This window comes from Leucopleurus acutus (genome assembly GCF_964270905.1).
Source record: "Leucopleurus acutus genome assembly, chromosome: 20".
Taxonomy (NCBI): Eukaryota; Metazoa; Chordata; class Mammalia; order Artiodactyla; family Delphinidae; genus Leucopleurus; species Leucopleurus acutus.
The window spans coordinates 28,186,505-28,237,085 of NC_139162.1; the positions used below are offsets into that span (position 1 = coordinate 28,186,505).

Consider the following 50,581-nt stretch of genomic DNA (forward strand, 5'->3'; position numbering starts at 1 on the left):
GGACCTAGAGTCTGTCATATAGAGTGAAGTAAGTCAGAAAGAGAAAGACAAATGCCGTATGCTAACACATATATATGGAATCTAAGAAAAAAAAAAAAGGTCATGAAGAACCTAGGGGTAAGATGGGAATAAGGACGCAGACCTGCTAGAGAATGGACTTGAGGATATGGGGAGGGGGAAGGGTAAGCTGTGACAAAGTGAGGGAGTGGCATGGACATATATACACTACCAAATGTAAGGTAGATAGCTAGTGGGAAGCAGCCGCATAGCACAGGGAGATCAGCTCTGTGCTTTGTGACCGCCTGGAGGGGTGGGATGGGGAGGGTGGGAGGGAGATGCAAGAGGGAGGAGATATGGGGACATATGTATATGTATAACTGATTCACTTTGTTGTAAAGCAGAAACTACCACACCATTGTAAAGCAATTATACTCCAATAAAGATGTTAAAAAAAACAACCTAAAAATAGAACTACTATATGACACAGCAATCCCACTACTGGGCATATACCCAGAGAAAAACCATAATTCTAAAAGACACATGCACCCCAATGTTCACAGCAGCACTATTTACAATAGCCAGGTCATGGAAGCAACCTACATGTCCATCAACAGAGGAATGGATAAAGAAGATGTGGTACATATATACAATGGAATATTACTCAGCCATAAAAAGGAAAGAAATTAGGTCATTTGTAGAGATGTGGATGGATCTAGAGACTGTCATACAGAGTGAAGTAAGTCAGAAAGGGAAAAACAAATATTGTATATTATCACATATATGTGGGATCTAGAAAAATGGTATAGATGACCTTAACTGCCAAGCAGAAATAGAGACACAGATGTAGAGAACAAATGTATGGACACCAACGAGGAAAGGGGTCGGGTGGGAGGAATTGGGAGATTAGGACTGACATATATACACTATTGATACTACATATAAAGTAGACAACTGATGGGAACATACCGTATAACACAGGGAACTCTACTTAATGCACTGTTGTGTCCTAAATGGAGGGAATATATGTATATGTTCGGCTGATTCATTTTGCTGTGCAGTAGAAGCTAACACAACATTGTAAAGGAACTATACTCCAATAAAAATTAATTAATAAAAAAATGGTACTATAATCATTCTTTGAAATATTTGGCAGCAGACAAAAAGAAAATTATCAGAACACTTAAGTGCAGGTACCCTTCTAAATACTTAGGCACATTAACGTAATTCTCACCCTATAAAGAAGGTATTATCGTCAAGCCATTTTATAGATCAAGAATAGAAAAATTAAGAAACTTGCCCAAAGTTCATTGGGCCAATGGTGATCCTGGGGTTTGAACCCAGGGAGCAGTCATCCTGGCTGCAGAGCCCATGCTCTAAGTCATTATGCTATTTCACCACTTGATGATGAGATGGTCCTATAAATATCAACAAATTTATCAGACCTAACATTTAATTGCAGCCCTTCACATGGCAGGCACTATTTTTAATAGGTGACATGTGTTATCTCATTTTGTCCTCATGACAACTTTTTTAGAAGGGAGATACTAACTTCTAAAATCTCCCTTTTACAAAGGAGACAATCAAAGCACTGAGAAGTTAAGTAACCTGCCCAAGGTCACACAGCTAAGAAGCAGTAGAGACAAGATTCAAACCTATGTAATCAGGTTCCAGAGCCCGTGCTCTCAACCCCTCTACCCTAAGTCAATAAATCACAACAGTATGAGAAATACAGTTCAAACAAATTAAAAAACCCACAAAATAATGTGTTTTCTAGAAGTACATGTGTAAGCATATATTAGAATAAGTACTCAATGTGAAGTAGAAAAATGCAACCACAAAGCTGAATTTGTGATATAAAATATATACTAACTTAAAGAAAACCAGGTCTCTGCATCTCCACATACATAGAGAACTGTCTGGAATGATATTTATTACCCTGATGAGTTGTCATCTGGAAGGCAAGGGCTGGAGCCAGCTCCAGGAGTGGGGCTGGCTGTCTAAGGGGACTTGAGACCTATCTGTAATGTTCTAATTCTTTTTACAAGAAGAGTATATTCGTGTATTATGCATAATTAAAAATTAATAATGCCCCGAATAATCTACATGGACATATACTAAAATGGTACCAAGGACCATTTCTGGGTGGTGAGATTTTCTTAGTTCTTTTCTATAATTTATAAATTTTCTACCAAGAGAAAATATATGACTTCAGAAATCAAGGCGGGGGAGGAAGGAAGGGAGCAAAAAGAAACAAATGTATCGTTATTGCCCCAAGATGATGCCCCCACCTTCTCCTCCTGGTCGTCTCCCGTTCGTTCTCCCAGACCCACCAGGATGTCCTGGTCCCCAGCCCCTTCCCCCAGAACAGCTTACTCCCCACTCACTGCTCTCTGAGCCCCACAGGGGTGCAGACTATATTGCCCCGTTTTGGATGGATATGTGGGCTTGGCCATGAACTTCTCCAGGGTGGGCCCTCCGTGCTGGCCTCTGACCTCCCTGCAGGCTTCACTCCAAGCCCTGGTCCATGGGCATCAATCAGTGTTGATGGAATTTACATTGTTCAGAGTCCTTCAAAATAGAAGAGGAGAGGATCCTTCATGTCCACCTTTCCCTCCCCACCTGGGACACCCTCTGAGTTCCAAGGGTCTTCTGACTACCCGTCCCACCCCCATGTGCCTCCAAGGGTGCATTGCCAAGTCCACTGAGCACCTACTATGTGCCAGACACTGTTCTTGACACTGGGATTGGCCCACAGTGACATGCCCAGTAAATGGCAAAGACAAGGATTGACCCCAGCCTTCAGATGCCATATCTGATACTGACCCCAGATCCTCAGACCCCAGACCCATCAGTGATTAAATTCATGGTTTTGTTAGAGTCCCCACAGCTCTCACAGTTAATTTCTCCAATGTGGTTATTCTAAAGTCTACAGCAATTTACTTCACAGCCGCCGTTCACTGTTCTTGGTTCTTCCTTGACACAATAAACACTTAAGGTAACAAGCAGAAGAAATGACGGAATGTAGGTCAGATCTCATCTGAACCTATAAAGCCAATAAGGGGATTATTATATTACTTTATGGGCTAAGTAAAAAAAATTATGCATTTTAAACTATAATTATAAGACATCTTTCATGATAAATATATAATGGCTTATGAATGGTTTCCTTCAAATAATGTCCCTGTTTCCAAAGAGATAGAACTTTAATTCACAAGTTTGCTTGTCTGACTTTCTAATGTACACACCCTGCCAATTAACATCTGCAGAAAGCAAGGATTTTTCCGTTAGTAAAGTCCCTGGCCCCATGGAATGTGCATTCTGTTAGGGGAAGTTAGAAAATGACAGGTGCTCAGGAAAAAAATAAAGCTGGGAAGGGGAATGGGGTAAGTTTCTGAGGGGGGGATGATGAGACTTGAAGGAGATGATGGAGAGAGCCACTGACAAAGCATCCCAGGCACAGGGGACCAGAAGTGCAAAGGCCCTGAGGCAGAACATTTTTGACAGTCCTGAGGTACAGGACTAGGCAAATGGAACTGGTGGGAGGGAGTCATGTAGGGCCTTGTAAGCTAACATAAGTACTTTGGTTTCTACTCCAAGAGAAGTGGTGAGCCATTGGAGGGTTTGGAACAGAAGATGACATGTTCTACCAGGATTAGTCCGGCCGCTGTGTTAGGAACAGACCAAGGTTCTAGCTGCACTCACTTGAATTCTCTTGAAGCCTCTTGAAACACTTGTTATTGCTATTAAGTACTATTCATATTAATAACAGTTGTGGAACTTGGCTTCTGTCCAAGACTGAGCTCTGAATAACCATTTTACCTGGGCCCAGAGGGACAGGGAGGTGGCACAGACCTGGAAACCGAGTTTTGGGATTATTCACCATCCCAAGGTCAGCCAGCATTCAGTCACCATAGCAACAGCTCCGACACTTCCGGACACTGAGGTCCACAGCTCTCCTTGCTGCTAACAGTCGCTGCAGGGCCCTGCCTTGGGCTTAGTGTATCGCTTTGTTTTTTCTGTCAGACAAATTTGGAAAATACTGCTTTAATACAAGATGTTCCCATTTTATGGCATCCTAAATATGTCTAATTATCTCCAATTGTACTATGAAGTTCTCAAAAAAATCTTCACAAAATGAATTTAACTGTGCCTGACTATAACTTATAAATGCATTGCAAATAGGACTTTTGGTAGTAGGGAAATTGGGGACAAAGTTAATGTCCTAAAAATTCAAACTAAGGCTTTAGAAAAAAGGGGGGGTCACTGCTTATAGAAGTTTATGCTAACTCCGAATTGTTTTCCCAAGGGCCTGTCATCTGTGAACTTAGAACTACTTTCTAAGATCTGAGCAAAGCAAATCTGATTGTCTTAACTTTTTGATGCGCTGGTTGGTTGACCAGTAAGACTAAATTGGGATTTCCCGCAGAGTGCAATGAATTAAATTACCACCAGGTGGCAGCAGACATCCATTAAAAGTCAATCCCTTTTTAAACTGTAGTCCTCAGACTTGCAGATATGAACCAAAGAGCTGAGATCTATGGCATTGCGAGGGGGAGTACTTAGAATTCTGGGTAACCATAGCTAAATTATGTTGCTGATTTTTAAAAAACGTATCCAGCTTTCAACGTACCTACGATCCCCTGCCCCCCAACCCCTTCCCCCGGGGACTTACTAGATAAATGAACCAGTTCTCAAATGGGGATTATTTTGCGCCCCAGGGGACGTTTGGCAATATCTGAAAATATTTTTGGTTGTCACTCTAGGGGAGTGCTACTGGCATAGGGTAGGTGGAGGCCAGGGATGCTGCTAAACACCCTGCAATGCACAGGATGGCTCCCACAACGAAGAATCTTCTGACCCGAAATGTCAGTACTGAGCTTGAGACACCCTGGATTACATAACAAAGTCCTGCTTCTGATGAAGTGAGACTGGGCTCCCTGGGTCTCTACTTTTCTGTAGCCTGGCCCCCTGTCCAGGGAGGAATCACTCAGTGATGCTGCAGCACTGAACTGTGTGAGGACACTGGAAAATAGATCCCATCGCTGCCTGACTGTCTGATCTCCTTGGATCTTTGTCTTTCATTATTTTGGAAAATTCTCAGCTATCTTTTTTTCAAATATCTTTTCTATCCATTTTTTTCCTCTCTTCTCCTTCTGGGATTCCAGGTACACATATATTGGACATGAGATATTGTCACACATCTCTTGGATCCTCTGTACTGTTGTTCTTTTTTCTCCACTACTTTTTCTTCTTATTTAACTTGGGTAATTTATATGGCCCTCTCTTAAAGTTCACTCATTCTCTCCTCAACTGCCTCAAATCTACCGAGGAACCCATCGGAGTTATTCTTTTTTTGGACAGTCCTATTTTTATTTATTTATTTAAAAAATTTTTATTAAAGTATAGTTGATTTACAATGTTGTGTTAATTTCTGCTGTACAGCAAAATGACTCAGTTATACATATATATATTCTTTTTCATATTCCTTTCCATTATGGTTTGTCACAGTATATTGAATATAGTTCCCTGTGCTATACAGTAGGACCTTGTTGTTTATCCATCCTATATATAATAGTTTGCATCTGTTAATCCCAAACTCCCAATCCATCCCTCCCCCACTGCCCCTCCCCCTTGGCAACCAAAAATCTGTTCCCGTTGGAGGTATTCTTCATATCTTACTATTCTTTTTAATTTCTAATATTTCCATTTGCTTCTTTCTTAGAGCTTCTCTCTCTCTCCAGAAATTACCCATCTGCTCTTGTAAGTTTTTCATAGAGTTATTTAGATTCCTACTTTTGTAGTTCTAACACCTGGGTTATTTCTGAATCTGGTACTACTGACTGCTTTGCACTTTTAGTGTGTTTTTTCCTCTCTCCTTTTTTTGTGTGTGTTTATAATTTTAGATGAAATGCTTAACACCCCGTGCAGGGGGGAAGAAACTGAAGTAAATAGTGTTTATGACTGGGGATGGACATGCCTCTTCTACTAGACTGGGGCTTGTGCGTGTGTGTGTGTGTGTGTGTGTGTGTGCATGTGACTGTGTGTTGGGGGACTTGAGGCAATTTAGTCAGGAGTTGAGCAGAGCTTGGGTTCTGCTATGGTTCTCTTAAGTGCACCACCTGCTTCAAATTCTTTTTGTACTACCTTGTGCTGAGGGGGAGGGCTCGCTGAAAGGTTTCACTCAGTGTTCCTGTTTTGCCCTCAGTTTTGGGCCTGCCCTGTGCTCCTGCCCCTCAGGGAGTCTCTCTCCACACGTTCTTCCTCCCCCAGTGGTGGATTTCTGCTGCTCAGTACTTACTGCTTGATAACTTGGTGGTGGAATCCAGGGGCGGGTTCTTGTGTCCTGGTCCAGCCGCAATCTTAGGCAGTCCCTTGGTCATGGACACGGGGTTTTCTCAGTGATTCTCCCCTCCCCTGCAGTAAAAGACCTTTAATGATTGGGACCCAGGTTAGTTTCCTGTCCCTTTCCCAGTAGTAGAGGGTTTTTAAATTTTCCTTTCCCTCAGCTTCAATAGGTCTTCCCCAGGGCCCAAAGGGGAATGGGTTTGCTGCCTTTTCCCAGTGGTTAAGGGATTTTGTTTCTTAGGGGGAGAAGTGTCTGGGCAGGGCTTCAAGCCTGCATCCTCTGGTCTTACTACCTGTTTCCAATATTTCTCACAGGTCCCTGATAGAGGTCCATGGAGAAGGGCCTGTAATGAGGCCCTGTACTCTCCTGTGGGTCCGTGGCTCCTGACGATTTCATACTCTCATACTCACCTATGTTTGGCCTTTAGCCCTCGATTTGAATTTTAAGAGTAATTGTACTTACACATATGGTGACTCCATCTTCCATCTGTCTCCAGACGGTAAGCCAGTGTTCACTTCCCATCTCTCCTTCAAAATGCCTGTCTTCCCCGAGATTTCAGGGTAATTGTTTGCCTTGCAACCTCTTTGAATGAGTCAGAGAAAGTCATGATTTTGAGGATAATCCACTTTTTTCTTTCTGTTAAGGTGGGAGTGGCATTCCTTAGAGCTTTCTATATCCCAGGAGCCAGAAGTCACCCCAGGGATTCTGAAAGAGTCAGTTTCCACGTGACACTTCAGGGACTCACTTCAAGGTGGTCACTGCTTGTACCTGATGTGGTCCAGGCTGCAGAAAGGGTTCAGAGGAATTGCTGGAAGAGACGGCCTCAGGGAGGGGCCTGGGAGGATACTGTGTAAGTTGAAGAAAGAATTGTAGACCTGTGGGAGGGTCAGTAAGGGCCACACAACAGTGCCACAGTGTCACCATGGCAAGTCCCCCTCCTTCCCACTCCAGGTACATCCTTGGTCTGTGCCCCCTCCATGTCTACAGGCGGCTCCACATGGAGGAGAGGGACACTGCCCTCTGGTTCTCTCACATCCACTTACTGGAGTTGTTGACGGCCCAGAGACATGGAGCAGATGCAGTGTCCCCCTCAGCCCCTCCCAGGGCCCAGCCTACTGGACTCTTCCTGTCCAGAGGCCAAGCCAGAGCTGCCCGAGTCACCTTCCTGCCAGTGGTGCCCTCTCTCATCCTTCTCTTGCTAATGAGGATGACTTAATTCCAGCCCAAGACAAAGACACTGACTTGGTCTCCAAAAGAACATTTATTTCCAAAATTGAGGCCACAGAAACAGAAATTCCCCCCTCCCTGACCTCTGCTACTCCTATCAGATAATTCCCCAGCCTCCACAATAAGATGCCTCTTAGGCCCACAAACACCTTCTATAGAATACTCCTGTCTGGGGTCCCACAAGCCCCCAAGGCCAGCTGAGCCTCCCGTTCACAGCTCAGCATGTTTTAACTGGGGTGGCTTCTTTGCCGCCTCCTTGGACAGGAGCTCGTTCCAGAAAGCCACTTCCTTGTCTTTCAGCTTCTCGGCTGCCTGGGTGGTGACGCCAATCTGAAGGTACCCTTCTTTCTGGTCATATACTGGCCAAGGGGGAAGCCCCTCCCTGTTGGGATTCCTGGGAACAGAATCACATAGAAATTCCCCAAAGCTACTGTGTGGCCCCAACAACCCTCAGAAATTGTCAGGGACCCCTTGGCTTCATCTCTGCCAAAGGCTCATACGCCTCCAGAGACAGGAGGCTGACCATCTCCTGGGCAGCCTATCCATTGAGGGAGCTCTCACGTCAGGGGCCACAGGGCGGGGAGTTTACCCAGCACACGTTGAAGCTCCTCCCACCCAGCAGACACGCCCTGCCCCTTCCCAACCCTGCCCTATCTGTGCCACCAGCTCACCCGTTCCGAGCAAAATTGGCCCAAAATTTCATCACCATCTTGCTGAGATTGGTCTCCTCTTCTGAGGCACCATCTGTGGAGAGGAGACAAAGCCATTGCTACTCAGAGTGTGGTTCAGGGGCAGCAGCAGCCCTTGAGAACTTGTTAGAAATTCAGAAACGGGGCCCTTACTCCAGACCTACTGAGTCAAAACCGCATTTTAAGAAGATCTTGGGTAATTCAAGTGCACTTTAAGCTTGACAGTTACTGACCTAGGTCAGGCTCAGTGAAGGGCTGTAGTCAATCCATAAACTGGCTGGGTCACAGGGCCACACCCCAGGGTTTCTGCTACAGTAACCCCACCTCCCAGGATACTCTCCTTTGGGTCTTTTTTCAATCTCCTATACCCACACACATTTTCATAGAATCTGAAAAATAACCAAGCTGCAAGGCCCCCAAAGAGTCACCCAACCAGAAAATGCCCAGAGGCACTGCCATGTACAGCCCTGGGTTGTGTCACACACAAGTTGTCAGTAACTGCTGAGGGTTAAGACATTGAAGACATCTGTGAAAAGTCTTTCTTTAAAATATTATACTCTTAAGTGTATTAAAATATTAAAAGATATGAATTTTAGATAGATAGATGGTTGGATAGACAGAAACAAATTAGTCCTGATTCAAGGTTAAGAGCAATTCTAACCTTACTCTCATGTACCTTCTGATATGCTCTTGTGAGTGCGAAGTGAGTGGTGGCATTCTAGCCCTGAGCAGGGCCCTGCAGGTGACCCACCTCCTGTCTTACTGATGCCCAGGTCTGGATTCTTAGAGTGACCATGGAGGAGGGCGCAAGGATACACATTCTCCACCATGCACATTAGAGCAAGAGAAAGGTTAGGACCCTTTGTCCTCCAACCCTGTTATGGTGAATTCAGGAAACTAAGACCTGGAGAGAAGGAGGAACTTGCCCAAGGCCACCAAACCAAGACTTGAACCCAGATCCCCTAACTCCAAGTCTGTAGTCACCAAAGGGCCATCACCTTTCAAAAATGGAGCCCCGAAGACTGAGAAGAGCTCATCCCCATGGTCCCCCATCACCGTCTTGGGTTTCATGGCTGATGAGAAGCTTGGGCGATACTGGAACTCATACATGTAAGTGGGGGCTCCGGCATCTGGAAGACATGGATTCATGCACAGTTCACTTCAGCAGACGCACACCTGGATGGTATCAAGGGCTCCAGGGGTGGGTGGGAGGGGCGCTGTGAGCAATCAGGAAATTGGGGGCATGCCTGGTCCTGAGTGAACAATATTAACAGAAGTTGCCCGTTGTGAGAACCAACTGTGTGCCAGACCCTGTGTGTCCCTGCAGGAAGCCCCTGGTTATCAGCATAATAGAGAAAAAGACTTTTGGAAAAATTTCATGATTTGATTAAGGGTGCCTAGTTGGGGGAGGTAGAATAGGATTTGAGCCAGGTATTCATTGAATGAATAAGTGAAGATTGATTGAATAAATAAATTAATGTTGAAACCTTGTGTAGATCCATTCAAAATAACTACAGCGGCACTAGGTCAACTCACATAAGCCCCTTCTGATGCATTCATACACACAGGACGTCTATATGCACACACTTTACACTACCGTATTTCATTGCTAACAGGTTAGTCTTCATTCCCTTGGAGAATACCTGCAGCCTGACAGGTGCCTTCTATTATGCCCATTTTTGAGCATTTCTGGTATTTTTCACACGTATTCCAAGAAGAGTGAAGTAAATCCAAGTTGCTGGCCTGAAAGTGCAGATATTTAAATACAAGCCTATGCAGAAAGGGGAGAGTCTAATCCTTGTGTCTCAGGAAACCACAATTCAGAATTTCCTTTTTCTCTGTCATCTCACAGGTCTTGCTTCCTGCTTGGCCCAGGGAATGTTAAGGTAGTGGCAGAAGGAAGAAGGGGCCGAGGAAGGGTACAGTTCCTCCCTCCTCCTCTCCCCTGCCCCTATGCTCACCACCCCCTCTCTAAGCCCCAGGAAGATGTCAGTTTTCCTGCTGATGCTTCAGCAGCGTCGCCCATCTTGCTCCTTCAGGGCTAACTCACGGGCCACCCGCCTGGGGAGCTCTGTGCTTTGCATTGATCATTATGCCCAGAGCGAGTGACTCTACCCGGGAAGGGTCAGGCCCCAAGTCAGACTGGCAGGGAAATATCACACTTTTTCCCTTCCTGGGGACAGAATCACATTTGGAAAATGCAGAAAAAAGGAATAAGAACAAAATGATCACATCTAATCCCACCACTCAGAGAAACCTGTTAATATTTTAGCACTTATCCGACTTACGTATATAAAATTAGGATACTATTGTATATGTTATTTCATATGGCTATAATAATTGCTTCATATCATTAAATATTTGCCCACAAAGTAGCTTAACAATATACGCTATCCCCACAGGAGGATGTAGAATAATCTATTTAATTGCCTCTCTCACCCCCCATCATTGCACTGTGGTTTAGCAAGAGGTGTTTTTGGAAGAAGCAATCCTTCTGTGGTCCCATAATCCACTTATTAAACAGTTGTTTCAAGGTCAAGCAGAAATTGCTGTAAGGAGGGGTTTTATCCTTGGCTCTGCCACTCAGAAGTTTTAGAATGGAACTCACAACCCAGCCAGAGAGGAGAGACCTTTTGTGAATGAGAGAACTTAATTATGGCAGCATGCTGCCCAAAATAGATTCTCCTTCTTTGTTTCTTTTTGGTTTTTTTTAAGCTTTCTGCCTTAAACCTCTGAGATTTATTAAATTCCTGCAACCACAAGTCTTCAAAATAAAGTAGGCACAGAATTGAATAATAACATTTAAGAACAATAAGAAAAGCAGAGGGAAGGAAAGCTAGCAATCAAAAATACGCAAATTAAAAGTGTGATTTTTTTTTTGGTTAGGAGGGGCTTATGAAATTAGCAGCATTATTTTTTTAATTAATTAACTAATTTATTTTTGGCTGCATTGTGTCTTTGTTGCTGTGTGTGGGTTTTCTTTAGTTGTGGCGAGTGGGGGCTACTCTTCGTTGTGGTGTGCGGGCTTCTCATTTCAGTGGCTTCTCCTGTTGTGGAGCATGGGCTCTAGGTGCAAGGACCTCAGTAGTTGTGGCACGTGGGCTCAGGAGTTGTGGCTCACAGGCTCTAGAGCACAGGCTCAGTAGTTGTGGGGCATGAGCTTAGTTACTCTGCAGCAGGTGGGATCCTCCCAGACCAGGGCTCGAACCTGTGTCGCCTGCATTACCAGGCAGATTCTTAACCACTGCACCACTGGGGAAGTCCCTATTTTTATTTTTTAATCTGAGTATCTCAACTGAGAGAATTAAGAAATCCACACTCTTAGTAAAGGGAACCCCCTGCACTGTGGTGGGAATGTAAACTGATACAGCCACTATGGAGAACAGTATGGAGGTTCCTTAAAAAACTAAAAACAGAACTACCATATGACCCAGCAATCCCACTACTGGGCATATACCCAGAGAAAACCACAATTCAAAAAGACACATGCACCCCAATGTTGACTGCAGCACTATTTACAATAGCCAGGTCATGGAAGCAACCTAAATGCCAATCGACAGACGAATGGATAAAGAAGATGTGGTACATATATAAAATGGAATATTACTCAGCCATAAAAAGGAATGAAATTGGGTCATTTGTTGAGACGTGGATGGATCTAGAGACTGTCATACAGAGTGAAGTAAGTCAGAAAGAGAAAAACAAATATTGTATATTAACGCATATATGTGGAACCTAGAAAAATGGTACAGATGAACCAGTTTGCAGGGCAGAAATTGAGACACAGATGTAGAGAACAAACGTATGGACACAAAGGGAGGAAAGCTGGGGTAGGGGGTGGGGGTGAGGGTGTGATGAATTGGGTGATTGGGATTGACATGTATACACTGATGTGCATAAAATTGATGACTAATAAGAACCTGCTGTATTAAAAAAAAAAGACTAAAAATAGAACTACCATATCACCCAGCTATTCCACTACTGGGCACATACCCTGAGAAACCATAATTCAAAAAGAGTCATGTACCAGAATGTTCATTGCAGCACTATTTACAATAGCCAGGACATGGAAGCAACCTAAATGTCCATCGATGGATGAATGGATAAAGAAGATGTGGCACACATATACAATGGAATATTACTCAGCCATAAAAAAACCTGAAATTGAGTTATTTGTAGTGAGGTGGATGGACCTAGAGTCTGTCATACAGAGTGAAGTAAGTCAGAAAGAGAAAAACAAATACTGTATGCTAATGCACATATATGGAATCTAAGAAAAAACAGTACTGATGAACCTAGTGGCAGGGCAGGAATAAAGACACAGACGTAGAGAATGGACTTGAGGACACGGGGTGGGGGAGGGGATGCTGGGATGAAGTGAGAGAGTAGCACTGACATATATACACCACCAAATGTAAAATAGACAGCTAGTGGGAAGCTGCTGCATAGCACAGGGAAATCAGCTCCATGCTTTGTGACCACCTAGAGGGGTGGGATAGGGAGGGTGGGAGGGAGGTTCAATAGGGAGGGGATATGGGGATATATGTATACATATAGCTGATTCACTTTGTTATACAGCAGAAACTAACACACCATTGTAAAACAATTATACTCCAATAAAGATAAAAAAATTAATTAATAAAAAAAAAGAAATCCACACTCTTATACACTGGAAAGCAATTTCACAATATGTATCAAGAAATTTAAAATGCTCCTACAGGCCCAGGCTAGTAATTAAACCTCTAATAACCAATTCTAAGAAAATCATCAGAGATTTGGTTAAAGATTTATGCACATGAGGCTGAGCATAATATTTGTGCAGCACCAAAGTATGGGCACCCTGCCTAAATATCCAACAGGACAGGAAGACTGAAGTAAATTTTAATGCATTATTTCATGAAATAATGGATGTTTTTTATGAGTTTTTGTTGACATTGAGGAAATGCTTACAGTATAGGATTCTGTGAACAAAAACATAAGATAAAATTAATATTTAAATTATATGTAAGATATGGAAAGATTAACAGAAGAAAATATGTCAAAAATTTATAGCACATTCTTCTAGGTGGAGGAATTATGAGTGATATCTAGTTTCTTCTTTATGTGTTTCCATATTTTCAAAATATTTTACAACTGTAAGATGTTAATTTTATATTCAGAAAAGTTCTCTCCTATAAAAAAAAAGAGTAAGACAAGTACAAAAATTTAAAAAGGAAAGAACAATGTTGATAAAATCCGGGAAGTCCAGGCAAAAAAGATCCTGAATGCAGTCATGAGATTCAGATAAAACACAAGTCCAGGACGGCTGGGTCAACAGACAGTGAGGAAGAGGAAACCACATGTATCGAGAGACAAAGCCAAGTTTGTGAAAGAACAGATTTGACCCCAGGCAGCCCCTGGCTGAAGAGTTTCATCAGGACCCTATGGAGGAGGGAGTGGTAACCAGCACCTGTACATGACTGTCCTGAATTTTGGGGACATAGTAGGTGAGCTGTAGCTAATTTTTATTATGCTTTTAAAGTCCCCAATTCTAAAACCCTTCTAGCACAGTTAGAGAGAGTGGTCTGGATCAGAGAACCATTTCCTGCCTTGCAGACTAGGTGAAGGATAGCTCCTAGAAAAGGAAGGGTCCGGTGAGGACCTCAACAAGGCGCCCCAAAGGGACACCTCCTGTTCGGGAGAGCTCATCCATCCTTTACCTCACATCCCCCCTACACAGTCTTGGGATATGTCGAAAGGTCCTGTGATAGACCCAGCACACACTGGGATGGAACAAAGCCAGCTGCAGACATCAACATTCTCCAGACCACCTGCCCTACACCTCCCCCTTCTCACTCCTTTCAGCTTTCTTGGTCCCAGACAACACTTCTGGTCTTACTCTTGGCCTCACTCTACCCCCAGCTCCACTGGTTAACAAACTAGTTTGCAACTAGCTCTGATCTTGGAAACCTTCCAAGACCTATCTTCCAAGATTTCCCCTCTAGCCCCACAGACCACCGCAATTCAAGTGAGGAGCCCTGTGGCAGAGGCTGTCGGTGCCTCCCCATATCCCCTGCTTCCGGGCACGTCAGCCTGAGTTCCACCTCCTGCATCCACAGCTCTTTGCCTGAGGTCTTTGGCAGCCAGAGACCACTCTGCCCATGTGTGTAGCAGGTCAAAGCACCAGGGAATTAACTGCCCTTGGGAACAGCCTTCAACCAATGTCTTGACAAAGTTGGAGGATAAATTCCCCAGCTCTCTTGCCACTCTCTTGGGATAACCCTAAGATATGTCTTTCTCAGAACTCCCCAGCTCCAGTTGTCCACAGTGGATGCTTTCTTGACAGTGCAGGGTGGACTGGCTTCCTCTCCATTCATGTCACTTCTCCACTCCTCTACTGGTGTTTCCCGGGATCACCCCCCAAATAAAATATTTGTATTTGGATACTTTCCTTGGAGTCGCTCCTGGTGGAAACCAAAATAGGACAGTGCCCCCCGACTGTCCCCAGGCCATATAGAATGGACCTTGGAGTTTCCACATATCTTTTTTTTAAAAATAAATTTATTTATTTATTTATTATTTTTTGGCTGCGTTGGGTCTTTGCTGCTGCGCGTGGGCTCTCTCTAGCTGCGGCGAGCAGGGGCGTTGTGGTGTGCAGGCCTCTCATTGCAGTGGCCTCTCCTGTTGCGGAGCACGGGCCTTAGGCACGCAGGCCTCAGTAGTCATGGCACGTGGGCTCAGTAGTTGTGGCTCATGGGCTCTCGAGTGCAGGCTCAGTAGTTGTGGCACACGGACTTAGTTGCTCCACGGCATGTGGGATCTTCCTGGACCAGGGCTCGAACCCGTGCCCCCTGCATTGGCAGGCGGATTCTTAACCACTGTGCCACCAGGGAAGTCCCTCCACATATCTTTCTATGATGAGCATTAGGAGAGAATACAGTGTGAAGCTGGTGCGGTCAGTGTCCCTCTCCCGTCCAGTGTCTGGGACTCACCTCTGTGGCGACGGGCCACATTCACAGATGGGACACCGAACATCCCATCTGCAGTCAAGTCCAGGAACAGGTTCTTCCTTCTGGCAGGGTCGTCCGTCCCTCCTAAATACTTGTCAGTAGCCACTGGAGTCAGTTCCTCAGGGATGCTCTGAAATAGATCAAGAGTGAAAGTGACCACCCAGCCCTAGTGAACAGCATGGCTTCTCCAGCCAGGGAGGAAGGCTTGCATTAATGGCGAACCTCTCAAGTTCTGTGCAACCACTTCCGCCCACTCCTGGTGGTGAGGTGGAAAGGCATAAAAATGGGAGCAGAACCCCCCCAGCCCCAGTCTTCATCCTGCCATTAGTTGCTCTGCAGTTGGGGACAAGCCTCTTCCCCTCTTTAGGGCTCAGCCAGTTCCTGTGATTCCTAGACTCTTACAAGGATGGGGTAGGACTTCCACACGAGGGACGTGGCTGTCTTCTGGTCCAGCTTGCCTTCAGAGAATGAGTAGCCCATGAACTGTTAAAACAAAGGTTAAGCAATTGTGAATCATCCGGTAATGGCAAGAAAAACCAAAGTTACCAACAAACCAAACCAATGCAGGCTGAAGGTCACTGTCATATCTTGATGGGCATGGGTCCATTTTTTTTTTCTTTTTGAGTCTTTTATTGTTTATTTATTTAACATCTTTATTGGAGTATAATTGCTTTACAATGGTGTGTTAGTTTCTGCTTTATAACAAAGTAAATCAGTTATACATATATGTATGTTCCCATATCTCTTCCCTCTTGCGTCTCCCTCCCTCCCACCCTCCCTATCCCACCCCTCTAGGTGGTCACAAAGCACTGAGCTGATCTCCCTGTGCTATGCAGCTGCTTCCCACTAGCTATCTATTTTACGTTTGGTAGTGTATATATGTTCATGCCACTCTCTCACTTTGTCACAGCTTACCCTTCCCCCTCCCCATATCCTCAAGTCCATTCTCTACGTCTGCGTCTTTATTCCCATCTTGCGCCTAGGTTCTTCATGACCATTTTTCTGTTTGTTTTTTAGATTCCATATATATGTGTTAGCATACGGTATTTGTTATTCTCTTTCTGACTTACTTTACTCTGTAGGGCATGAGTCTTTGAAGAGTTGGGCAAAATCAATGAATCAAAAGGAATTTTATATCTAGAAATCAAGGAATGCAAAGAAGATAAAGTAATTGTTAAGGGAAGCTGTCCCAGTCTTTGTGTGTATGTGTATGTATGTGTATATATATATGTGTGTGTGTGTATGTATATATATATGTGTGTGTGTGTATGTATATGCGTACATATATATATATATGTATATTTAGGCTAGAGTCTCCACAGTGGTCATCAAGACAGAGAGGGAAGGTTTCAGCCAGCCAGGTGTTGAAGTAGAGGGCTCTGGGGCAGATGACACAGACCTCACAAATACCCCGCCTGTGTTAGATAGCAGAGAAAGCCCCAAATGCTGCCATTATGGTTTTGGTCCTTTGGTATAACCTCTGAAATCATTCTGAAGACCTGCAGAACTCTGCACATAACAACTGCATCAAAACTCTGCACTAAGTGACTTCACCAAACTCTAGCACGGCCACAAGCGGCTTAAGGCCATGTCCCCAGGATGACCCCAGGCCCCCTTAAAAAGCTCTGTGCTGCCAGGAAAATTTACCGTTTGCTCTAGCCAAAACCTGGTGATAGGCAGGTATGTCCCTGAACCCTTTCTTAGTGCAGTCACTTTAGAAACCTTGTAATTATAAATCCTTTTTCTGCCCTTTGGGATGTAAAACCACTGCTCCAACCTGTTTTCTCAAGGACCTGAGAGCCAACTTTTATGAAAAGCAAACATTCAGGGGGTAATTCTTGCTCTCTCCCCCAGTCCCTGTGGAAAGATAAAGGCCTAACTTCAGTGGGAGCCTTGCTTCTACTTACACCACGGCCTCCTGTCATAAAGAGAGAAGAAGTTTGTTTCTTCTCCAGATAAATGCCAGCTAACAAATCTAGGTGGCCCAGTTACACGGATAATCCTCCCTGAGCCCCCGGCCTCGGGTTCAGTTCACAACTGATCTTTTCCCTACAGCAAGGGTGTATCTGAATCAAATCTGTTACCACTTCAACTGGTGTCCGGCTTTGTTTATCTTTGGCAGAAGGGAAAGTACTTCCTAACTTTTAGAAGTCAATTTTAACTCAGGAGGAAGCAGGCTCCTTTGAATCTTTCCAGTTAGATGAATGAGAGTGTGAGGTGTGGGTGGGTGGAATTTATGGAGAAACTATGAAAGCACCAAGCCCAGGGGAGAGGCTGCAGGTCCCAGGCCTCACTCTCCTTAACTCCCAAGCCCCTTCCCCTTTCCAGGCCTTGGGTTTCTCATCTGCCCAATGATTATCTCTCCCAGCCCTCCTGGCACTGACATTTCAGGATTCTTGGATGGGAGGACAAGCAGAGAGTGTGTGGGGATGTGGGTCCCCAGGGCCGCACCACCCAAGTGACAGCTGGGCCATCGTGGAGAAGGTTTCCACGGAAACGTCAAGGTGTATGAAGGTCCCAGAGGGGGGTGCGTAGAAGGAGGGATCCTGTGACCAGAGATGGGAGGGGTGATGTGACGGGCAGGGGAGGCGAGTCTAAGAGGCCTGCACTTTCTCACCGTCGGCAGAATCCAGCCACACTCCTGCTTGTTGATTCCCACGACGTAGGGAACGGGGTGGAAATTCTTTTCAGCCAGATTCTCTTCGGGCGTCTTTGGCAGCAGCACTCCGTCAAGCACGGTGGGCAGGAAAGGAAAGCTCTGGGGAAGAGGGCAGTGTTGTGTCCATTATGGTTGCCAGGGTCTCCTGCCCTCTAGTCACTTAGTAGCCCTCTTGGTTACCAGATCAACTCTCATGGTATTGCAGGGCTTGTGTTCAGGTGACCCTTATTTACTTGATAATGGCTCCAAAGCCCAAGAGTAGTGATGCTAGCATTTGGATATTCTTTTAGGGTACCTAATTTATGAATTAAACTTTATCATAGGTATGTATGTGTAGGAACTGAAACATAGGATATATAGGGTTTGGTACTCTCTGAGGTTTTGGGCATCCATTGGAGGTCTTGGAACTTATTCCTCGAGGATAATGAGGGACTACTGTATTGACATGGCCACAGCTTAGTAGCAACTGACTCACATGTCACCACCTGGGAAGCTGGTTTCCGGTATAGTTATAGTTCATATTTGGTCACAGTGGTCATTAAGAGCAGGGTTTTTGGAGCCAGACTGGATTTGAAATCTGGCTTTGTCATTTACTAGCTGGTAACTTGGGAAAGTAGTTTCACCTGTGCGTGCCTCCGTTTCCTCATCTATAAGATGGGTTGTCGTGGGGATTAAATTACTGAACACATGCAAAATGCTGAGCACAGTACCTGGAACCTGGAAAGGGCTGAATAACATTAGATATGATTCATTAGCAGTGCTGTTACAGATCCTGCACTGCACACCAGCCCCATGTGCATATTCCCCTACCTGGATGGCAGGTAGAAGTGGACACTTCCTAGGCTCTGAGACCCTATGGCTCCCGGAACCTGCTTCTGCTCTGCAAGGGCCAGTGAATGACAGGCCAGCTCTAGTTGCCAGCAAGAGAGGTTCTGTCACATGATTCTGATGCAGCAGGACAAGGCCCTGAATCCTAATCCACTATGGCTGACGATAGGGGAGAAGGGACTGGGGTGCCACTACTGCTCACTTCCAAAGGCTGCACAGTTCAGGAAGGGCTGCTGCAGGAGGCCAGCAAGAGTAGCAACTCATTCTGGAAGGAGGACCCAGGAAGGCCACACAGAGGAGGTGCCTACCGTTGGCAGTGGGCTTTGGGGAATGAACAGTTTTCTAAAGAGTGGGAACAGCATAAGCAAAGTGACAAAGGTGTCACTTTAGTGCTCATCCCAGGAACCTCAAACCCCAAGGGTCCTGGGCTTGGAGGAATGTTGGGGGTGTGCACTAGAGACATGGTCACATGTTGGAGCACGTGTTCTGCACATGCCTGCACACAGTAGGGACTCAGATGTATTTTGAATGAATAACTCCATGAGTGAGGGGATTTGTCTTGTAAGGAAGGTCTGTCTTTTAAGACAGAGGCGGCATGTGTTTACAAGGGGAAATCTGTCAGGACCGTGGGACATGGGATGGGGAGGGGCGGTAGAGAGACAACAAGGGTCCAAGTTGATCAAGGTGGCGTCCAGGGCAGTGTCCAGTGGGGACTGACTGATACCAGCAACAGTAAGAGGGACAGTAAACACTGCTGTCCAGAGGGGGTGCTAGTGGCTGCTCTGTGTGGGCCTCATGTATCACCTTGCTCAGGTCAAAAAACCCAGAGGAGGGAATTCCCTGGCGATCCAGTGGTTGGGACTCCACGCTTTCACTGCCGACGGCGAGGGTTCGATCCCTGGCTGGGGAACTAAGATCCCACAAGACGCGCAGCACGGCTGAAACCAAAACCAAACCAAACCAACAAACAAAAAACTCGGGCCTGCTTCACTCCTCTTCTCCTCACGCCCCACACGCTGTGCATCAGCACATCCCGTCAGCTATTACCTCAACAACATCCATGGACCTGGAAGTTCTCATACTAAATGAAGTAAGTCACATAGAGAAAGACAAATACCATATGATATTGCTTATATGTGGAATCTAAAAAATGATACAAATGAACTTATTTACGAAACAGAAACAGACTCACAGACATAGAAAACAAACTTATGGTTACCAAAGGGGAAAGGGTGGGGGAAAATTAGGAGTTTGGGATTAACAGATACACATTACTGCATATAAAATAGATATAAAACAAGGATTTACTGTATAGCACAGAGAACTATATTCAATATCTTGTAATTACCTATAATGGAAAATAATCTGAAAAAGAATATTTATATATATCACTGAATCACTTTGCTGTACACCTGAAACTAACACAATATTGTAAATCAACTATACTTCCATAAAATATATCTCTATATATCTATATCTATATCTATATCTATCTATCTATCTATCTCCAGGCCCAAACCTCTTCTCTCCACCCACTCTGCTATAGCCTTAGTCCAAGCTGCCATGATCCCGGGCCTGGATTATTCCAGCACAGAGGCTCCCCAGCTGGTCTCCCTGTGCCTGCCCTGCCCCTTCCCTACATCATCCTCAACACAGCAAAGTGCCCTTCGCAAAATCTAAGATCCTGTCACTCCTCTATTCAAAACCCTCCCAAGACTTCCTATCTCACTTGGAATCAAAATCCAAGTCCTTTAAAGGACCACCCCCACCTTCCACTCTTTTTTTAGCCTCAAGCCTGTTCTCTCCCCTCACACCAGCCACACTGGCCTCTTGTCTCATGTCCTTTGCTGTTCCCTCTGCCTGGAACACTCTTCCTCCAATTTCCTGACAACTGGCTTCCTCCCCTCCTCCAGAACTTGGCTCAAATGTCACCTCTGCATCCAGCTATTCCCTGACCCTGCTCTGCAAATTCAAACCACTGGCAAATTATCCCCATTTCCCTTCACCAAACACACCATTATCAAACATACTACATAATTTGTTTGCTTGTCTATTGTCTGCCACCCTCACTCTAAGGGGGCAGGGGATTGTGTCTGCATGGCCTCCACTGCTATATCCCCAGCTTATAAATCAGGTCCTGGCACATAGTAAAGTGCTAATTAAATCTTTGTTGGAAAAAGAACAAATCTTTGTTGGAAAAGCTGGAGTATAACCATCCCAGACTTCAGACAATACTACAAAGCTACTCTAATCAAAACAGTGAGGTATTGGCACAAAAACAGACATATGGATCAATGGAACAAAATAGAGAGCCCAGAAATAAACCCATACACCTACAGTTGATCCTCTTTGACAAAGGAGGCAAGAAAATACAATGGAGAAAAGACAGTCTCTTCAGCAAGTGGTGCTGGGAAAGCTGGAGAGCCGCACGTAAATCAGTGAAGTTGGAATACACTCTCACCCCATACACAAAAATAAACTCAAAATGGCTTAAAGACCTAAATATAAGACATGACACGATAAAACTCCTAGAAAAGAACATAGGTAAAACATTCTCTGATGTAAGGTGAAACAAAATTTTCTTAGGTCAGTCTCCCAAGGCAATAGAAATAAAAGCAAACATGAACAAATGGGACCTAATCAAACTTATAAGCTTTTGTACTGCAAAGGAAACCATAAACAAAACAAGAAGACAACCTATGGACTAGGAGAAAATATTTGCAAACGATGTGACCAACAAGGGCTTAATTTCCAAAATATACAAACAGCTCATACAACTCAGTAACAACAACAAAAAAAACCCAATCAAAAAAAAAAAAAATGGGCAGAAGACCCAAATAGACATTTCTCCAAAGAAGACATACAGATGGGCAATAGGCACATGAAAAGAGGCTCAACATCGCTAATTATTAGAGAAATGCAAATCAAAACTACAGTAGGGTACCACTTCACACTGGTCAGAATGGCCATCATTAAAAAGTCTACAAATAACAAGCGCTGGAGAGGGTATGGAGAAAAGGGAACCCTCCTACACTGTCGGTGGGGATGTAAATTGGTGCAGCTACTATGGAGAACATTTCCTTAAAAAACTAGAAATAGCATTGCCATATGATCCAGCAATCCCACTCCTGGGCATATATCCAGAGAAAACTCTAATTTGAAAAGATACATGCACCTCAATGTTCATGCAGCACTATTTACAATAGCCGAGGCATGGAAACAACCTAAATATCCATTGACAGAGGAATGGATAAAGAAGATGTGGTATATATATATATATAATGGAATATTACTCAGCCATTAAAAAGAATGAAATAATGCCATTTGCAGCAACATGGATGGACCCAGAGATTATCATACTAAGTGAAGTCAGAAAGACAAATACTATATGATATCACTTATATGTGGAATCTAAAATATGACACAGATAAACTTATTTACAAAACAGAAATACAGACATAGGAAACAAACTTATGTTTACCAAAGGGGAAAGGGGGTGGGGGAGGGATATATTAGGAGTTTGGGATTAGCAGATACAAGCTACCATATATAAACTAGATAAACAACAAGGTCCTACTGTATAGCAGAGGGAGAGCTATATTCAATATCCATAATGGAAAAGAATATGAAGAAGAATATGTATATGTATGTATAAATGAATCACTTTGCTGTACACCAGAAACCAACACAATATTGTAAATCAGCTATACTTCAAAAAAAAAGTCTTTGTTGAATGACTGAATGAATCTCATTTAATCCTCTCTACACCTTTTAAGGTAAGTGTTACTCTCCCCAGGGAGAGAGCAGAGAGGGCAGGACATAAGATGTTGCATCGGAACCTGGCAAAGCATTGGAAGGTGGGAGGGGAGGAAGGAGATGGGAGGCTGCTGTTTGAGTTTTCTGCGTGGCTGGGAGGAGGGTAGTGTCCTCAGGACTGAGATTCATGACTCCTTTCCTCAGAGCCCTGCAAATAGTGCAATTTGCACAGCCAGTCACCCCTGCAGCCTCCCAGGAGATCTGAGCTCCTCGTGACGGCTCCTGAAGAGCCCCCATTGTCCAGTTCTCTCCACTCTTCACAGTGGAAGTTTCTAGTCCAGCCTTCCCCTAACAGGGCATTTTTAGGAATGTAAACAAGATGAGGGGGTAGGTGGGTCCAGGGGACACAGGGTTGATGACAGAGAGCTCTGGACTGGGAGTTGGGGGAACAGGTTCTGTGTGCTATGATTGGTCTTCCTCCCTGTGCTATCCAGGCAATACTCTGTCCCTCTCCTGGCCTCAGCAGGGTAAATGCAAGGAGTTACTATGATTTCACAAGAGAGAATTCTTTCATTCATATGCAACTGGAGCTTAAAGACTTAAAACCTATAATCAAGAAACCAAAGGTCCTTACCTCTCTGGGGTCTCCATGTAAATCAAGAGGGAAAATTTCTGTGAAGAAAAAGGCAGAGGCTGTGGGTGAAAAGGCTTCCTGAGAGCAAAGCTGATCCTGTGAGCTGTGCGTCAAAGGTATCAAGTCCTCCCTCCTGGTGCCACCCTGGCTGGGCTGAAAGGAAGTGGGCAGGGCACCAGCTCCCCTGGGCATGAGCACAGGGTGCAGGTATGGGACGGGGGAGGGGAGCTCTGGAGAGGACTGCTGCTTGTGCCTGCCCTGCCCTGCACCCATTTCCTCTTCTTGTTCCTCCAGACAAAAACATCCCAATTTTCCTTTGGGGGACTCCCTCTTCCCCAGTCTCACTCCATGATTCCAGGCATCTATATGTGACCTGAGGTGTACCATCTCCCTGAAGACAGGGATAACTTCAGGGATGGACATGTGCCCATGTCAGTTCAATAGAGTTTACCCAAAACTTTTGCTGGAATTATTGGGAAAGAGGGTTTCTAAGCAGGTAGGATATAAGTCTAGAATACTGTTGTCTAACCTCCCCAGGGGACAAATCCACCTGAGAGTGAAGCCAACACAGAGAGGTAAAAAGCTGAGGGATAGAGACAGAGTCTTGATATCATATGTGCATCTGGATCCGGACATGCCTGAAACCATCAACTCCTGGACTTTTCAGTTAGTTACCTGAAGATTCTGTTACAACATACACCTTTCTCTTCTCAAGTCACTTCGAGATGAGTTTTCTCCTCCTGCATTAGAAAATCCTGACTCATACAAGCTCACTGAAATTCACCCCACTCCACGCTTCTCTTTGTTGTAAGTTCACCAAGATTGTGCTGATTTTATTGTGACACTGCAGCTAACAGCCCTGACCAGTATGCAGGAAGTCCCAGTAAGGGTCCCTCCGTTATGGGTTGTAGCCCCGCAATCCAGGTGTGTGTGTGTGCACGTGCACACCCACGTGTGTTATTGGGGAGAGAGGATAATCATGGAAACACTTCCACATGATTTCAGAAGATCTCAGAAGGATAACATGGGCTCTTAGGTTCTCTGGATTCTCCCAAAGTCACCGACTCTCCCATTATAAGTGGATCTCTTGTGCCACACGGAGAATTGCTGAGATAAATTTACCTCTTTCCAGGCATCAGAAAACAGTTGTGTTTTTATCTTTGAGCACATTGGTCACCTTATTTGAGCCTGAGAAACAAGGATCCAAGGCTACATTGGACTTAACCCATGGAAACTGAGCAGAGTCCAGTGCTGGAGGCTGGCCGCTGGGGGTCCAGGAGCATCCTCAGGGGTCCAGGGTCCAGACTCTCCCCTTATAAGGGGATCTTATAAGTGTTGATCTCTGGGTATCTGTTGTGCTGTAGTTTCCTGTGATGACCCACTACCATAGCCATCCACCAATCCTGAAATGTCACCTTCTCTGTGAAGCATCCCTGCTTACTATAATGAATGCGTCCCCTCTCTGTATTCCCACCACACTTAATCCACTAAGTATATGGGCGTGTTTCTCCTTGAATAGTTCCTTATGAGCAGGGACTATATCCAGTTATGTCTGCATCACCCACGCTGTTACCTCCCCCCATACACTTAGCAAAGAGAGATGGTTGGGTGGATGGAATTAGTCAATACTTGGAGTATTGAATTGGGGGGATAAGTGGATAGATGGATGATAGCTAGCAGATTAGGTGATGGATGGATCACTGATTTTAGAGAGATGGATGATGAAATACAGATATGTGAATGATTGATAACAGATGAATGAATGTTATAGATAAATTGATATTAGATTGATGAAAAGATACTGATGAATTGGATTCATTGGTGGATGGACAGATGTATAATAAGATGATGAATTAATGGATGGATGAATAGATGGATGGATGGTTGGATGGATGAATGGGTAGATAGACGATTATGTGAGAATCACTACTGAGGCAGACGTGCAGAAAATCTAGAAAATTGGGCCACCACTGGATGATAATTGAGGTGGTTTCTAAATTAACCAAGACAATTGTGACAACCTTTCTGAAAAGTTTTGTTCTAAATAACCCCATTCCCCAAAATTCAGGATGGTAATCACCTCTGAGAATGTGTAATGTTTAATTTCTTAAAAATCTATCAGGGCTTCCCTGGTGGCGCAGTGGTTGAGAGTCCGCCTGCCGATGCAGGGAACGCGGGTTCGTGCCCTGGTCCGGGAGGATCCCACATGCCGCGGGGCGGCTGGGCCCGTGAGCCATGGCCGCTGGGCCTGCGCGTCCGGAGCCTGTGCTCCGCGATGGGGGGGGGGCCGCGGCAGTGGGAGGCCCGCGTACCGCAAAAAAAAAAAAAAAAAAATCTATCAGATTCCACTTACATGAATGAATCTAGGATGGGCAAATTCATACACAGAAAGTACATTAGAGGCTTCCAGAGACTGGGGGGAAGGGGAGAAGGTAGAGTTATGTTTAAAGAGGTAGGGATTTTTTGTTTGGGATGATGAAAATTTTTGGAAATAGTGGTGATGGTTGCACAGTACTATGAATGAAATTAATGCCATTGAATTGTACACTTAAAATGATTAAAATGGTAAACTGTATGTGACACATATATTTACAATAAAGAAAATAGTTATATATAAAAAAGCTATCAGAAAACAATATTGGAAAAAGTAAGTTTTGATAGATATGAGGAGTTATTACACAGTTGTTCATTACGTTATTATTACTATTTTTAAAATAAATTTATTTATTTTTGGCTGCGTTGTGTCTTCGTCATTGAGCACGGGCTTTCTCTAGTTGCTGTGAGCAGGGGCTACTCTTCCTTGCAGTGCATGGGCTTCTTATTGCGGTGGCTTCTCTTGCTGCGGAGCACAGGCTCTAGGCGTGCGGGCTTCAGTAGTTGTGGCACGCGGGCTCAGTAGTTATGGCTCACGAGCTCTAGAGCGCAGGCTCAGTAGTTGTGGTGCATGGGCTTAGTTGCTCCATGGCATGTGGGATCTTCCTGGACCAGGGATTGAACCCATGTCCCCTGCATTGGCAGGCAGATTCTTAACCACTGTGCCACCAGGGAAGCCCCATTACGTTATTTTTTGTCTTTGCTAACATCTGAGATATTCCATAATAAAAAAGAAAGAAGGAAATTCCCCATTCAGATCCAGAGCTCTGACACTGCTCTTGAGAGGTGAGAAACTGTCCCAGGTAGTTTTTCCAGGGCAAGGGGACAGCTGAAATGATGAAGCCTGGGGCCATGTTTACAGGACGGGGAGCTTGTGTGGCCCTGAGAGTGGATGTACTCACCATCTTCAGCGTTATCTCCAAGAGCTCGTCCTCTGTCTTCTGGCGCAGGCAGTGAACAAGGACAGCCGAGGTGGTGGTTTTACACCCAGCAAAGACAGCAATTTTCTGTAGAGATCACAGGTGACAGAAGAATTCAAGAGCCCTGTCTCTTCCCTCCATCAATAAAGAGGTGTTCTGTTCCAACCTCAATTTCTAAAGTCAACACATGGTAGCAGAAGATACTCTAGACCAGTATGTCCTGGATCCCAGACGTGCCAATTATACTCCTCAGCCTCTGCTGCCTTATCTCTGTTCAAGTGGACATAATGATCAAAGCTGAACATCTAAAGAGAGGCAGCATGGAGTGGGGCTTGAGAGCATGGAATCCAGAATCCCACTAATTTCAAATCTCAGCTCATCCAATTAATAGCCTTTTGGCCTCAGGCTAGACACTTGCAAAGTGCAGCCAGAGGGGAAGATGCAGAAGGAGGAAAGTCAGGCTCCATGATGGCGGGACCATGGAGAGCGCACATGGGCTGCCCAGAGCCTGGTCCAGTGTCTGACATACAATCAATGATCAGTATGTATTTGGTGAAAAATTAAATAAAAAGGCACATGAAGAAGTAGAGCAGAGAGAGAGAGAGAGAGAGAGAGAGAGAGAGAGAGAGAGAGAGAGAGAGAGAGAGAACAAGAATATGAGTCTTGGATTCTTCATTCTGCCAATTTCTGGTCCTGTGTGACAGCAAAATCCAGCACCATTTCTGCCACCTTTGTTTCCTTTAAATAAACTCCCCCTTCTTGACTTAAGCCTGATCAATGGGCTTCTGCTGTTAATAGCCAAAGAATTCTGAAAAACAGTCTCAACAATTTTTTTAAATTCTTGGTGTCTTATCTCCTCCCCTCCTGCTTACCAGTCAGTCCCTTTAAGTCTGGCTGCTGCCCCCACCCGTCCACCTAACCAGCTCTCACAGCCCGACGAAATCGCTCCACATCAGTGACTCCAGCGCACACTCCTCAGCAGAACCTCCCTGTTGCTCACCCTTCCTTGGCTTCTTAACACTCTCCAAATAAAGACAAAGTCCTCACCAGGTCCTCTGCAGCATGGCCCTGCCGATGGCTCCATCCTCACTTCACTCCAGGTTCCGTCTGCTCTTTCTGCTCTGGCCACAGCAGCTTTTCTCGCTCTCTCTCAGTTGAGATACCTGCTCCTGCCACAGAACATTTGCACAGGCTGTTCCCTCTTCCTGGATATTCTTTTCTTACCAAGTAATTTACTGCTCATCCTTCTCATCTCAACTCGTTGATCGCTTCTTTTCATGAAGCCTTTCCTGAAAACCTCCCCCTGTCCACTGGACTAAGTGCTCCTTTTGGATTCTGTTATGACATCAGGTATCTCTCCTCTATTGCTATTGTCACAATTGATATTTTATAAATTGTGCAATTATGTAATCATTAATCTCTTCCATGAGAATAGAAGCTAGATGTCAGGCTGTACCAAAACTATCTGTTGAATGAATGAATGAAGCAATGAATGAATTCTCAGGAACCCACCCCAGTCACAAGCCCCCAGGGAGGAACCACTCCAGGCCCACATGGTACAAATGAGTTCACCAGACCTCAGATCCTGAGATAGGCAAGACACAATGACAGTCCACCAGACACATCCAGCCTAGCACCCCTCCCTTAGGAAATATGGTCAGTGGACCATGCATGGGGCTGGCAGTCCAGAGTCATGAGCCTGAGTCCGGCTCTGCTCTGATCACTCGCTGACCCTGGCAAGTGCTTCTGCTCTCTGCCCCAGTTTGCTCAGCAGTAGAAGGTGGAGGTGGGATGAGGTGTGTCCTTGCCCTCCCTGATCAGCCACCCTCACTTCTGTGATTCTTTGAGGATGTCAACTGGCTCCCACAGCAAGAAAGACCCCTGACAACTCCAGGAGAGCAGAGCAAAGGGTGTGGGGACAGTCCAGTGTGAGACCTACCTTAGCAGCAGCCTTCATGTCCTTCTTGACCAGGATAGAAGTGAGGGCCACACCACTCTCAGAGATGGCCCGGTGGAAGAGATTCTTGGCCAGGGGAGATAACACCTGGGAGGAGGGTGGCGAGAAAGGGAGTTTATGCTCACAGGGAGGGGTCTTCAAGAGCTACCCCCATCCACAGCCCTGTGCTGGGCTGTTCCCCTGGAGACCATGGGGCCTGGCTTCTGCAAGAAAACCTCAGCTGGAAGGAGCCAGGAGCAGAGTGAAGGACAAAACAGGAAGTGTGTGGCACACACTGATTATAACAATCAAAGTATCTGAAAGGCAGCTCAGCAATTCCTAGCAACACTTTAAAGCACAGTTCTGATTCCCCATTTCCATTACTCAGAATTTATCCTGGACTTCCCTGGTGGTGCAGTGGTTAAGAATCTGCCTGCCAATGCAGGAGACATGCGTTTGAGCCCTATTCCGGGAAGATCCCACATGCCGTGGAGCAACTAAGTCCGTGTGCCACAACTACTGAGCCTGCCCTCTAGAGCCCGTGAGCCACAACTACTGATGCGCACACCTAGAGCCCGTGCTCCACAACAAGAGAAGCCACCGCAATGAGAAGCCTGCGCACCCCAACGAAGAGTAGCCCCTGCTTGCTGCAACTAGAGAAAAGCCTGCGCACAGCAACAAAGACCCAACGCAGCCAAAATAAATAAATAAATTAATTAATTAAAAAAAAAGAATTTATCCTATGGAAAAAGAACACGGAGGTACACAACAGTTTCTAAGAATGCTCATGTTTTTTATAGTAGTAAAAGTTGGAAATAACCCAAGGTTCCAATATTATGAGATTTGGTAAATAAACTATTTTTCATTCTTACAATGGAATACTTCTTGACTATACACATAAAAAATATGAAAGAGTGCTTAAAGGTTAGAGAAATATTTATGTTGTTTTATAATGCTAAGGAAAGTTTGTGTTTAAAAATTCTAGGTAGATTGATAAATATGTAGATAGATGGATAGATACACAGATACACAGATAGATAGGGTGGGTCATGGAAAAAAACACTAGAAAAATACAGATCAAAATGTTCATGGTGAGAGCAGAAGCAAGAAGAACTTCAGTCCTGCAGCCTGTGGAACAAAAACCACATTCACAGAAAGATAGACAAGATGAAAAGGCAGAGGGCTATGTACCAGATGAAGGAACAAGATAAAACACCCAAAAAACAGCTAAATGAAATGGAGATAGGCAATCTTCCAGAAAAAGAATTCAGAATAATGATAGTGAAGATGATCCAGGACCACAGAAAAAGAATGGAGGCAAAGATCGAGAAGATGCAAGAAATGTTTAACAGAGATATAGAAGAATTAAGGAACAAACAAACAGAGATGAACAATACAGTAACTGAAATGAAAAATACACTAGAAGGAATCAGTAGCAGAATAACTGAGGCAGAAGAACGGATAAGTGACCTGGAAGACAGAATGGTGGAATTCACTGCTGCGGAACAGAATAAAGAAAAAAGAATGAAAAGAAATGAAGACAGTCTAAGAGACCTCTGGGACAAAATTAAACACAACAACATTTGCATTATAGGGGTCCCAGAAGGAGAAGAGAGACAGGAAGGACCCGAGAAAATATTTGAAGAGATTATAGTCAAAAACTTCCCTAACATGGGAAAGGAAATAGGCACCCAAGTCCAGGAAAAGCAGAGAGTCCCAGGCAGGATAAGCCCAGGGAGAAACATGCTGAGACACACAGTAATCAAATTGACAAAAATTAAAGACAAAGAAAAATTATTGAAAGCAGCAAGGGAAAAATGACAAATAACATTCAAGGGAACTCCCATAAGGTTAACAGCTGATTTCTCAGCAGAAACCCTACAAGCCAGAGGGAGTGGCATGATATACTTAAAGTGATGAAAGGGAAGAACCTACAACCAAGATTACTCTACCCAGCAAGGATCTCATTCAGATTCGATGGAGAAATCAAAAGCTTTGGAGATAAGCAAAAGCTAAGAGAATTCAGCACCACCAAAACAGCTCTACAACAAATGCTAAAGGAACTTCTCTAAGTGGGAAACACAAGAGAAGAAAAGGACCTACAAAAAAACCCCCAAAACAATTAAGAAAATGGTAATAGGAACATACATATTGATAACTACCTTAAGCGTGAATGGATTAAATGCTCCAACCAAAAGACACAGGCTCGTTGAATGGATACAAAAACAAAACCCATATATATGCTGTCTACAAGAGACCCACTTCAGACCTAGGGACACATACAGACTGAAAGTGAGGGGATGGAAAAAGATATTCCATGCAAATGGAAATCAAAAGAAAGCTGGAGTAGCAATACTCATATCAGATAAAATAGACTTTTAAATAAAGAATGTTACAAGAGACAAGGAAGGACACTACATAATGATCAAGGGATCAATCCAAGAAGAAGATATAACAATTATAAATATATATGCACCCAACACAGGAGCACCTCAATATATAAGGCAACTGCTAATAGTTCTAAAAGAGGAAATTGATAGTAACACAATAATAGTGGGGACTTTAACACCTCACTTACACCAATGAACAGATCATCCAAACAGAAAATTAATAAGGAAACACAAGCTTTAAAAGACACAACAGACCAGATAGATTTAATTGATATTTATAGGACATTCCATCCAAAAACAGATACACTTTCCTCTCAAGTGCTCACGGAACATTCTCCAGGATAGATCACATCTTGGGTCACAAATGAAGCCTAAGTAAGTTTAAGAAAATTGAAATCATATCAACCATCTTCTCTGACCACAATACTATGAGATTAGAAAACAATTACAGGGAAAAAAACGTAAAAAGCACAAACACATGGAAGCTAAACAATACATTACTGTGTAACCAAGAGATCACTGAAGAAATCAAAGAGGAAATAAAAAAATACCTAGAGACAAATGACAATGAAAACATAACGATCCAAAACCTATGGGATGCAGCAAAAGCAGTTCTAAGAGGGAAGTTTATAGCTATATAGGCCTACCTCAAGAAACAAGAAAAATCTCAAATAAACAATCTAACGTTACACCTAAAGGAACTAGAGAAAGAAAAACAAACAAAACCCAAAGTTAGCAAATAAAGAAATCATAAAGATCAGAGCAGAAATAAATGAAATAGAAACAAAGAAAACAATAGCAAAGATCAATAAAACTAAAAGCTGGTTCTCTGAGAAGATAAACAAAATTGATAAACCATTAGCCAGACTCATCAAGAAAAAGAGGGAGAGGACTCAAATCAATAAAATTAGAAATGAAAAAGGAGAAGCTACAACAGACAACGCAGAAATACAAAGCAACCTAAGAGATTACTACAAGCAACTCTATGCCAATAAAATGGACAACCTGGAAGAAATGGACAAATTCTTAGAAAGGTATAACCTTCCAAGACTGAACCAGGAAGAAATAGAAGATATGAACAGACCAATCACAAGTCATGAAATTGAAACTGTGACTAAAAATCTTCCAACAAACAAAAGTCCAGGACCAGATGGCTTCACAGGTGAATTCTATCAAACATTTAGAGAAGAGCTAACACCCATCTTTCTCAAACTTTTCCAAAAAATTGTAGAGGAAGGAAAACTCCCAAACTCATTCTATGAGGCCACCATCACCCTGATATCAAAACCAGACAAAGATAATACTACAAAAAAAGAAAATTACAGACCAATATCACAGATGAATATAGATATAAAAATCCTCAACAAAATACTAGCAAACAGAATCCAACAACACATTAAAAGGATCATATACCATGATCAAGTGGGATTTATCCCAAAGATGCAAGCGTTCTTCAATATACGCAAATCAATGAATGTGATACACCATATTAACAAACTGAAGAATAAAAACCATACGATCATCTCAATAGATGCAGAAAAAGCTTTTGACAAAATTCAACACCAATTATGATAAAAACTCTCCAGAAAGTGGGCATAGAGGGAACCTACTTCAACATAATAAAGGTCATATATGAGAAACCCACAGCAAACATCATTCTCTATGGTGAAAAACTGAAAGCATCTCCTCCAAGATCAGGAACAAGACAAGGATGTCCACTCTCACCACTATTATTCAACATAGCTTTGGAAGTCCTAGCCATGGCAATCAGAGAAGTAAAGAAATAAAAGGAATACAAATTGGAAAAGAAGAAGTAAAACTGCTACTGTTTGCAGATGACATGATACTATACATAGAGAATCCTAAAGATGCCACCAGAAAACTACTAGAGCTAATCAATGAATTTGGTAAACTTGCAGGATACAAAATAAATGCACAGAAATCTCTTGCATTCCTATACACTAATGATGAAAAATCTGAAAGAAAAATTAAGGAAACACTCCCATTTACCATTGCAGCAAAAGGAATAAAATACCTAGGAATAAAACTACCTAGGGAGACAAAAGACCTGTATGCAGAAAACTTAAGACACTGATGAAAGAAATTAAAGATGATACCAACAGATGGAGAGATATACCACGTTCTTGGATTGGAAGAATCAATATTGTGAAAATGACTATCCTACCCAAAGCAATCTACAGATTCAATGCAATCCCTATCAAATTACCAATGGCATGTTTTACAGAACTAGAACAAAAACTCTTAAAATTTGTATGGAGACACAAAAGACCCCAAACAGCCAAAGCAGTCTTGAGGAAAAAAACACAGCTGGACAGATCAGACTCCCTGACTTCAGACTATACTACAAAGCTACAGTAATCAAGACAATATGGTACTGGCACAAAAACAGAAATATAGATAAATGGAACAGGATAGAAAGCCCAGAGATAAACCCACACACTTATGGTCAACTAATCTATGACAAAGGAGGCAAGGATATAGAATGGAGAAAAGACAGTCTTTTCAATAAGTGGTGCTGGGAAAACTGGACAGCTACATGTAAAATAATGAAATTAGAACACTCCCTAACACCATACACAAAAATAAACTCAAAATGGATTAGAGACCTAAATGTAAGACCGGACACTATAAAACTCTTAGAGGAAAACAGAGGAAGAACACTCTTTGACATAAATTGCAGCAAGATTTTTTTTGATTCACCTCCTAGAGTAATGGAAATAAAAACAAAAATAAACAAATGGGACCTAATGAAACTTCAAAGCTTTTGCACAGCAAAGGAAACCATAAACAAGATGAAAAGACAACTCTCAGAATGGGAGAAAATATTTGCAAATGAATCATCGGACAAAGGATTAATCTCCAAAATATATAAACAGCTCAGGCAGCTCAATATTAAAAAAAAAAAAGACCCATTCCAAAAATGGGCAGAAGACCTAAACAGACATTTCTCCAAAGAAGACATACAGATGGCCAAAAAGCACATGAAAAGCTGCTCAACATCACTAATTATTAGAGAAATGCAAATCAAAACTACAATGAGGTATCATCTCACACCAGTTAAAATGGGCATCATCAGAAAATCTACAAACAGCAAATGCTGGAGAGGGTGTGGAGAAAAGGGAACCCTCTTGCACTGTTGGTGGAAATGTAAATTGATATAGCCACTATGGAGAACAGTATGGAAGTTCCTTAAAGAACTAAAAGTAGAATTACCATATGACCCAGCAATCCCACTACTGGGCATATACTCAGAGAAAAACGTAATTCAAAAAGACACATGCACCCCAATGTTCATTGCAGCACTATTTACAATAGCCAGGTCATGGAAGCAACCTAAATGCCCATTGACAGATGAATGGATAAAGAAGATGTGGTACATATATACAATGGAATATTACTCAGCCATAAAAAGGAACGAACTTGGGTCATTTGTAGAGATGTGGGTCATTTGTAGAGAGGTGGATGCCTGTAGAGACTGTCATACAGAGTGAAGTAAGTCAGAAAGAGAAAAACAAATATCGTATATTAACGCATGTATGTGGAACCTAGAAAAATGGTACAGATGAACCAGTTTGCGAGCAGAAATTGAGACACCGAAGTAGAGAACAAACGTATGGACACCAAGGGGGGAAGTGGCAGGGGGTGGGGTGTGTGTGTGATGAATTGGGCGATTGGGACTGACATGTATACACTGATGTGTATAAAATGGATAACTAATAAGAAAAAAATAATTAAAAAATAAACATTAAAAAAAGTGTTCATGGGCTTCCCTGGTGGCGCAATGGTTGAGAGTCCACCTGCTGATGCAGGGGACGTGGGTTCGTGCCCCGGTCCAGGAAGATCCCACATGCCGCAGAGCGGCTAAGACCGTGAGCTATGGCCGCTGAGCCTATGCGTCTGGAGCCTGTGCTCCGCAACAGTAGAGGCCACAACCGTGAGAGGCCCACGTACCGGAAAAAAAAAAAAAAAAAATGTTCATGGTGAGTATCCAAGGATAATGGGACTGGGAAAGACTTTTTGTTTCTTTGAGATTATCTGTACTTTTCCTTTTCTCCACTTTACAAAATATAAAATCATTTTCCTCTGAGTGTTCCACTATGAAACCAAGATATGCTTTTAAAATGCAGTAATAGCACTGACCCTCTGCTCAACTGTGAGGCAGCTGGAGGGTTTCTAACAGCTCCCAGCACCTTCTAATCTGGTTTTCCACCTTTGCTTCCCTCGGTGTCTCCCAACTGCCATTCCCACATCAGGCTCCCAGGTCGTGTCTGTGTTCCATTTCCCGGGTCCCATCCCCCCTTCCAACCTCCTTCCTCTCTCTACCTCTCCTCCCCCAGCCCAGCTCCATCCTCAGCCCCAGACGCTGCTGCCCTCCTTCCTGAGCATAAACAAGCCATCAGACCTCCCCAGAGGAGGCCTCTGACCTGTTCTTAGTGTTCGTGTCCCCTTGAATTGTAGGTCTGGCTTCAAGCCAAATAATGACATCGCACCCAACTTCATGGTTGCCTCCTCTTATCCAGAATTTACACCCACCCCTACTTCCCAAGAGGAGTGAGGTGAGTACTAATAGTAAAATGATTAGGAAGGAGAGTAAGAGCTCAATCAACACAGGACAGGAGGAATGTCTCCGTTGCAGCCATGGCTGGAGATATGGCCCCAGGATGCTAAGCTGAATTCTGAGCTTCCTGCGGTCCAAGGAGGGTTTGGCCGCAACTTTCCACCATCTGATGCTGCACAGAGTAGGGTCAGCCTTGAACCAGGTCCCATGACTAGACTGGCTGGTCTGCAAGGAGTCCCATCAGTAGCCACATCAGGGCCAGGAACACTTACAAGAATAGAGACACTTTCCCCTCCTGCTGACCCTCCAGAGATGGTCACAGAGCCTGGATACCCTCCAAAGTCGGCAGTGTTCTCCTGGACCCAGTGCAGTGCTGCCAACTGGTCCAAGTGACCCCAGTTCCCCTGGCTGTGTTCATCCCCTGTGCTGTAAGAGAACAGGGTGGGGTTGAGAGCAGAGATGTCACAGCAGGGCTCTCAGGACCACAGATGGGGCTGGGGGTCTGGGTGAGCCTTCTGCAAGAGACTGGGCTTCCAGAGCCCTGACACTGGGGTCTTCACCTGCCTCCCATCCTGCAGCATTGTTCCGCTGTAGCGCTCTATACATCCATCCCACATCTATTTATTGAGCATCTACTATTCTACAGTTCCAAAGGGAATTCCAGGCAGAAGAAACAGCACATGTAAAGGCCCCAGCGTCCCGTGGAAAAAAGTGTGAGTCTAGGACCTACAGCTACAGAGGGCCCTGAGGGCCTCGGTAAGGATGTCAATGTCATCTTGAGTAAGTTAGGAAGCCATTGCAGGGATGACATGATTCCATTTATGTCTTAAATGATCACTTTGGCTACTGTGTGGATCAGACACGGTGTAAAATAGCAGGGTTATAAAAGTAGGTGTTATTACAACAATCCAGGGGAGAGACACAGAGTGCTTTAAACAGGGTGACTACAAGGGAGGAGGTGAGAAGTGGCTGGATTCTGAACATATTGTAAAAGTGGAGCCAAGAGGATTTGCTGGTGACTGGATGTGGCGTGTGAGAAAAAGAAAAGAATCCAAGTGCCCCCAGGCTTTTATCCTGAGTAACTGGAAGGGTGGAGCTGCCTGCAGCTGAGCAGGAGGCCCTGTGGAGAAAGGAGGAGGGTTTGGGGCAGGGGCATCGGGAGTCAAGGGTTAAGTTTGTCCGAGGAAGGGAGAGGTGCCCTCAGGTGTCCCGTGGGGATGGCAGGAGGTAGTTAATGATGTACCTGTGGGTTTCAAAGGAGAAATGGGCTAAAAATAGGGAGCCTGGAAGTGCCCCCTGAGGTCACTCAGGGAACCAGTGGGACAGAGAAGAAGATGCACACAGAGGCTGAGATGGGGAGGGGAGGGTCCGGGAGGGGCCGAGAAGGAGCTGCCATGAGGGAGGAGGTGGCCAGGAGCCAAGAGAAGAAAATTTTTCAAAAAGGTTTGAGGGGTGACGTGCGGTTGCTGCCAAGGCTGGGCCGCTGGTGACCTGGACCAGAGCAGTGTGGTGTCTGGTCGGGGTGAAACCCTGACTGACGTGGTAGAGGAGAGCCTGGGGAAGAGGGAGAGGGGAGTGTACGCAGTTATACTGTAACTGGGAGCAGCCGTGGGCCGCGGGGGAAGGACATGAGGAGTCTCAGTGAAGGTGACACATCCCGGGACGCGACTCGCCTGGGACAGCCCTCCTCCAGCCCATAGGTCTTTCCAGTGAGATGACCACCGCCTCCCCAGCCCACCCACCAGCCATCTGAGGGTAAGAGGTCCTGGGGCTGGTGCACTCAGAAAAGGCTCAGTAACTGTGCCTTCAGGAAGTCCAGTTCCTGTCCCCACGGAGACTCCATGGAGGAGACTCGAGCCTTCGCTCATGCATGTGCCAAACTCCACGAAGGAAATGGGGTGAGTGGGCCCTACGCTCCTCTCCCTAGACGTGTCCACTGGAGTCAGGTGCTCATTACAGCCTCCAAGTTCCAGCCACCCGTTCCTCCACCTACAAGACTTTACGGAGCTCCCACGTGAGTCTGCTCCTTCTTTCCTTCCCCATGAGGTAAGATGTATAAGCCTCTAACTGCTGCGCTGCATGTTAACTGTCACCTTACAGGTATGCAACATGCTGGGCAGCACAGGTGAAAAAGAGATGAGCATTTCAGACGAGGTAACATTTGGGTTGGGTTTTGCAGGAATAATAGGAGTTTGTCAGGCAGATTAGGCATTTTACATGCAAGTAAGTAAACCAGGGTGGCTGGGGAAGGAGAAGGTAGGTAGAGCCCAATTATGAGGGGACTTGCATGTCTTAGTAGGGAACCTAGCAAAGATCCCTTTGAGGGCTTGCATGACCAGAGTGGGGTCCTAGCACTCCCACACTGAGGGTCAATGTGCCGTGAGGAGAGTCCAGTGTCTTACCTGAAGAATCCCCAGATGCCCAGGCGGTACTGAACGGTCACCACCACCACGTTTTCATGGGCAGAGAGGGCCAGCCCATCATAGGTTGATGCCCCGCCCAACATCAGACCTCCTCCGTGGATCCACACCATCACCTGGATGGGGAGGAAGCAACCATACAGGGCATAGGAAGCAAAGCTGGGAAAGACCTCAAGAGGCTGTCTGGTTTGGTCATCTACCCGTTCTCCCAGCTGTGGCCCAGGCCACCACCCCACTCAGTGCACCCTGGCTGCCCCTGCCTGTCTCCCCTGCCTCAGTGCCACCTCCTGCCAGTGCTCTTCATGCTGAGAACATCATCATGGGAACAACCAAGGCTAAGAGCGCCATCTTCTCCCCAACACTCCCACAGTCCTCACTCCCGGACCCCTCACGCAGCTCAGCACACTCTGCATGCAACAGCCCTTGGTTAGAAGCTTATTTCAGCTTCACCTTAGTTACCTTTTGTGTGGTGAAATAAACTTCTCACGTGAATGATGACCATGTCAAGAAGCACACGCCCTGGGTGGTACCTCTTCTTAATAGGCCTTTCCACTGCCTCCTCTGCTCCCCAAATCTCACCCATCCTCCAAAGCCCAGCCTAAAAGCCACCTCCTCTAAGAAGTCTTCAATCATCTGATGAATACGATTTGAAAACCTACCAGGGACTGTGGTAAGAATTAAGGATGAGAGTGGACATGACAATTCATAATGCATGGCCCTGAATTTAAAGAGTTCACATAGCAAGAAAGTGAGAATGGCTAAAATAATAGTATAATGATTTTGTTAATAAAAAAAATCAAAGAACTCATACATGAACTATGTGTCAAGTACTGCTCTAAGCATTTAAAAATAAACCATCCACAAGATAGGGACTACAATTGTCCCATTTCACAGACAGGAAAACTGAGGCACTTAACCACCCTGAGGTCACGCAGCTAACAGGTGGTGGAGGCAGGACTTGAACCCAGGAAGTCTGGCTCCAGAGTCCATATGTTGAGCTGCCCAGCACATGGCAGCCAATGGCCACGGTGCAGTAGGCCGGCTGTTGGGGCAGGAGGAATTTCTTCCCTTCAACTCTAACTAATGCATCAGCAAGACTTGCCTCGTGTGCTGTGTCAGACACTGACATAAATCTTGATATTCACCATTGAACACTTGTGTGTGATTATCCCTGATTTGAGGAAACAGAGCCAGGTCTCTCAGCTAGTAAAAGGCAGAACCAGGATTTACACACAGACCCTGCAGTTCCAGAGCCTGTGTCCATAGTAGAGGTTCTCCAGCTTCAGGTTCCTGGAACCCCTGCTCCTCCTACATCTCTGATCCCTGCCTACCTCCGGGCAGAGGGACTGAGTGTGCAGTCACCTCTGAGTCCAGGCTGAGCCAAGGGCTGGCCAGCAGTGATTTGCTGAAGAAGCTAGTCCAGCTCTGTGCAACCCAGATGCTAAGATCCTCGAAGGCAGGGGCTGTGTGGTCATGGTTTTATGTTCCTCCTTTCTCTTAACCCCCAATTCTAGCTATGCATATGGGGGCGCTGAGTATGTACTAGGGGAATGAATGAATGCATGAATGAATGAACAATTGTCCCCACCTCTTTGAGCCCAGCATATGCAGGGCCACCTTCTAGTCACAAGTTCACAGATGCCCTCCTCCACATCTGGGCACCATGCCAGGGGTGTTCCTGGGAGATGGCTGGGTGCTCACACCCCTCCTGTCTCTACCCCACTGACCCCTCCTTTCCCAGCAGACCAGCCCCACCCTCCAGCCTGAGTCTGGAAGGCTGCCCCATCTCTGGGCTTCCATTTATTCTGCACATGCTGACTCACTGGGACATCAGCTTGTGTCAAAGTAAATTAGGAAGTGAAATTATCTACAATAAAATCTTGATAGTTGGCAAAGGCAAAGGAAAGGGCTTCTCTGTTGCTCCAGGCTCTGCACCCTCCACCTGTGACACTGAGACACTGAAAGTTTGTCAGAGAAGGTCTCTGTGTGCTGAGGAAAGGCCACACACAGGCTCCACTTGCTAGTGTGTGTGTGTGTGTGTGTGTGTGTGTGTGTGTCAAAGAGCATGACTTGAGATCAGGAGACCCGTGCTCTAGTCCTGCAACCCTACTCTGCGACCTCGCCTTCCCCTCACTGGGTTCAGTTTCTCTATCTGTAACAGAACGGTTGGGTTGTTGGCTTATCTCCAAGATTCCTTCCAGCTCTGACTTCATTGGAAATTATGTCTTAGCTACCCTGGGTATCAGATTCCTAATCTAACAATTAAGAGTAATCCTTCTTGTCCATCTATTAGCATGAGAGACCTTAGAAAAATTAAAATGTTCATTACAGATGTACAGCAAACTCCCCCAGAGGCCCTATGTCTGTCACTATGGGAAACTGAGGTGTGGAAAACCTGTGTTTCCTGATGTCAGGTTTGGCTGTGGTGGTAAAGAAAGCCCTGGGGCCCCTGGGGAACAGCCTGGGGCCCCTGGAACAGCCTTGGTCCAAGACGCCCCAACACAACACTGCCTTCATCCCCTTCCAGTCTACACTAGCCTTGACCATTTGTTCCCACTGCTTACCGGCAGCCTGCTTCTCTTCCTCAAGTCAGCAGGAGTGTAAATATTTAGGTAAAGACAGTCTTCGGAAAACCTGAGATTAATGTTCTCCTTTCTGTTGGTAAAGAGCTCTGAGATCACTTGCCCCGCCACTGGGTCTTGGGAGCACCTGGGAGAGGCAAGGAGAGAAATGAATTCTTGAAGTTCAATCAGAGCTGACCAAGGAGATGTCTCCTGTGGTCAGGCCAGGTCTTGGACCGGGAGAATTAAGCCTGTAAATAGAGTTGTTCTTACCAGATTCCAGACACTGAAATGCGTAGGAGGCTACCTGGGGGATCACGATGGAGGGACCTGGGGCTCACCAAGGTCTCCCGGGAGACTGAATAGTGAGAAGGCCTGGCACCTTCCCCTTCCAGGAGCCTTCAGGATGCCTTGTGTCAAGAAGAGGATGCTGCTTACATGCCTGGGAAAGGATCATTTTCTGCATGTCCTGGTCGCGGCTGACTCTCTGCTGGGCTCTGCATAGTGAGTGCGGGGTGACCACATTCCTCTACCAGGTAAACCAGGTGTTCCAGTCCATGGGATACTTCCAAAAACCATGAGAAGTCACTCTATTTGTAGACATTTAAGGCATGTAACAGGTCAAGGACAAAATATTTGTGGTGCAACATTAGGAGAACTTTATTCTAGTCCTGCCTCAGCCACTTATGTGCTGGGTGACCTTGGGTGAATTCCTTCTCGGCTCTGGGCCCCAGTCTGCCATGTCTAAGTGAGGGGAGTGATTTCTGTAAGGGTCTTGCAGCATTGACATGCTAAGATTCTATCATCAACCCATCTGGTCAAGTGCTATTTGTTGCCCAAATAATGGATCTTAAAGATCCAACAGAGATAATTGGTAATATTTAATCTTCAGATCAGCTCCATGATATAGGTTCTACTATTATCCCCATTTTACATTTGAGAAAACTGAGCCACAGAGAGGTTACAGAACCTGCCCAAGGTCACACAGCCAGGAAGAGCCATACTACGTAGTGTTTATGTTTCTGAGGACATTATAAGCAACATTTTCAGATTTCCAGAAAGCAGGCATGACTGCTCCCAGTATGTCAATGAGGTAACTGGGGCACTGAGGTGTTTGGATGAAACAGCTGTCAAGTGGCAGAGTCAGAGCTGCAAAGACAGCCTCTTGATTTCCATCGTGGGGGAACTTTCCCCAGATCACCAAGGCAAAGGGCATATTATTCATAAAAGAAGAAACTCAAAAATTAAAAAAGGGAAAGAGAGTTCAACATCCCTAGTATTCAGATAATTGCAGAATAAATTTTAAAATTATATAATTATGATGATAATTATTATTATTTTGCCTATCCAATAGTCAAAATAATTTTTTAATAATCCCAAGCATTGGCAAGGGTCTGGTGAATGAAAGTTTTCATATATTAATGGAAGGAGTGTAGTTAGAACATTTCTGGAAGGAAATTTAACAAAAGGTTATACTCTTTTCCTCAGAAATGTCATTTCTTGGAACTTATCCCAAACTACTGTGAATGTGCATAAAGGTTTGGCTACATGATGTTCATCACGGTGCTAATTATATTATCAGAAACATCAAGAACAACTTAACGATTCCAAATAAGAGATTGGGTAAATAAATTATTATTCAGTACCCAGTGTAATATAATGTCAGGCTGTGATATTTAATGACATATAACGATGTTCATGATACATTTATAAATGAGCAAAGCAGGCATTCAAAGTATCTGTATCCTGTGATATAATAAGAAATATATTTTTGGTCTTCTTCCCATTTCTGGCAAAGAGCTCTTAAAACCCTTGGAATTTCCTAAGTGATGAGAGTGATAAATGTGTCTTTTGTTGTGTTAATGAGGTGATTCTGGACCTTACCTAAGGATGGGAGCTGATTATCAAGAGAACCACATGTGATTCCAGGTTTGGAACGTTCAGATCCACCCCCCTGACCTCTGGGGAAGGGAAAGGGGCTGGAGGTTGAATCAATCACCAGTGGTCAATGATTTCATCAATCCTGCCCATGTACCGAAGCCCAAAAGGCTAGAGTTAAGAGAGCCTCCAGGTTGGTGAACCAGAACTCTTCCAAGTGCCAACGTGCTGGGACCAAAACTCCACAGGACAGGAGCTCCTTTGTGCCTCATGTTATGTATCTCTTCATCTGGCTGGTGATTCATATCCTTTAATATTCTTCATAATAAACCAGTAATCTAGTGAGTAAACTAGCATCCTGAGTTTTATGAGTTGCTTTAGCAAATTAATGGAACTCAAGGAGGGGGTCATGGGAACCTGTGACTTACAGCCATTTGATCAGAAGCAGAGGTTAACAACTTGGACTTGAGATATCATCTGAAACGGAGGGCAGTATTGTGGGACTGAGCCTTTAACCCATATAATATGATGCTGTCTCCAGGTGGTTAGTGTCAGAATTGAGTTGAATTGTAGGACACCCAGCTGGTGTCAGAGAATTGTGTGTTGGTGTGGAAAAAAGAAAATAAACATTGGAATTGTGTGCAGAATCTTATGTGGTTACATTTTAAGGGATAAAATATGCAATAGGTAAGAGACTACAAAAACAGAATCTAAAATATGAATGGCAGTTCTCTCTAGGTGGTAGAAGTATATATAATTTTCATTTTCTTACCTTTACTTCCTCACTTTTCTGTAATAAGTATGTATTACACTTGCAATCAGGAAATAAAAACAGTGAATATTATAAAGAAAAGAAAGAAGGGAGAGTTGGAGGGAGGAAGGGAGGATGGCAAGAGTAGAGGAGAGAAAAGAAAGAAAAGGAGAGGAGAGGAGAGGAGAGAAGAGGAAAGGAAAGGACAAGAAAAGAAAAGAAAAGAAAAAAGCAGGAAGAGGCGGGCCCCTGGAAATTCCCAGAAATGCCTTGCTGAGATGAAAAAGGTCTGAATCCATGCATGTAGATATCCCAGGTGTCCTGGGGGATGACTTCAACATCTTTGCCCAACATGGCCAGAGTGACCAGGATACACCAACCAGTGCTCTGCTCCTTACTAGGTTAACAGTCACACCTGGGAGTTGGGAACTTGACTGGTCAACACCCCAAAGACTCCCCACCTACACATCTGGCCCACCTCACTCCCCAACTACAACAAAGTTCAAGACAGGAGAATAAATAGAATCATTACTTCTGATCCCCCTCACCTGCTCAACTCTTTATTTTATTCCAAAGCACTTATCCTACTCTAACATATTACATAACCTATTGCTTTGCCTATTGTTCAGTGTGTCTCTCCCTGCTAGAATGCAAGCTGCATGAGGGTGGGATCTTTGTTCTGTTCACTAATGGATCCCAGGAAACTAGAACACGCCTGGCACACAGGAGGTGCTCCATAAATATTTGTTGAATAAATGGCTCTAGAATACTGTGAGAGTTCTGAAATGTTTGTAAGTATCTACAATATCTTAGGATTCCAGAACAAAGTATGAGCCACTCAGAGGATCGCCTTGGCTCCTTCCTGTGTCCCTTTGAGGCTAACATCCCCACTGGAAGATGCCAGAGTCACGCCTTGACTTACATGGGAGGGTAAGAGGTGGTAGTCTTCACGAAGATCCATGGTTCTGCAGGCTGCGGCGGAGCAAACCTCAAGGATCCACGAGGGGGCCTGGCAAAAGGGACTCCCAGGAAAACAGCCACAGGCTGTGCAAAACCTTCTAAGCTGACGTATTTCCCCAGGACTCTGCCCTGCGCGGTGTCCACAACAGGCAGTGAGGGCGGTTGCCCTGCTGGACATTGAGAGGAAATGAGAACATGTCAGTGGTGAAGGTGTGAACTGGATTCTGGGTGAATTTTGTTACTTTTGCCACGTGATCTTGAATGTCCCCTCAACTCTCTAAGCCTCAGTTTCTTCTTATGTAAGAGAGAGTGAAGCTAACTGTCCTTCCTAACTCACAGCGCTATCTGAAGGAGCGAATTGGAATTGGAGGTATAACAGCATCAAATAAGACATAAATGCAAAAAGGAGAGCCACTGGGAATGAAGAAGGCATTCAGTTTCCACACTTAGGAGCATCTAGAAACAATCACTGGACGCTGGTGCCGAGCTGCACGCTGGATGAGAGGATGAACAAGAGCAGGCTGCTCTTCTCAGAAATCTGGCCTTACGTGGAGGATGAGCCACATACATACCTGACCCTACTGCTGGGAAGAAAGTGGTCCGTGTCCTGAGAGACGTACCAAGTAAGGTGCCATAGGAGACAGAAGAGGGAGCGAGGCCTTCTGACTGGTGGCTTCATGGAGGCAGTGACCTTGGAGCTGGGACTTGCAGTAGTGGAAGGAGTGACAAGGGGAGGTGGAAGAGGGTGCTTAAAGGTATAAACAGAGATGAGATTGTGCAGAGGTGAGGCTCTGCGACAGCAAAGTGCAAGACCTGCTTGAGGAAGAGCGATTGGCCCATTTGGGTCAGGAAGAGTAATGGGGGAGGAACATAACCCTAGATGAGACAGGTTCATGTCTGGGAGGGTCTCAAACGCCAGGCCAGTGATTCGGCCTTTATTTAGTGGGTAAATGAGCAGCAGTGAACCATACTGGAGTAAAAGAGAGTGACACAATCAGCTTGAAGAGGCCCCTTCTGCTGGCTCTGAGCACGGTCATCCAGAGGGAGCGAGACGGGCTCAGATTCCATCTGTCCCCTTCTCGTGGAGCAGACAGTTCTTTCTCACTGAGCTGAAATGCGTCTCCCTGAAGCTGCCACATCAGTCCTGGTCCTACCTGCTCTGGGACATCCTGCACCTTCATGTGACAGGCAGCCTTAGTGACCCATGTTCATACTCATCCCTCAAGTCTTCTCTTGTCCGTCCTCAACAGCTTCAGTTTGTTTAAGCATCCTAACAGGAAATGATTTCCAGCCTCTCAGCCTCCCAATTGTTCCCCTTTATATATAGACACAAGGTCAACCTCTCTCTCAAAGTATGTGGCCAGAATAGAAAAGAATAACCCAGATTTGGTCTTACAGACAAATCCGATGATAACCCTCAAGAGAGATGAAGTGGACAGATGTCCAAATGGCAAGGGTGCAAAAGTGGGCGATTGGCTGAGAGGTATAGGCAATACTGGTAACAGCAGCAGTTACCACTTGTGTTATATGTAATGTTTGTATACTGAGCACTTACTATGTGCTACATGGGCATTCCAGTTCCTTTAAACTAATCTTCACAAAAGCCTTGCTAGGTAGACATTAATATGTCCATTTTACAGATGAGGTAACTGAGGAAATGGAGGCAGCCAGTATGGACTTTCTAAAGGTAGAACTGGCATGGCCCTGCCAGGGGGTAAACAGCAGTAAGGGAATAATCTGCCCCTAATTTGGTTCTTACTCTGCTCTTACCCTCAGTTCCAGGCCTCTCACAGTGTCATAGGTGCAGGAAGAAAAAACCCAGTGGAGCCTGGGCTGTCAGTGCACTGACAGCCAGAGCACCGGCTCTGGACTCAGGAGTTAGAGATAGAATTCAGAGCATGATTTTCCGGTTGACCTTGGGCATGTACATTTCCCTCTCTGAGTCTCAGTTTCCCCACCTATAAAATGGCACAGATGCATTCTGAGGTCCCTTGCTGCACCCTTGTATTAACCAGGTCTTTTATGTTCTGTATTCTGATGCCTTGACATCTGGGGCCTTGCTGATTCTGGAGGGATGCCCCTCCCAGAGTTCGCCAATCCCTAATGATAGGAATGAACTTCCCCTTCAAGCGTGCCAGAGCCTGTACCCCAACTACCTTCTTTACCAGGCCCTCCACATCTGGCCACTATCATCCTGCCCTAATCACTCCAGGCCAAGTACCTGACAACTGTGGGAACTCCCTAAGCCCCAGAGCCCATTGCAATTGGCTAGTTTGCCAATCCCAAACCTGCTTATTCTGCTTCACCTCTACCTTGCCCCCAGCAACCAAGATAAAGGTTCTTGCGCCCAATTCCTCCTTCCTTCCTCTGCCTCCTGATGCACCCGGTGCCTCACCTGTGGCCCACCATGGTGGTGTCACGCCCTCTCCTCTGGGGAGCTGTGAGTAACAAACTATCTTTTCAGTGGCAGTTGGCTCCTGATCCGTGGCCTTACCACACCTCAGACTGTCTATTAATACACTATATCTTAAAACAACCCCTTTATTTATGAATTACTTTATTTTTCTTTCTCCATTCCAGGCACTCTTTAGAAACAACAACCCATTTCAACCTTACAACAGCCCAGTGAGGTAGATACAGTTGTCACCCCCATTTTAGAAATGCAAAACTGAGGCACAGAAAAGGGACATCCCTCGCCGAAGAACACACAGCTACTAAGTGCTGAGCTGGATGCGAACCCACACACTCTGACTCCAGAGTGGATATCAATATTCTGCTAACCCACTTTTGGCAATATCTGGACTAATAATCAAGGGGTTGCCTTGATACACGGGGCTTGCCAAAGTCCTCAACTGCCAGGGGCGAGGTTAGCTGGCTGCCCTCCTGCACGTGGCATAGTCCGGTTACCTTCCTCTCTGTCTCCTGTCACTGGGACTGGCTGGGCAGAGACTCAGAGTCCTGACAGCACGTGCTACTGCAGAACCCGGCCTGTCACTCCTTTGCCCTGTATGCATCTCCTCTACCTTGTCCCCCAGGAAGATTTCCAAAGATGCCCCCGCTATTTGCATTTCAGAAGAACTCACCCCAAGCCGTGGAAGTGGCGAGGGAGGTCAGGACCAGAAGAAGAAGCCACATCGTGGAAGGACAGCAACTTCTGGGCCTGCAGGTCTCTGTGCCCATAGAGGGCCTTAGGAGTCCATCCCCCAGTTCCCGCCCCCCTCCAGCTCCCACCCCCAGCTCTGCACCCACCACCCAATAGCCTGATGAAGAGACAACAGAAAAGCTCTTCCCCTTCCCAAAGATGCAATGGGCGGCTGTTGGCGCTTCCAAGCCCCGCCCTCCCAGAGTTTACCCTCTTTTATCAAAAGAGTCTGGATTAAACTCTCTGATTACAGATAGCCACCTGCTCATTCAACAACTTGTTTCATAAGTGTTTTTCCCTTCCTGGACTCCAACCTTAGTGTGCTGTGGGCTACCCAAGGCAGACACAAGCAGACAGAGGCCTTTAGACAAGGGGAGGCTTTGGCCTGGGGTCCTCAGAACAACTTGAAAACTTTCAGAGCGACTCCTAGCTCCACAGCTGCCCAGCTGGAGAACTTAGGGCAAATCTCTTAGCTTCCCTGAGCTTCTATTTCATAGAGTTCCATGCTTTCCACTTTGGAAGCATCTTAAATTTCATCCCATTTCCCTTTTGATGCCTGGATTAACTTTTCAATATTCCTGGCAATTAACTCAGCCTCCTGTTGCACACCTCCAGGGTCAGGGAATTCATTACCTCTCCACGCAGGGATCTTTGGACAGAATGTTCTTATAGTAAAGGAACTCCATCTCTTCATAATCCCTCGCTCTAACCATCCATCCTTCCATTTATTCATTATTCCCTTTATTTATTCATTCTTCAAACATTTATCAAATGCCTGCCTCTGTGCTAGGTAGTATGGATACAAAGATAAATTTAAGACATGTTCTAGTGCCCAGAGGAGCTCACCATGTAATAGATAAGATAGATGGGGGAAGGGGTGGCTTGCTATGCAATGTGAAAGCACCAAAATAAAGGGATACAAAGTGCTCTGGGTATACCTGGAAGAGTGTCATTTACCCGATGGGGATGCAAGGAGGATGCTTAAAGCCTGATTCATTGAATCATTAAGTGTCCAATAAAAGAGAATTCTCCAAATACACTGTGATATTGATACTTAGCTGGCTAAGACAATACTACACATTCACTCAAACTAGAGATGCATACCTCTACATATGGACAAGGGAATACAGTCATGATCCATCGTGAAGGAAAATAAAACAGGTTATAAAATAGTTATGGCTGCTTCGGGACACAGTTCGGCAGTTCGTCAAAAATTAAACTTAGAAAAAATTAAAAAATTAAACTTAGAATTACCATATTTCATAGCAATTTCACTCCTAGGTATATACCCAAGCTAACTGAAAATATGTCCACACAAAAACTTGTACTCAAATAGCAGCATTCTTCAAAAAAGTCGAAAGTGGAAACAATCAAAATGTCCATCAACTGATGAATGGACAAAGAGATATGATCTAACCACACAATGGAATATTATTCAGACATAAGAAGAAATGAAGTACGGATACTTGCTACAATGTGGAGGAACCTTAAAAACAGTATGCTAATGGAAAAAGCCAGACACAAAAGTCCAGATATTGTATGATTCTATTTATGAGATGTTCACAATAAGCAAATCCATAGAGACAGAACGTAGATTAGAGGTTTCTATGGGCTGGGGACGAGGGGAATAAGGAATGACTCCTAATGGGTATAAGGTTTCTTTTAGGTGTGATGAAAATTTTCTGAGATTGGATACTGGTGATGGTTAAACAACTTTGTGAATCTACTAATATCACTAAACTGTACACTTTAAAAAGGTGAATGTTATGGTATGTGTATTGTATTTCAAAAAAATAAATATTTTAAAAATCCCATCGTGTATAATATCCCATATTAAAAAACAAAGTTCTACTTCGTAAATTTGAAGATCTAATTGGCTTTTCAAATGATTCACGAACCAAGTGGCATCCCATCTAGCAAGCAGAAAAGGTTTTAAAGGCAGAGAAGAAGTAGGACAAGGAAGTCATAAACAAACAAAAATGATGATTTCAGGCAGGGTTACCTTCTTTGAGGGGATAAGAGGGTCTATTAGGCATACTACCTCACTGGTGCTGACCAGGAAATTCCAGACTGACTGGTTAAGATTACATTCCTGGGGAAGGTTGAAACTACAATTAAGTTAGGTACTAAATCCTCATTTGGTGACGAGGGCTTAGCACAAGTGACTGTATTTGGGGTCTGTTGTTTCTTTTTTTTTTTTTTTAACATTTCCCCTCTTTTGATCAAATTCTTGGCTTAACTGAGAGATGCGATCAAAATCTAAGGCATCAGCACCACTCTCAGCTACCGGTCACTTTTGTGGATCCTTTGTGTGGTGTCCATAGCTCATCATGTTTTTGTCTAATCCCCGTGACGGTCACAGGTCATGGCTTCAGGTTCATAATACTTAAGTGGTTATTCTCTTTCCTTCTTTTCTTTTTTTTAACATCTTTATTGGAGTATAATTGCTTTACAATGGTGTGTTAGTTTCTGCTTTATAACGAAGTGAATCAGTTATACATATACATATGTTCCCATATCTCTTCCCTCTTGCGTCTCCCTCCCTCCCACCCTCCCTATCCCACCCCTCTAGGTGGTCACAAACCACTGAGCTGATCTCCCTGTGCTATGCGGCTGCTTCCCACTAGCTATCTATTTTACGTTTGGTAGTGTATATATGTCCATGCCACTCTCTCACTTTGTCACAGTTTACCCTTCCCCCTCCCCATATCCTCAAGTCTATTCTCTAGTAGGTCTGTGTCTTTATCTTAGTGAGATCATTTGCGTGGTCGTTAGCAGCTGGGAACGCGTATGAACGCGTATTTAAAACCTTTGGGAGAATACAATGCACCACAGAAATGATTATGATTGTAATTAGCAAGATAATTCTCAATGTTTGGAGTGCACTCTAGAGCCATGGTCCCTAAGACCCAAACCAATCAAAATCAAATAAGTCCAAGAAAGACTTATTGAAGAAGTCACTTTTTAAAGCCAAGTGGCTTGCTCAGTGATCTTATATAACTGTTCTTATGTAACTAAGTTACTTCCTCAGAAATATTAATCCAAGTGCAGCAAGTGGTGTTGGCCAAAGCACAGTTACCTCTTTGCTCAGCTAAAAGATAATCAAGGGCTATCCTATTATCAAAAACAACTTGGGCCAGAGTCTCAGAATTTTTCTGAGCTATTGCTTTAGTGGCAGATTCCATAATACTTTCAAGAGTTAAGAAGAGGCTCCTGATCACAGCCACATTTACATTTACTCCTAACCAGGGAAGTAGGGCCTTCCTTCAAAGGAAGCGAATCTTGAAAACTGAATGCCTCCTGGTAATTCCCATTTAAGTTTTTGGCTCAGGATTGGAAAGGTGACAGCCGTGGAGGCCAGTAAAAGGGTCTGTAGACCACACAGGCAGTTTTATTCTGGTTACCCTTTCCTCATGTACTTTTCTTTGCATAGAGCCTGGACACAAGGTTTCCCAAGTTTGGGGCTGTTAACCAGAGATAAGGAAATGGACCAGGGTGACCCTGGCATCATGGACAGATAAGAGTTTTTTAAACAACAAATCC

General features: G+C 44.6%; 1 protein-coding gene across 1 annotated transcript; it reads right to left on the reverse strand.

Annotated features, from left to right (window-relative positions):
• Positions 1-7,658: 7,658 nt before the first annotated feature.
• Positions 7,659-44,085, reverse strand: LOC309977038 (liver carboxylesterase-like; the record flags this gene model as incomplete). Its single annotated transcript, XM_082862955.1, has 13 exons — positions 7,659-7,967; positions 8,245-8,317; positions 9,261-9,392; positions 15,234-15,381; positions 15,654-15,734; positions 17,869-18,009; positions 23,129-23,166; positions 26,400-26,508; positions 28,361-28,465; positions 35,599-35,752; positions 37,729-37,862; positions 40,311-40,455; positions 43,859-44,085. Coding segments are annotated over 13 exons (1,671 nt in total), but the record flags the coding sequence as incomplete, so codon positions are not given.
• Between the last annotated feature and the right edge of the window lie 6,496 nt (positions 44,086-50,581).